The sequence below is a fragment of the Oncorhynchus mykiss genome, chromosome 7 (assembly GCF_013265735.2).
Source record: "Oncorhynchus mykiss isolate Arlee chromosome 7, USDA_OmykA_1.1, whole genome shotgun sequence".
NCBI classification, from domain to species: domain Eukaryota; kingdom Metazoa; phylum Chordata; class Actinopteri; order Salmoniformes; family Salmonidae; genus Oncorhynchus; species Oncorhynchus mykiss.
The window spans coordinates 58,402,908-58,474,191 of record NC_048571.1 but is presented as its reverse complement, the minus strand read 5'-3'; the positions used below and the strand labels follow the sequence as shown (position 1 = coordinate 58,474,191).

Genomic DNA, 71,284 nt, shown 5'->3' with positions numbered 1-71,284 from the left:
GCTTTTACTTCCTGCTTTGCTCCTATGGGTACACTCGCAAAGGCCGCCAGTCCACCCATTATGCCATCATTGATTTTAATGGGGACATCCATTATATTTATTCTATTTCTATGGCAGCACATGCAGTCCGGAGCGGAGGAGAGAAGAAAATGTGCCTCTTTTTTTATTGTTTTTATGATGACTGCTGTGGGCTCAGGCTTGCCTTTTTGAATACAGGCCCATTTGTGAAGTGTTGTATTACAGACAACTTTGTCAAACAAGCACATGAATAAATGTGATTAAACTGAACTTCAGAAAGAAGGATGAATGAACACGGATTGATTCATGGCGTCAGTCCCTCCACAAGCTCTCCGTATGTTCAATTACTGAGGAGATCTAGCAGTGGAACAGAGAGGATTGTTGTTAATAGGGAGAAGCTAAGCTAGCGGACCACCTAGCAGAGACTTCCCTGAGGGTGATCCCTCTCTGAACTATGGTGATCAGGATATCAGCATGCAGGGAACGACAGGCCAGCCACAACATGAAACCCCTGAGAAATGTACAGGACTGAGATATCTGGAGTAGAGGTCGACCGATTAATCGGCATGGCCAATTAATTAGGGCCGTATTCAAGTTTTCATAAGAATCGGTAATCAGCATTTTTGGACACCAATTATATTGCACTCCACGAGGAGACTGCGTGGCAGGCTGACCACATGTAAAAGGAACCACCAGCTTTCATATGTTCTCATGTTCTGAGCAAGGAACTTAAACGTTAGCTTTTTTACATGGCACATATTGCACTTTTGCTTTCTTCTCCAAAACTGTTTTTGCATTATTTAAACCAAATTTAACATGTTTCATTATTTGAGACTAAATTGATTTTATTTATGCATTATATTAAGTTATAATAAAAAAACTATTCATTGAGCATTGTTGTAATTGTCTTTTTTTTTATATATATATATATATATTTTTAATCGGTATCGTCCTTTTTTGGTCCTCCATTAATCGGTATCAGCGTTGAAAAATCATAAATTGGTCAATCTCTAATCTGGAGCAAATGAAGTCAAATTTATATTCATCCAACTTGAACTTAACGCAGTTCCGACCGTAGTCCTATTCCAATTAAATAAACAAAAGTAACAGAATTTTAGTAAGTACTGATAAATAGTGCAGCAACACACTAATCTTAAGAGATGGAAAGAAAACAAATTGAGATATAGCCTAAAGCCCTAAAAGTCTAGAAACAACAAACTGAACACCTGTCAAAACACATGGTGGTTCTCATAAACAACATCTGATTCGCAAACAACAAAAAACACACCAATGCCAATATTCAAATTCACAGGAATACCAGTAATCAACTCAATGTCTTTCATTTTATACGCATCAGCAACCACAGCTAATGAAGTCAAGGAAACCCTTAACAAAGAGTTGCAGTCTGTTTTGGAATGGATGGCCAGTAATAAACTGGTCCTAAACATCTCTAAAACTAAGAGTATTGTATTTGGTACAAATCATTCCCTAAATTCTGGACCTCAGCTGAATCTGGTAATGAATTGTGTGGCTGTTGATCAAGTTTAGGATACTAAATTACTTGGTGTCACCTTAGATTGCAAACTGTCATGGTCAAAACATATAGATTCAAAGGTTGTAAAGATAGAGGTCGGACCGCTGTGGCGTTTTTGACACCACTCCACAAATCAAGCCCCGCAGGCTCTAGTTTTATCTTATCTTGAATATTGTCCAGTCAAGTGCAGCAAAGAAAGACCTCGTTAAGCTGCAGCTGGCCCAAAACAGAGAGGCACATCTTGCTCTTCATTGTAATCAGAGGGCTAATATTAATACTACACATGTCAGTCTCTCTTGGCTAAGAGTTGAGGAAAGACTGACTGCGTCACTTGTTTTTATAAGAAAGAATGTGCAGGAAATTCCAAATTGTTTGCGTCGCCAACTTACACACAGCACACACACTTACCCCACCAGACATGCCACCAGGGGTCTTTTCACAGTCCCCAGGTCGAGAACAAATTAATGGAAACGTACAGTATTATACAGAGCCACGAGTGCATGGAACTCCTTTCCATCTTATATAGCACTAGTGCAGAAAACCTGGTTTCAAAAACCAAAATCTCACAGCACAACACCTCTCCCCCATTTGACCTACTTGTGTGTATGTACTGACATGTGTAACTGATAGATACATTTTAAAACATTAACATGTGTATGTAAATTGTAAAGTCTTGCCGAATGTCGTGTTATACATGTCAGACCCCAGTTAAACTAGATGTCACCATTGGCGTCGGCTAATGGGGATCCTAATAAATCCAAAATCAAATGCCAAGTCATCAGATGAAACCAAGGTAGATACAAGCCAGAGAAGAGCAGCTGGCTATAGGAGAATCACACAGACAAAAGCATTCCTTCCCTAAACAAACTTCAGTCTCCTTTCTCCTGAACACAGCCAAGGTTTTCAGATCATGTACTGCATGCCCTTCTCACACTTTTGGGTTGTTTCTAGGCAGATGAATCAGTCTTGTTCAGACTACACCTGCACTCCCTGACACTGTTTACCAATGCCCTAGTCTCAGTGTAAACACTGCCGGACCAACTGCCCCGGGGGCTGAGAAGAGCAGCGAGGATGGACCAACATGATGGATGAGGTCAGCGGGTGGCTGGGGAGACAAGCAATCTGCTCTCCATTATATTGTATTAGACCTTCATTCCAAGTGTGAAACATTCATAAAAGGAGTAGAGTGGAGTTTGAGGTGTGAATGTAGCTAGTTAGATTTGTTGGTGACAAGCCAGTCACATTACTTCAAGTGTTTAAAATAATAATAAACAAGTGTGTAATGGTAATGTTTTTTTGCATATCCCAACTCCCCTGCAGGAAGTGGGGTCATGGCTAGGGTCACCATTGTACAGTATCCCTGGAGTAATTTGAGTTAAGTGCCTTGCTCAAGGGCACAGTGAAATATTTGTTAAAATGTTTTCAACTTGTCAGCTCTGGTACTTGAACAATCCACCTTTTGTTTACTGGCTCAATGCTCTAACCTCGAGGCTACCTGCCCCATAATATAGGCCTATAGTCAGAAAATAATTGCTACTGTTATTTTTCACTGTTTTATTTCTTTACTTACCTACTGTTCACCTAATACCTTTTATGCACTATTGGTTAGAGCCTGTAAGTAAGCATTTCACTGTAAGGTCTACTACACCCGTTGTATTCCGCGCACGTGACAAATAAACTTTGATTTGATTTGAATTACCATGCACGTGACAATGGTGGTTGAATATATTTTGTCAGGTGCACCACAATATGCCTAACATTGAAAGGATGTTGGTGAATTATTTCATGAAACAATTTCAGTTACATTATTAAACGTGTTCTACAAAAAGTTACACTGACAGTAAAGTCAACAAAAGCTACTGAACGTAATTCACATTGTTGAAGTCAATGAAAAGTTGAGTTGTGGTTTACACGTCGCCTGAAATCCAAAGGAGGGAAGGGGCGGAGCAGGCCGATTTTAGCGACAGGCAACCCAGCGCTTGTACTATTTTAACCATGGTGTGTGTGTCTGCAAGAAGAGGGGGTAGCGAGAGCGAGACCCCTTTAATCCCCGAACTAGTTTTTCAATCCAAAACATCCTGTAACTTTATTCTGCGCGCGGAACATCAAGCTGGCTAGTTAGTTAACAATGAAAATCGGAGTAATATTCATAGCTAGGTCGTTTAGCTAACTGTGGGCAGATAATGTATATGAATGTATATGCCTCTGTCGAAACGTAACACAGCACTTCCTATAAAAGGACAGATGGCATGCTAGCTGGCTAATATCCCTTAGCAGCCCCACCAAAAACGACCCATTCCTCCAGCTCGTCTCCGCGGCCTTACCATGTCTGCGGCGCTCAGTGACGATCTCGGAGAGGAAATATGCTTTACACGTACGTTTTATTGTGCTTGCACAACTTGTTCTTCTATACTGTTGTTGTTTTTATCCCCACCATGTAAATTATATTTCTTTCGCCTCCCTCACGGAACCCAGCCCTGTCAGCGAATTAACTTCCTCAGCCGGGTACAGGAAGGGGGCTCGTCACTACTTACCACAGTCACAAAGTTATAAGCCCCACCCATTTCTATTAAAAAAAATGTTTTTACCTGATCTTAAACGTAACCCTAACCGTAACCACACTGATAACGTTGTGAATAACCATAACCTTAAATTAAGACCAAAAGTGACGTTTTATTTTTCATGAATTTTTACGATATGGCCAATCTGACCTTTGTGGCTGTGGTAAATAGTGGAAACACAGGAAGAGAGACGGTGAAAAAAGCGGAGATTGCATGTCCGGGTCACTCCACTCCTTCTCTGAAACAGCCAATCGGAGAGGAGTAAGTAAGGGATTGCCAAGTATGGAAAGGAGAGGAGTGGTGAATGGTAAAGAGTAGATAAACAGAGGGACGAGAAGAGGGCGATAGAGGAGGGAGGGGAGGGGAGGGTAGGGGAGGGGAGGGGGTACCAATGATGTATACAAACCCTGGAATACAGAAGCAATGTATTGGCCATTGACCTGTGTTTGGTTTGCTAGACATGTTTGATGTAGCAATGTAAGTTGATTTTTGTATTATGAATAATAAAAATTAAAAATATATATAATTTATTTTTTATTTTTAAATTTAAAAAAAAATGTATTGGCCATTGAGAGGGTTTTGAAGACAGCGGTCGGCCATATTGGCACTCCCCTGTAGGAGCAGTACTAGAGGCATCACTACAGACCCAGGTTCTATTCCAGTCTGTATTACAACTGGCTGTGATTGGAAGTCCCATACGGCTGTGCACAATTGGCCCAGTGTTGTCCGGGTTAGGCTGTCTTTGTAAATAAGAATTTGTTCTTATAACAAATAGGGATGAATGGAGTTCTACAGTATATTTCAATTAAATGTTTCAAGGACAAAATGACATGTATTTAAGTATTTTTGTTGTTGTAGTAACATTAGTGCTCGAAAAAAAATCATAAGGAAAATGTTTTATACATTTGTTCATGTTTTATTTGTATGTTTCGCTCACATAATATAATGTTAAAGTATACATTAACGTGGGCTTATGTTGAAAATGATAGACCTTTCAAACGTTGTATGCATCTCAGCAACATTATCGGTAAGCGACATGATGCCTACTGTACCAAAGCGATTAAAACAGGAGTGACGTGTGTTGATATATAGGCTAACAGAATTGGTTAAAAAAGAGTTATGCATGCTAACATACTAGGCAATAATTAAGAGTAGGCAGAGTGATTTCTTTAGGTGAAATTTATATCAAATGTTTTACCATTGCAACATTGGAAGTAGGACTATGTCACATTCAACGTGGTTTTATGGAGCGTGGTATAGAGTTCCATTCAATTTAAGGGCTTTATTGGCATGGGAAACATATGTTTACATTGCCAAAGCAAGTGAAATTGTGACGCCTGCTCCCGCTCCCTTTCCCTGGCACTCAAAGGCGCCAGGCACCCCAGCATTACGCACTCCTGCCACCATCATTACGCACACCTGCCTTACCTCATCACGCTCATCAGCGAATTATTGGACTCACCTGGACTTGTCAGTTCCCCAGCTCTGTTCCTAGCTGCTGCATTGATTGTCGTCTGTCTTTTTAAAATGTTTCATTTTTTAAATTTCACCTTTATTTAACCAGGTAGGCCAGTTGAGAACAAGTTCTCATTTACAACTGTGACCTGGCCAAGATAAAGCAAAGCAGTGCGACAAAAACAACAACACGGTGTTACACATAAACAAACGTACAGTAAATAACACAATACAAAAATCTATGTACAGTGTGTGCAAATGTAGAAGAATAGGGAGGTAAGGCAATAAATAGGCCATAGTGGTTGAAATAATTACAATTTAGCATTAACACTGGAGTGATAGATGTGCATATGATGATGTGCAAGTAGAGATACTGGGGTGCAAAAGAGCAAGAGGATAAGTAACAATATGGGGATGAGGTAGTTGGGTGTGCTATTTACAGATTGGCTGTGTACAGGTACAGAGATCTGTAAGCTGCTCTGACAGCTGATGCTTAAAGTTAGAGAGGGAGATATAAGACAACAGCTTTAGTGATTTTTGCAATTTGTTCCAGTCATTGGCAGCAGAAAACTGGAAGGAAAGGCGGCCAAAGGAAGTGGTGTCTTTGGGGATAACCAGTGAAATATACCTGCTGGAGCGCGTGCTACGGGTGGGTGTTGCTATGGTGACCAGTGAGCTGAGATAAGGTGGGGCATTACCGAGCGTAGACTTATAGATAACCTGGAGCCAGTGGGTTTGGCGACGAATATGCAGTGAGGGCCAGCCAACGAGAGCATACAGGTCGCAGTGGTGGGTAGAATATGGGGCTTTGGTGACAAAACAAATGGCACTGTGATAGACTACATCCAGTTTGCTGAGTAGAATGTTGGAGGCTTTGTAAATGACATCACCAAAGTCATGGATCGGTAGGATAGTCCGTTTTACGAGGGTTGCATCACTGCCTGGTATGGCAATTGCTCGTCCTCTGACTGCAAGGCACTACAGAGAGTAGTGCGTACGGCCCAGTACATCACTGGGGCTATGCTGCCTGCCATAAAGCACCTCTACACCAGGCGGTGTCAGAGGAAGGCCCTAAAAATGGTCAAAGACACCCAAGCCACCCCAGTAGTAGACTTTTCTCTCTACTACCGCATGGCAAGCGGTATCGGAGTGCTAGGACAAAAAGGCTTCTCAACAGTTTTTACCCCCAAGCCATAAGACTCCTGAACAGGTAATAAAATGTCTACCCGGACTATTTGCATTGTGTGCCCCCCCAACCCCTCTTTTTACACTGCTGCTACTTTCTGTTTATCATATATGCATAGTCACTTTAACTATATCTACATGCACATACTACCTATTTATGTACATACTACCTCAATTGGGCCGACCAACCAGTGCTCCCACACGTTGGCTAATTGGGCTATCTGCATTGTGTCCCACCCACCAACCACCTCTTTTACGCTACTGCTACTCTCTGTTCAGCATATATGCATAGTCACTTTAACCATATCTACATGCACATACTACCTCAATCAGCCTGACTAACCGGTGTCTGTATGTAGCCTGGCTACTTTTATAGCCCCTCTTGTAACGGCTTTCCTCCTCCTCTTCCGAGGAGGAGTAGCAAGGATCGGATCAATACGCAGGGTGGTAAGTGTCCATGATACTTTAATAATAACTGAACACGACTCAATACAAAAATAACAAAGTGAATGGAAACGAAAACTGAAACAGTCCTGAATGGTGACACAAACAACAAAACAGGAAACAATCACCCACGAAACAAAGGTGGGAAAAGGCTACCTAAGTATGATTCTCAATCAGAGACAACTAACGACACCTGCCTCTGATTGAGAACCATACCAGGCCAAACACAAAACACAACATAGAAAAACGAACATAGACAACCCACCCAACTCACGCCCTGACCATACTAAAACACAGACATAACAAAAGAACTAAGGTCAGAATGTGACACCGCTACTGTATATAGCCTGTCTTTTTACTGTTGTTTTATTTCTTTACCTACCTATTGTTCACTTAATACCTTTTTTGCACTATTGGTTAGAGCCTGTAAGTAAGTATTTCACTGTAAGATCTACACCTGTTGTATTCGGCGCATGTGACAATTAAACTTTGTTTGGCAGCATGAGTGAAGGAGGCTTTGTTGCGAAATAGGAAGCCGATTCTAGATTTAATTTTGGATTGGAGATGCTTAATGTGAGTCTGGAAGGAGAGTTTACAGTCTAACCAGACACCTAGGTATTTGAAATTGTTCACATATTCTAAGTCAGAACCGTCCAGAGTAGTGATGCTAGTCGGGCGGGTGGGTGCGGGCAGCAATCGGTTGAAGAGCATGCACTTAGTTTTACTATTTCTTAAATGCAGTTGGAGGCCACGGAAGGAGTCTTGTATGGCATTGAAGCTCGTTTGGAGGTTTGTTAGCACAGTGTCCAAAGAAGGGCCAGATGTATACAGAATGGTGTCGTCTGCGTAGAGGTGGATCAGAGAATCAACAGCAGCAAGAGTGACATCATTGATAGATACAGAGAAAAGAGTCAGCCTGAGAATTGAACCCTGTGGTACCCCCATAGAGATTGCCAGAGGTCCGGACAACAGGCCCTCTGATTTGACACACTCAACTCTATCTGAGAAGTAGTTGGTGATCCAGGAGAGGCAGTCATTTGAGAAACCAAGGCTATTGAGTCTGCCGATAAGAATGCGGTGATTGACAGAGTCGAAAGCCTTGACCAGGTCGATGAAGACGGCTGCACAGTACTGTCTTTTATCGATGGCGGTTATGATATCATTTAGGACCTTGAGCGTGGCTGAGGTGCACCCATGACCAGCTTGGAAACCAGATTACATCGTGGAGAAGGTACGGTGGGATTCGAAATGGTCGGTGATCTGTTTGTTAACTTGGCATTCAAAGATTTTAGAAAGCAGGGCAGGATGGATATAGGTCTATAACAGTTTGGGTCTGCTCTTATTCTCCATGGACTTTACAGTGTCCCAAAACTTTTTGGAATTAGTGCTACAGGATGCAAAATTCTGTTTGAAAATGCTAGCCTTAGCTTTCCTAGCTGACTGAGTATATTGGTTCCTGACTTCCCTGAAAAGTTGCATATCGTGGAGGCTATTCAATGCTAATGAGAACGCCACAGGATGTTTTTGTGCTGGTCAAGGGCAGTCAAGTCTGGGGTGAACCAAGGGCTATATCTGTTCTTAGTTCTTCTTTTTGAATGGGGCATGCTTATTGGCGAGGAAAGCACTTTTAAGGAGTAACCAGGCATCCTCTACTGATGGGATGAGGTCAAAATCCTTCCAGGATACCCGGGACAGGTCGATTAGAAAGGCCTGCTCGCTAAATTGTTGTAGGGAGCGTTTGACAGAGTTTTTTAAATTTTTTACCGTGGACCTGTTACGCACACAGGCAATGAGGCAGTGATCGCTGAGATCCTGGTTGAAGACAGCAGAGGTCTATTTAGAGGACAAGTTGGTCAGGATGATATCTAAGAGGGTGCCCATGATTACAGATTTAGGGTTGTACCCGGTAGGTTCATTGATCATTTGTGTGAGATTGAGGACATCTATCTTAGATTGTAGGACTGCCCGGGGTGTTAAGCATGTCCCAGTTTAGGTCACCTAACAGTACGAACTCTGAAAATAGATGGGGGTTAATCAATTCACATATGGTGTCCAGGGAACAGCTGGGGTCTGAAGGGTGTCTATAACAAGCGGCAACGGCGGGAAACTTGTTACTGGAAAGGTGGGCACAGACCTGAAAGTCATGCGGACCTCCCGGTCGTGGCCGGTTACGACAGAGCTTGGGCGCGAACCCAGAGTCTCTGGTGGCACAGCCCTTAACCAGTGCGCCACCCGGGAGCACCTTGGCAGTTCTATCTTGTCGGAAAATGTTATAGTTAGGGATGGAAATTTCAGGATTTTTGGTGTAACTACTTCTGACGCTGTTCCTGTTCTGTTGCATGTCCGTTCTTTATTAAATGTTTAACTCCCCGTACCTGCTTCTCATGTCCAGCGTCAGTCCTTACAAAAATAGATTGTAGGTGACTTATTTTCCACCATAATTTGCAAATAAATTCATAAAAAAATCCTACAATGTGATTTTCTGGATTTTTTCCCCTCATTTTGTCTGTCATAGTTGAAGTGTACCTATGATGAAAATTACAGGCCTCTCTCATATTTTTAAGTGGGAGTACTTGCACAATTGGTGGCTGACTACATACTTGTTTGCCCCACTGTATGTATATATACAGTGTTGTAATGATGTGCAAATAGTTCAAGTACAATAGGGAAAATAAATAAACATAAATATAGGTTCTATTTACAATGGTGTTTGTTCTTCTTTTCTACTGGAAATAGATCACAAATCTTGCTGCTGTGATTGCACACCGTGGTATTTCACCCACTAGATATGGGAGTTTATCCAAATTTGTTTTGTTTTTGAATTCTTTGTGTGTTTGTGTAATCTGCGGGAAATATTTGTCTCTAATATGGTCATACATTTGGCACGAGGTTAGGAAGTGCAGCTCAATTTCCACCTCATTTTGTCTGCCTTCGGCAACTTTTCTCAATAGCAAGGCTATGTTCACTGAATCTGTACATAGTCAAAGCTTTCCTTAATTTTGAGTCAGTCACGGTGGTCAGGTATTCTGCCACTGTGTACTCTCTGTTTTGGGCCAAATAGCAATCTAGTTCTAATTCTTTCCAATGTGTTAACTAATTATCTTTTTGTTTTCTCATGATTTGGTTGGGTCTAATTGTGTTGCTGTCCTGGGGCTCTGTGGGGTCTGTTTGTGTTTGTAAACAGAGCCCCAGGACCAGCTTGCTTAGGATTTTGATTATTAGAGGGAATCAGCCTAATTCTGCATTATTTGGTGTTTGACATTGTACACAGATGAATTTGTTTGCAGGATTCTGCATGCAGTCTCATTTGGTGTTTGTCCCATTTTGTGAATTCTTGGTTGGTGAGTGGACTCCAGACCTCACAACCATAAAGGGCAATGGGTTATATAACTGATTCTAGTATTTTTAGCCAGATCCTATTTGTTATGTCAAATTTTATGTTCCTTTTCGTGGCATAGAAGGCTATTCTTGTCTCTCAGATCGTTCACAGCTTTGTGGAAGTTACCTGTGGTGCTGATGTTTAGGCCGAGGTATATATCGTTTTTTGTGTGCTCTGGGGCAACACTGTCTAGATGGAATTTGTACTCATGGTCCTGGGAACTGGACCTTTTTTGGAACACCATTATTTTTGTCTGACTGAGATTTACTGACAGTGCCCAGGTCTGACAGAATCTGTGCAGAAGATCTAGGTGCTGCTGTAGGCCCGCCTTGGTTGGGGACAGAAGCACCAGATCATCAACAAACAGTAGACATTTGACTCCAGATTCTAGTAGGGTGAGGCTGGATGCTGCAGACTGTGGTTGATTCCCTGATCCAACTCTACTGATCCACTGATCCCTGATCCACCTCAGACTCATATCAAACATCTCCAATCCAAAATAAAATCTAGAATCGGCTTTCTATTTCGCAACAAAGCCTCCTTCACTCATGCCGCCAAACTTACCCTAGTAAAATTGACTATCCTACCGATCCTCGACTTCGGCGATGTCATCTACAAAATAGCTTCCAATACTCTACTCAGCAAACTGGATGCAGTCTATCACAGTGCCATCCGTTTTGTTACCAAAGCACCTTATACCACCCACCACTGTGACCTGTATGCTCTACTCGGCTGGCCCTCGCTACATATTCGTCACCAGACCCACTGGCTCCAGGTCATCTATAAGTCTATGCTAGGTAAAGTCTATGCTAACTCAGCTCACTGGTGACCATAACAACACCCACCCGTAGCACGCGCTCCTGCAGGTATATCTCACTGGTCATCTGTTAAGATATTTTATCAATGTTTAAGATAAATGATTAAATAATTCTACCCAGAAACTTAACCATTAGGATTAGAGGTTATGTAGCATGGACAAGGGGCAATTAGAAATGATAACCATTGTCGATGAAGGAATGTATGTGTGTACCGAAAGTAAGCAAAGAGAATCCTTAACCTATGTTTGAACAGACCCAGCTATAACTCTGTGGAGATAAAATAGGACAGCGAGAGCCCCTCCAGGTTTTCCGTATCTGGGGGGGACTGGAACTGTCAGCTAAGTGGTAATAAACTGTGGTGAGACTTCAGGAGATAATCCAGATATAGTGTGTAATGTATGTGCTTTAGTGGGTTGGAATGGACTTTTGAAGCAGCTTTGTCCTTGTCGGAGAGGAGGAGGGACATTTAAGACGCTATGACGTTATGTGTGATATACAGTGCCTTGCGAAAGTATTCGGCCCCCTTGAACTTTGCGACCTTTTGCCACATTTCAGGCTTCAAACTTAAAGATATAAAACTGTATTTTTTGGGGAAGAATCAACAACAAGTGGGACACAATCATGAAGTGGAACGACATTTATTGGATATTTCAAACTTTTTTAACAAATCAAAAACTGAAAAATTGGGCGTGCAAAATTATTCAGCCCCTTTACTTTCAGTGCAGCAAACTCTCTACAGAAGTTCAGTGAGGATCTCTGAATGATCCAATGTTGACCTAAATGACTAATGATGATAAATACAATCCACCTGTGTGTAATCAAGTCTCCGTATAAATGCACCTGCACTGTGATAGTCTCAGAGATCCGTTAAAAGCGCAGAGAGCATCATGAAGAACAAGGAACACACCAGGCAGGTCCGAGATACTGTTGTGAAAAAGTTTAAAGCCGGATTTGGATACAAAAAGATTTCCCAAGCTTTAAACATCCCAAGGAGCACTGTGCAAGCGATAATATTGAAATGGAAGGAGTATCAGACCACTGCAAATCTACCAAGACCTGGCCGTCCCTCTAAACTTTCAGCTCATACAAGGAGAAGACTGATCAGAGATGCAGCCAAGAGGCCCATGATCACTCTGGATGAACTGCAGAGATCTACAGCTGAGGTGGGAGACTCTGTCCATAGGACAACAATCAGTCGTATATTGCACAAATCTGGCCTTTATGCAAGAGTGGCAAGAAGAAAGCCATTTCTTAAAGATATCCATAAAAAAGTGTCGTTTAAGTTTGCCACAAGCCACCTGGGAGACACACCAAACATGTGGAAGAAGGTGCTCTGGTCAGATGAAACCAAAATTGAACTTTTTGGCAACAATGCAAAACGTTATGTTTGGCGTAAAAGCAACACAGCTCATCACCCTGAACACACCATACCCACTGTCAAACATGGAGGTGGCAGCATTGGGGTTTGGGCCTGCTTTTCTTCAGCAGGGACAGGGAAGATGGTTAAAATTGATGTGAAGATGGATGGAGCCAAATACAGGACCATTCTGGAAGAAAACCTGATGGAGTCTGCAAAAAACCTGAGACTGGGACGGAGATTTGTCTTCCAACAAGACAATGATCCAAAACATAAAGCAAAACCTACAATGGAATGGTTCAAAAATAAACATATCCAGGTGTTAGAATGGCCAAGTCAAAGTCCAGACCTGAATTCAATCGAGAATCTGTGGAAAGAACTGAAAACTGCTGTTCACAAATGCTCTCCATCCAACCTCACTGAGCTTGAGCTGTTTTGCAAGGAGGAATGGGAAAAAATGTCAGTCTCTCGATGTGCAAAACTGATAGAGACATACCCCAAGCGACTTACAGCTGTAATCGCAGCAAAAGGTGGCGCTACAAAGTATTAACTTAAGGGGGCTGAATAATTTTGCACGCCCAATTTTTCAGTTTTTAAATTTGTTAAAAAAGTTTGAAATATCCAATAAATGTCGTTCCACTTCATGATTGTGTCCCACTTGTTGTTGATTCTTCACAAAAAAATACAGTTTTATATCTTTATGTTTGAAGCCTGAAATGTGGCAAAAGGTCGCAAAGTTCAAGGGGGCCGAATACTTTCGCAAGGCACTGTATAAACTAATGTACATGGTATTTTAAGTAGAGCTCTCCGGAATAAACGCTATTGATTAATTTTGAGACTGATCTTTGTCCTACAGTGTATTTTATGCAAATAAGAACCTGACAAATTCTTGGAAACGGACGAAGTGTTTTGCTTTGTTACAATTGAATTGATTAATGAACACATAGGAATATAATTCCTCCAACATCATCCCCAAAGCCAACACCTCCTTTGGCCGCCTTTCCTTCCTGTTCTCTGCTCGAATTGCAAAAATCGCTGAAGCTGGAGACTTACATTTCCCTCACTAACTTTAAACATCAGCTATCTGAGCAGCTAACCGATCCCTGCAGATGTACATAGTCCATCTGTAAATAGCCCACCGAATCTACCTACCTCATCCCCATATTGTTTTTATTTACTTTGCTGCACTTTTGCACACAGGTATCACTACTTACACACCATCATCTGCTAATCATCATCTGCTCATCTATCACTCCATTGTTAATGCTAAATTGTAATTACTTTGCTACTATGGCCTATGTATTGCCTTTCCTCCTCATGCCATTTGCACAAACTGTATATAGACTTTATTTTTTTTCTATTGTGTTATTGACTGTACACTGGTTTTAGTTTTTTGTTGTTGTTTCTGCCGCACTGCTTAGCTTTATCTTGGCCAGCTAGCTTATCTGGTTAAATAATGGTGAAATAAAATAAAAATAAAAATGTTTAACACACACTTGTTGTTTGTGTACATGGATTTTATAATGTCGTATGTTTTTCTGCAAACACCACTTTCCATCAATTTGTATAGCAGGCCCTCATGCCAAATTGTATCAAAAGCTTTTCTGAACTCAACAAAGCATGAGAAGACTTTGCCTTTGCCTTTGTTTTGGTTTGTTTGTTTGTCAATTAGGGTGTGCAGTGTGAATGTGTGGTCTGTTGTATGGTAATTTGTTAAAAAGCCAATTTGACATTTGCTCAGTACATTGTTTTCGCTAAGGAAATGTCAGAGTCTGTTGTTAATGATAACGCAGAGGATTGTCCCAAGGTTGCTGTTGACACATATTCCATGGTAATTATTGGGGTCAAAATTGTCTTCACTTTTGTGGATTGTCTAGAAGGGATTGAATTTGCTGTTGCCTAATTGTTTTTTGGTAGATTTCCACACTACATTCCTTCCATCTATATAATTTCTTAATATCATTAACTTCCTTTATCTTTTATGCCGCATGATTGCGCAAAGCTCTGTTCAAGTGGAGTGTGATTTTGCTGTGATCTGATTGACTGTGTACGCTCTAAGAGACTATGGGTTGAGGCCAGTGATAAAGTAGTCTACAGCACTACTGCCAAGAGATGAGCTCTAGGTGTATCTACCATAGGAGTCCCCTCGAGGCCTACTATTGACTATGTACGTACCCGGCGTCCGACAGAGCTGCAGTAGCTGTGACCCGTTTTTGTTGGTTATGTTGTCGTAGTTGTGGGGCATGTGGGGAGGGAATGAGTTCATTTTCGATGCCTCATCGCGATTGGTTATTTATTCCTGCCATCTTTTGCAACAAAGTAAATGAACACCTTCCATAGAGATAGATAGAGGACTCAAATCAAATGTTATTTTTCACATGCGCCGAATACAACAGGTTACCTTACTTACAAGCCTTTAACCAACAATTAAGTTTTAAGAAAATATTTACTAAATAAACTAAAGTATAAAATAAAATACAAATAAAATAAGTAACACAATAAAATAACATTAATGAGGCTATATACAGGGGGTATTGGTACCGAGTCAATGTGCAGGGGTACAGGTTAGTCGGGGTCATTTGTACATGTAGATAGGACTCATCTTTGTAGCTGCTCCATTATAGTGTGTGTGACAGCATTGGCAGCGCCATTGAAGCTATCTCAATTTTAAAGTAGTCAATTTTCTTCTTCATGATTGGCTGATCCCTTCTGATGACCTGGTTGGACATGACTCCAACATGATCACTAGGAGGGATCAGGCAATGAAGTCGGATGTCCCACCCAGTTGTCTACATTATGGTGGAAGCCCTCAATAGCGCTCGCCAACTTGTCATCCTAAAACTCGTAAAATGAATGGTGAAAGAATAGGATTTTGGAATAAACGCAGAAAATAAGGTCTGAGGTTAACATGCTTAGGAAATCTTATAAGTTATGTTCTATGACATAATAGCAGTTATGAATTATGAAGCCTTTATATACTTCATGTGCTTTTCAAAAAAATCCAAATTCACAAAAAGTGAAGTTAGCTGATGAAGATGATCTCATAGAACAAAACGTATAAGATCTCCTATGCCTGTGTTAGTTACAGACCTAATTTTTGGCGTTTATCCCCCCAAAGTCCAAAAACCCAATTCATTTTCTGCATAGGCTTTGTCCAATGAACCATGGTGGAGTTAGTGCCTACAAAAAGACACCATTACTATTTATCTCTATGTCGTTTCCCATGCTAATTTGGCCTTTTGGCCACTAGAGGCCTTTATCATTGTCTATGGCGCCATCAAAGGGTTTCATCATCACTATCTTTCCTTTGTGGTATCTCAAACTGTTTTGATTACCGCCTGAGATAAACTTTTATTAGTTAATTTTACTCCTGGCTGAGAGTTTGTCTGGACAGTGTCTTAACATCATCCCAATACATACTCTGAGCTGGACGTTTTTGTTGTTGCCTTAAAACAGATTTGAACAAGATTCAAATAGGACCTTTTCTGAGATGCTTTGTGGATATGGGCCAAATTGTTGTAATGCCTCTCGCCTCATTGTTTGGTCATAATAAAGCTTCCCTCAACAAAGTACTCTGAGATCTACTTTAGTGCAGGGCTCTCCAACCCTGCTAACCTCCTGTAGGTTTTCGCTCCAACCCTGTGAGAGACATTCGTGCCCAAACACATGCAGTGTGATAAATGTCAATTATTTGGTAATGTGTCAAGTGTATGTAGACGGGAGTAGTATTATATGCCAGCTGAGTGTAAATGCTGAAATTGTGATGGTGAACATGCACTTGAATTTCTGAAGGGTCCTGTCAGGTGAAGGAGAGGGAGGTGGCAAGAATAAGGGCTGTCCAGAATGTCACCTATCCGGAGGTGTTGACAAGAGTGGAAGAAAGGAGTGAAGATGAAGAAGTAATGGTAGTAGGAGTAGATAGAGTCAAAAGATTATATTAATAGTCAACAGAGGGATCATATTAATAGTCAACAGAGGGATCATAACACGTTGCATGTTAATAAGAAGGTGGATGTTTATTACTTTGGTTGTCAACTGCACAGTGCAAACAGAATGGAATTCTGAGAAAATAGGCATAATTTTGTGCGGCTGAGAATTTTTTTTTTACATTTTGGGGATTTTACTGCAGAGGCATTACAAGGAATCCCGTCGATGAATGCTCCTTCCTCACAGGCACCTGAGTATGTGTAGGGAATGCACAATAATGTTTTGTGCTGCTACCATGTTGTGCTGCTGCCATGCTGTGTTGCTACCATGTTGTTGTCATGTTGTGTTGTCATGTGTTGCTGCCATGCTATGTTGTTGTCTTAGATCTATTTTGATGTAGTGTCGTCTCTCTCGTCATGATGTGTGTTTTTTCCTATATTTTTATTTTTAATCCCAGCCTCCATCCCCGCAGGAGGCCTTTTGCCTTTTTATAGGCCGCCATTGTAAATACGAATTTGTTCTTTAACTGACTTGCCCACTTAAATAAAGGGATGTGACTGAAGGAGTGGAATGGTTGTTATATACCCTGTACAGTAGGTGGCGGCAATACACCAATAGTTGTAATCTAAACTTTAAAGAAGGAGAAGAAGAAGAAGAAGAAGAGGAGGAAGAAGCGTGACGTAAGGATCACATGACCCAAATCTCGCGGTTTTTGAAGATTTTTCGTCTGACGGGTAGCAGCTTAAGACATGGCCGAGGAACAAGGACGGAAGTGGGACCGATGCCTAGCTGATAGCGCTGTAAAGTTAGGTAAATATCTACATTTTGAAAAAAATGCATCTATTGAGAAATATATTCCTAACAGCGTACAACCTAAAACACGGCGGTGTAAGCCGGGGACTAGGTGCATGATCTTAGCAAGGCCACCTGTCATCACATGGTGTGGGCCGTATAACGTTACCCGGTGAGGTCAATTGCCATTTCAAATCAAAAGCTCATTAACATAGCTATATTTTTTGGACTGATTGCTTTGTTGTAGAAATTATATTATAGGCTATTGTGTTGCGGAAGCGGACCCAAACATTTGCGTTCGCAGGTCCTCTGTTTTTTATTATTCTGCGTCAAGTCCTTGAAACACTCAGATCTCGTGCCCTTCACGCCTTTGCTACAATGTTTCTATGACAGAACTGTTAATGCTATAACTGATACAATGTCATGCAGTAAAATGTTACCAGAATCCCTAACTGTCCCTAATCCCTAACTGCAATGCAGGTCACACTAACTGGTGTTAGTCTCATCGCGCACCTTGTCTCATCGCGCACCAGCGGACTCCTGTGGCGGGCTGGGCGCAGTGTACGCTAGCCAAGGTGGCCAGGTGCACGGTGTTTCCTCCGGCGCATTGGTGCGGCTGGCTTCCGGGTTGGATGTGCGCTGTGTTAAAGAAGCAGCGGCTTGGTTGGTTGTGTATCGGAGGATGCATGACTTTCAACCTTCGTCTCTCCCGAGCCCGTACGGGAGTTGTAGCGATGAGACAAGATAGTAGCTACTACAACAATTGGATACCTTGATTAAAAAATCTAAGAAATACCATTGACATCTCTAGTCTTGATAGCTTAAACAAACTATTTTTTTTACGATTTTTTTTTTTCTCCCCAATTTCGTAGTATCCAATTGTTGTAGTAGCTACTATCTTGTCTCATCGCTACAACTCCCGTACGGGCTCGGGAGAGACGAAGGTTGAAAGTCATGCATCCTCCGATACACAACCAACCAAGCCGCTGCTTCTTTAACACAGCGCACATCCAACCCGGAAGCCAGCCGCACCAATGCGCCGGAGGAAACACCGTGCACCTGGCCACCTTGGCTAGCGTACACTGCGCCCAGCCCGCCACAGGAGTCCGCTGGTGCGCGATGAGACAAGGACACCCCTACCGACCAAGCCCTCCCTAACCCGGGCGACGCTAGGCCAATTGTGCGTCGCCCCACGGACCTCCCGGTCGCGGCCGGTTACGACAGAGCCTGGGCGCGAAACCAGGACTCTGATGGCACAGCTGGCGCTGCAGTACAGCGCCCTTAACCACTGCGCCACCCGGGAGGCCCTGAATTGTATGCTCTTTAGAGCTTCTTCGATCAAAACATAACCAGTGTTATTGGAATACCCACATTACTATGAGTACATAAATCAAGCTTGAATTATGTCCTATGTAGTTATGTCATTTACATTGACATTTTAGTCATTTAGCAGACACTCTTATCCAGAGCGACTTACAGTAGTGCTCGGTACATTTTATACTTTTTCATTCTGGTCCCCTGTGGGAATCCAACCCCCAACCCTGGCAATGCAAGCGCCATGCTCTACCAACTGAGCCACATGGACCCCTGTCATGTCTATCATGTGCTGATATATGATGTGTAATGAGGATTATTAAACTTACAGTTAATGTAAACTGTTACTACACTTTAGATAAGGTCAGTGCAGACAGTATAGTTGCACTAGCCTGATCCCTGACCTATGTTGTCTAAATGTTACTTTACTATTACACTTGCTGGTTCGTGTTGGGGATAAAACATTTTAATCATGCATGTGGAGTGTGACGGTAGAGTCCAATATCCATAATAATGTCCAAGAACATGTCACACATTCTGATGTTGAACTGATGATAATAAGGCACCCTTTCCAATCACAATATCTGGGGAAATTAGAGGCCATTTGAGTAGTGCTTTTCCTCAGAGGGATTTTAATTCTCATCCTTTGTAACCAAGGAATTTGGCCATGGTCTTGGAATGTCAGCTAGCTTTGGAGCAACTAGCCATGAGAACCTCCTAATTTCCAGGTTTTAGATTTTGATCACACTGTGTGGCTAGTGATTCATAACTGTAAATCTGTTGCAGATCTGGCTTCATATTTGGCCAACTTCACTGCATTTCGGCAACTATCACAGGAAGGGGGAGGAGCGGGAGGAGGAGAAATGGGGAGATTAAGAGGGGGAGTGGGGTTAAAGAGACAAGCTGAGTCTGTAAATCATAAATCTTGGACTGGAAAGAGGGGGAGGGGTGAAGAGGAGCATGATTTTATGTTTGTCAGCAGCAATAAAGATGTGGGATGTCGTTTTTTGTGGTCTTGTTTGACATGTGTAAGTTGTGTAATCCTGGCGGAGGGAGCAGCGTCTGAGTGCTTTGGCAACGGCGCATCGTCATGCTGCATAGCTCTCTGAATCCAATTAAGAAGTGGAGGGGCCCAAACTGTTGTTTTTATGTGTTTCTGCGATGGCTGGCCCAGAGCTGGGTGGGGCGAGGCCCATAGCGAGGTGAAGCTAAGAACACAAACACATTCCTCCTCCTCAAGCTCCCCCTCTGGTCCACACTTACTTGGTCTGTCTGTGTGGTGCCTGATCAGTTTGTCTGTCCACCTCCTAGTCATGGAGATCACATCAACCCACCTGGACCCTCACTCTCCCTTACATACACATCCCAGATCTCTAGATCACACTGCCTGTCCTCTATCCCCCCATCTCTCCTCCCTCTTTGTGTCTGTCCTTCATCAGCACTAGCTCCTCCTACCCCCAGACATCTCTCCCTTTTCACTCCATTTCCATTTTTTTCTTTCCAATTAAGTTCATTTTCACATGCATTTCCTCGTCTTCTTCCGCTTTCTTTCTCTAATGAACCATGGCTGACAGGTGCTGTTCACCAGCTCTGGGGTTAGGGGCCATGTTGCACCCCCCCCCCCCCCCCCCCCCAACTTGTTAGAGAAGTTTTAATTTGGAGCACACCAGGGAATTCTGTACCTGTGTGTATGTGTGCATCACGCCAATACTTAATCATAGGGTGTGCTGCTGAGTTGGTTTTTGTCTGTTCTTCTGTCGAAGTTTATGCATCTCTCGCTCTCTTTCTCTCTCCCTCGCTGTAGCCACCGGCCTTGGTGTGGGGATTGTGTTTTCAGTTCTCTTCTTCAAACGTGAGTATTGCCTCAGACAGCAGGGAACAGTCATAGTAATTAGTGCTTTTTAATAACACTGACCATGTGTTGATCTTTGTGGGAGTTATGGTTTGTTTATTAAAGTGAATTGTCCATCCCATCTTCAGGGCGCACATGGCCAGTGGTGTTTGGCTTGGGTGTGGGGCTGGGCATGGGCTACTCCAACTGCCAGCAGGACTTCAGGTCACCTTACCTACTCCATGGCCACATGGTGAAGGTGAGCAAATCACACACGTCATGACCAAGGTCGATGCCATTAAGTTTGAAATACAGTATCCCATCTTTTGTCCTCATCAATAATTGCACATAATACAATTACTGTTCTTTTTGTCTTTCAGGAACAGTAGAAGACTGATGAGTTGGCTGATGTAGAAGTTGCTGTCTCGCCCTCATTATTTTGGACAGAACTCTGTCTCCCTGCCACCCAATGTAATTACTGTGTTAGTCTCAGGGCAGTCGATATGTATATATTTAATAAAACGGTATTGAAGAATTTGACAGAAATATCCTAAGTTACTTTTGTCATCTGTGTCAATAAAGTATTTGAGTGCTCACAAATAACATCTGTATTTTGAAATTACTTTGGCAAGCTTGGTGTGGGAGGGAGAGAGCAGGGGGGAATTTAAGTATTTTGTGTCTTAATGAGTAGGAGAGTTAAACTCCTGCTGTTTTAGAATGGGAGCCAGCTTCAGCACCTGTAGCCCTCAAGGGAAGCAGGGGGAAAAAGATAGCTAAAGAAAATGAAGCCATGGATGATGGAGGGGGGTGATCATGGATTTTGTATCTATGATGTGCAGCATTACAACTAATTAGCACTATCATTAATATCAGGGTGCAACTTTCATTGGGGATGTGATACAAAACAAGGAAACGATGTGCTTTAGGACCATACGGACGCCTCCGAGCGGTCGGGTAGGCTTTTTTGAGTGTATCTGGCTGAAAAATAATAATAATTATGCCCCCCCCCACACTTCTAAAACCAAAGTTGCACCCCTGAATAATAGCTATTGTGCATTGCTACCATCTAGCACTACCACAAATAGTTTCAGTGGAGAAACTGTAGGACATGTTACCAATGTTGCACTGGCAAGAAGGACGATATACATTGTTCCAGGTGAAAGTCTTATCTGCAACGCCATGCAGTCTGACCTCATATGGGAGTGTTTGGGAGGCTGGCGATGGCAGAGAACCTGTGTGTGTGCATGTGCATGTGTGTGTTGACAGTGATTGTGTAGGTGGTGCTGCATGGAGAAGGATCATGCTAGCTTGTGTGTCTTGTGAGCAATCTTCTATACCTGTGTGTTCATTGTCAGCACTGTGTGTATGTGTCTGTAAGTGTGTTTTGTGTGTGTGTGTGTTTGTCCAGCCCCCTGGAGCAGCAGAATTTGTGGAATGTTCTAGAATGTCAGTGCTGGACTGAAGCTCAGCTCTTATTACTAACAGGTGAGTACTGCACCGTGCACGTCTGAAAACACACGCACACACACACACACACACACACACACACACACACACACACACAGAGAGCGAGAAACACGTTCACACTTTCACTTCAAGGCACTTATTCAAGCACACATTCATACACGTGTACAAACTCACATGCTCCCTCATGAGCTTAAACTATACACATTACATACAGCACACATCCAGATATGCCCAGGCATACATATACAATCTCAAACACATACTGTATTTATACCACATAATCAATTTAAAAATCACATTCACGTGTATCTCTCCATAATAGATACAATATGTTCTTCAACAGTCGTGTGTGTGTATATAAACATTATTTCACACAGACACTCTTGCACACACATACATGTAAACACTCACGCATGCATTCTGCAAAGCATTCGTCAAAAAGTAAGGAGTATATATTGACATTTTTTATTTAACTAGGCAAGTCAGTTAAGAATAAAGTCTTATTTACAAAGATGGCCTCCTGCGGGGACAGGGGATTAAAGAAAATGGGACAAAACACACATCACGACGAGAGACAACACTACATAAATAGAAACCTAAGATGCCAACACAGCATGGTAGCAACACCACATGACAACATAGTAGCAACACAACATGGTACAAACATTATTATCTCAAAAAAAGGTTCCTCTATTTCACTCTTCCCCTGCCTATCAAAGTATTGTCTTCAAGTGAAGCGCAGAACACTGGTACGGGTGCTTGTGGATACAATCCAAGCTGCACACCTGTGGAGGGAAGAGGGGGGTAGATTTCTAGGACATAATCGTGTACCTGTCTGTGCCTGTCTGCCAGATTCTCCAGAAGACAGTCATAATCACTAATAACCTTGCCACTAATCAGAAAACACAGCTGGTTCAGATATCATACACGTCAGCATCATAATTACAACCATTTTCCATCAGATGTGGTCTGTTCTACTGCCAGAAGAGGGAGGTCAGAGAGGTGCCAGTCCAGCATGCAGAGTTTATTTGAGGATAACAGAGTACCGTCATGGTAGGATGAGGGACTGCAGTGGCCAGTGAGCAAATTTCTGTTAGAAATGATCATTGAGAAGCAACATTCCTCCATTATGCAAAATAACCACTGGAAGTCTGGGACACTGACTGACTGCTGAAGAGGTGCACAGCTCACGAGGCACTAAAGAGCCACAGCGTCTGCTGGTTTTCATTACTTTCTGGCGCTTACTTGCTCAATAGATTTATTGGAGGGTCCATTCATGGTTTCCAAGGTGTTCTTCAGTGGCTTATTCAAAGATTGGGACAAAACCTGAACACTGGCCCTGCCTATGGTATATATCCACTTCCCCCGAGCCATATTCCTTCATGTGATTCTTTATACAGTGCCTTGCGAAAGTATTCGGCCCCCTTGAACTTTGCGACCTTTTGCCACATTTCAGGCTTCAAACATAAAGATATAAAACTGTATTTTTTTGTGAAGAATCAACAACAAGTGGGACACAATCATGAAGTGGAACGACATTTATTGGATATTTCAAACTTTTTAACAAATCAAAAACTGAAAAATTGGGCGTGCAAAATTATTCAGCCCCTTTACTTTCAGTGCAGCAAACTCTCTCCAGAAGTTCAGTGAGGATCGCTGAATGATCCAATGTTGACCTAAATGACTAATGATGATAAATACAATCCACCTGTGTGTAATCAAGTCTCCGTATAAATGCACCTGCACTGTGATAGTCTCAGAGGTCCGTTAAAAGCGCAGAGAGCATCATGAAGAACAAGGAACACACCAGGCAGGTCCGAGATACTGTTGTGAAGAAGTTTAAAGCCGGATTTGGATACAAAAAGATTTCCCAAGCTTTAAACATCCCAAGGAGCACTGTGCAAGCGATAATATTGAAATGGAAGGAGTATCAGACCACTGCAAATCTACCAAGACCTGGCCGTCCCTCTAAACTTTCAGCTCATACAAGGAGAAGACTGATCAGAGATGCAGCCAAGAGGCCCATGATCACTCTGGATGAACTGCAGAGATCTACAGCTGAGGTGGGAGACTCTGTCCATAGGACAACAATCAGTCGTATATTGCACAAATCTGGCCTTTATGGAAAAGTGGCAAGAAGAAAGCCATTTCTTAAAGATATCCATAAAAAGTGTTGTTTAAGTTTGCCACAAGCCACCTGGGAGACACACCAAACATGTGGAAGAAGGTGCTCTGGTCAGATGAAACCAAAATTGAACTTTTTGGCAACAATGCCAGACGTTATATTAGGCGTAAAAGCAACACAGCGCATCACCCTGAACACACCATCCCCACTGTCAAACATGGTGGTGGCAGCATCATGGTTTGGGCCTGCTTTTCTTCAGCAGGGACAGGGAAGATGGTTAAAATTGATGGGAAGATGGATGGAGCCAAATACAGGACCATTCTGGAAGAAAACCTGATGGAGTCTGCAAAAGACCTGCGACTGGGACGGAGATTTGTCTTCCAACAAGACAATGATCCAAAACATAAAGCAAAACCTACAATGGAATGGTTCAAAAATAAACATATCCAGGTGTTAGCATGGCCAAGTCAAAGTCCAGACCTGAATTCAATCGAGAATCTGTGGAAAGAACTGAAAATTGCTGTTCACAAATGCTCTCCATCCAACCTCACTGAGCTTGAGCTGTTTTGCAAGGAGGAATGGGAAAAAATGTCAGTCTCTCGATGTGCAAAACTGATAGAGACATACCCCAAGCGACTTACAGCTGTAATCGCAGCAAAAGGTGGCGCTACAAAGTATTAACTTAAGGGGGCTGAATAATTTTGCACGGCAAATTTTTCAGTTTTTGATTTGTTAAAAAAGTTTGAAATATCCAATAAATGTCGTTCCACTTCATGATTGTGTCCCACTTGTTGTTGATTCTTCACAAAAAAATACAGTTTTATATCTTTATGTTTGAAGCCTGAAATGTGGCAAAAGGTCGCAAAGTTCAAGGGGGCCGAATACTTTCGCAAGGCACTGTAGGTATTCCACTCACTTAAGAACAGCCACTGTGAACTGACACCAGTGATGCATGTGTCACTATTTGCAACATTTTACTATATGCTTATAAAAATGTTACTTTCAGGAAGTTTAGAAGTCAAATAACAAAAACACTTTTTTCGGAGAGAAAACAATGAGATCTGATAGAAGGTGCATATGAGTAAAACCATTTTTTCACAGAACATATGGCCATGATATGCCTATGTCATGCCTATGCAGTGTTGTATGACCGGAAAGGGAGAGGGGCTCAATTAGCTGAAACACTGATAAATTCAGACCTGCCAAACTCATTCACCCCCCTCCCGTTCTCGGTAGTCCAAAAACACAGCGGGACTCCTGTCCGGAGGCACAGCCGCGCCTATACCCAAATCCAGCGCCTATACCCAAATCCAGCGCCTATATCCAAATCCAGCGACTAAAGCAAAGGCGAGAACTTGGAACGTACAGCTTCACGGAAAAGACATAGCCTCCCGTTTTTGGAGAGAAGAGGTGTAAACAGACTCATAAGGGAAGGGATAGAGCACGGAGGGGAGGGACCCAGTATGCTGATGGACTTAGAGACCGATAGGGTTTCTAATGCGCACTGTCTTCTCACTCCTCTCCATATCTGTCCGTCTCTCACTGGCGGAAGATGTAATTGTTTTCTAGGACTAGGAATTATATCAAGGGTGAGTCTTTGCCTCAGCTGAAAGCAGTTATATTTTCATTTTCCAATGATCAACTAGAGCGTATCCTCCATCGTCTCTCCGGTCTCCTGCGGGACGGGTGGCAAGAGAGGGTTGGGAGAGACGGGTATTGAATCTCTAGTGAAGGGTCTCAGCAGAATATTGCTGCATTTTGGTGGTTCCCAACGGTAAGTATACATTTTTTTTAAAATAACAGTCTATCCAGACACAAAGTTCAATTTTTTTATGCTTTTGTCAGTCTCGTAGAGTTGCCACAATTTTACAACAAAATGTCACGTTGCAAACAGGGCCGTAGCTACATAGGTCTGAACCTCTGACATTTTTTTTGTAAAAATAAAATACTAAAATACATAAGGTGCAATTTCGAAACATGGTTGTGCATGAGCAGTTTTCCTCTTGTTATATGTCACTGACAGTCATTCAATTAGCCCATGTCAGTTCAACATTTTTAGATTGGTAAATTAGTCTAGTTAGTCTAGCCAGCTATCTAAACTTGTAGTAGGCCTAATCACGTGCCCAGAGGCCCTGACCTCCAGGGGGGCCCCATTGATTTTGTTAGTCACTCTCACTTATATCATATTAACATGGTATAAGTCATGGCAAAATGTGTAGAATTGCAGGAAATTGGCTTTAAAACTGTGAAACGCTCTCTCCACCCCTTTGTAAATTGTGTAAAATTGCAGGAAATTAGCTGTAAAACTGCAAAAACAACAAAAATTGGTAAAGCAAATGTACTTGTTCACCATTTTTTAATAAAATACCTTTTCTGCTAACAGATCCCTCTGTAGGTATGAAATTATACTTTTTATTCCCTTGCTGAGTTAATAGGTTAATGGGTAGTGGCTAATTGTATAGCTGATAGACTACGTGTTTGTAGATCGACTGAGGTGACCAATATGCTAATTTCTGGGTTAATTTTTGCTTGTTTTTTGCTGTTCTCCAAATATAATTTTAGAAATGCAGTAAAATGAGCTTCAACTTTCCTAAAATGTATTGGATGAGGAAAGGGGGAAACCTTCACTCCGGGCCTCACTAAAACTCAGACCCTGGCTAGAACCCTGGTTGCAAACTGCCTTCATTGAGAGTTGTAATTTGTCCTTCCTTTTGACAAGCACATTGTAATTGTTTCCTGTGGTTCTGTTCTGTGGAGCTGTCTGATGATTATCATTTGCTGGATTTAATTAGCCTATTTGTCAGTTATTTTGCTATACACTGTAGCCAAGTTCTTAGAAGTGTGGTTAAGCATAATACATATCTTATGACCTGATTATAAACTAGGCCCTTAGAGTCAAAAAGTTTATTCCTTTAAGTGATTAGACCTATAAAGGCAAATATCTCTATAATTACATTAGTGCCAAAAAATAGCTGGAATGCATGAAATAGCCCATCTGTAGAATTAGCACTTATTAAAATTTTCCACAGCTTCTTGTGCGCATTTCTTCTTGTCATGCCCTCTCTCCCCAATCGCCTCTCACGCTCTCTGTTTTACAGCCACAGGGCATTTGGTCGTTGGACAGCGATATCGAATCCTTCAGGAATGTTATTTGCCTGAAGGCACAGCAAAATGCCCTCAAAGGTGACACATAAAACGACATGGAAAGGTTTGCAGCCAAAATGTTGTGACCAAACAACTTTATAAGAAACAAAATATATTTTTTTTGTAGAAGTTGGTAAGATGACGAAACCGACCTACGCAGCTTTTAAACTAGAGATAAGTTTTTGTGGACGTAGTTTATTAGAGTAAATAGGTATTAAGCAGACATCTCCCTCTCTCCCACCTCTACCCCTTGGTCTCTCTGTCTTCTACTCTCTGCTGGGCCACTTTGAACCAAGTGGGCTAAAGTGCCTAGGGACAGTCTACACACTCCTTGCACAGTTGTCACATTTTGCTGCCATAATAAATCTAAAAAAGGATTTCAATACATTTTTTCCTACTGATCTACACAATCTGCTACACATTTTAAATTGTCAAAGAAAATTATAGAACTAATATCTATATCTATATCTAAATTAATAATATATAAAACAACGAACATGTCTTGATTGTGTATGTCTTCACACCCCAGAGTCAATACTTGGTGGAATCACCTTTGGCTGCAATTACAGCGGTACATCATTTTTAATAAGATTTTACCAGTTCTGTACAACTCTTAGAGCAATATACACGGAGTGTACAAAACATTAGGAACACCTTCCTAATATTGATTTGCACCCCCTTTCCCCCTCAGAACAGCCTAATTTCGTTGGGGAATGGACTCTACAAGGTGTCGAAAGAGTTCCACAGAGATGCTGGCCCCTGTTGACTCCAATGCTTCCCTCAGTTGTGTCAAGTTGGCTGGATATCCTTTGGGTGGTGGACCATTCTTGATACACATGGGAAACTGTTGAGTGTGAAAAACCCAGCAGCATTACAGTTCTTGAGGTTTAAAAATATTTATTTAACCTGTCTTCTCCCCTTCATCTATGCTGATTTGAAGAGGATTTAACAAGTGACATAAATAAGGGATCATAGCTTTCACCTCGATTCACCTGGATAGTCTATGTCATGGAAAGAGCAGGTGTTTTGTCAGTATTGTTTGTACACAGTACAAATCCAGTGGTGGAAAAAGTACTCAATTGTCATACTGGAGTATAAGTAAAGATACCTTAAAAGAACATTACTTCAGTAAATGTGAAAGTTACTCAGTAAAATTTTGCTGTCCTGCCTGAGCATTCGAAATGTAACAAGTACTTTTGAGTGGCAGGCAAAGTTTATGGGTGTAAAACGTACATATTTTCTTTAGGAATGTAGTGGAGTAAAAGTTGTCAAAAATATAAATAGTAAAGTACCAATTCCCCAAAAAACGACTTATGTAGTACTTCAAAGTACTTTTACTTAGTTACTTTACACCAGTGCATCGATCCTTTGTTTTTGTCAAATTTGTTCAATCTCAGTAAATTTGGTTGGGATTCATGGACAGCAATATTGATTTTCAAGCAGATTTAAGTCAGGACTGAGACTGGACCCCTCATGAACACTCAACTCCTCTTGGAAAGCCATTGTTCTATACCTTTTCTTTGAATTTCTTTGACTGTAGATCAGTAGGAAGTAAATCTAATGTAATCCCTTTTTGGATTACATTTTAAGCCAGCCAAATGTGACAACTGTGCAAGGGGTGTGTAGACTTTCACCAGGCAATCCTTCACTATTGTTCTTCTTCACAGGCAATGCCAGAGCCAATTCGGCCATGTGAGCATAGTGCAGATGATTACCGTGTTTAAATGAATGAGTGAAGAAGAGGAAACAGAACAGAATGCTGCAAAACTGCAACAGGATTTATTAATTAAAGCTATGCATATACAGTGGGGCAAACAAGTAGTTAGGCAGCCAAGAATGCTGAGTTGCATCCAAAGAACACCATACCTACTGTGAAGCATGGGGGTGGAAACATCATGCTTTGGGGCTGTTTTACTGCAAAGGGACCAGGACGACTGATCCGTGTAAAGGAAAGAATGAATGGGGCCATGTATTGTGAGATTTTGAGTGAAAACCTCCTTCCATCAGCAAGGGCATTGGAGATGAATCGTGGCTGGGTCTTTCAGCATGACAATGATCCCAAACACACTGCCCGGGCAACGAAGCAGTGGCTTCGTAAGAAGCATTTCAAGGTCCTGGAGTGGCCTAGCCAGTCTCCAGATCTCAACCCCATAGAACATCTTTGGAGGGAGTTGAAAGTCTGTGTTGCCCAGCAACAGCCCCAAAACATCACTGCTCTAGAGGAGATCTGCATGGAGGAATGGGCCAAAATACCAGCAACAGTGTGTGAAAACCTTATGAAGACTTATAGAAAACGTTTGATCTCTGTAATTGCCAACAAAGGGTATATAACAAAGTATTGAGATAAACTTTTGTTATTGACCAAATACTTATTTTCCACCATAATTTGCAAATAAATTCATAAAAAATCCTACATGTGATTTTCTTGATTTTTTTTTTCTCATTTTGTCTGTCATAGTTTAAGTGTACCTATGATGACAATTACAGGCCTCTCTCATCTTTTTAAGTGGGAGAACTTGCACAATTGGTGGCTGACTAAATACTTTTTTGCCCCACTGTACCTAGAAGTGTCCCCCCCAAATCATGGCACATATTTTATAATTTGGTTTCTTGTGCAAAAACAGCCTGCTATTTCAATTATTTTTTAAGACATAACAACAGGCTAGGCATATGTAACTGAACTAACATAAATAATTTCAGGTGGTTATAACAATACATGTTTTATGCTCCTTAAGGTTCAATCATGTGGCAAAGAATTGTGATTTGCTGTGCTCTGCTTGAGCTCTGTTCGGCGGCACCGCCCGCTCACATCAACCGTCTGGCGCTGTTCCCTGACAAGAGTGCTTGGTGCGAGGCCAAGAACATCACACAGATAGTCGGGCACACTGGCTGCCAGCCTCGCTCTATCCAAAACAGGTCAGTATGGAACGCACGCACAAACGCACGCACAAACGCACACACACACACACACACACACACACACACACACACACACACACACACACACACACACACACATGCAGAGGAATGTCATACTATTTTCAAGAGTGTGACTGACTCACTTTAATAATGAAAACCAGGAATGAAGTTTGACTTTGAATGGCCAAATTGCCCAAATAGCACTATAATTTGAATGTACATGGGTCACCTCCAAACAGAATCAAAGCAGCCATTAAATATACACATACTGTATATAAGCTGAATGAGGACATCTTTCCTCCCCCCCTCTCTCTTTCCTCCCTCTCTCTCCTATCATCTCAGGGCGTGTCTGGGGCAGTGCTTCAGCTACAGCGTCCCAAACACCTTCCCTCAGTCCACCGAGTCACTGGTGCACTGTGATTCCTGCATGCCTGCACAGACACAGTGGGAAGTGGTAGGTTCGCGCACACACACACAAACCCCAGATAATGTAACACAACTCTTTCAATATAAACACATGACCACAACTAGGGCTGTGGTGGTCACGTCATTTCCTCAGCCGGTGATTGTCAAACAAATAACTGTCGTGATTGACCATTAACATAAACACATTTAGCATCTCTTGGCTTCCACACACCTACAAGCCACTGATGTAGACCTTTGTAACATCTGCATTTTAAAAAGTCTAAAAAATCCATGTTATATAGCCTACATCATCACAATAAATCTGTTATTTATTTTAGACAGGTCTAAAGAAAAATGTAGTCTATTTCAGAAGAACAGAATAGCATACTTAAGTTGTCCTTATGGTAGGTCCTGATCTGGCTATGACATATGGCGGTGGGCTACACTAGTTCATTTAGCAGACAAGATTAGCTTAGAATTTCATGGCATTATTTTAAAGTATGAAGAATACAATTGAATAAAATAGAAAGGATATTTTCTCCAAAGGATTTGAGGGAGTTCGCAAATGCAGCTATTCTGTGTTGAGCGTTAATAAAGAAACAGGCACTCCTATTTGCTTAATTTAGAGTTATTTATGTAACTTGAGTTGTTCTACAAACTTTGGGCTATATATTTTTTTATACATTGTAAGGCTGCAACTAGTGATGATTTGAAAAAAGTTGTTTGAAAGGCATGAGCTCTGCTTTGTTTTTGCGAAGGCTGTACACACTTTGTCAGTCTCTCATTCACAATTTGAGAAGCACTTGATGATGCCTCGAATTTCCCGGCAGAATCCCCTTAGTATGGCCATAATGCACCCTAAAGAAATCCAGGCAGCCCATCTCCCTAAATGCTGACCACTCCAAAGCACCGCTCATCTCACTCACACCGCTCTCCATCACATGATCGGGTCTTTCTCACAGGCTACAAGTGAAGACAGACAAATTGGGGACGCAACTGCGCACGTCTTTATCCAATTCCGAGGTGCATGTTGAAGATATTGGAACAACTGTCCACATTTACTTTCATCAGCCAACAATATGAGTAGTCCTAATGAACAGCAAAAGCACTAGCCTATGTCAATCTACTATCCCCCATTGTACAAAAGTTGACCTATTTGCCTGCAGCATACCACCCTGCATACCACTGCTGGCTTGCTTCTGAAGCTAAGCAGGGTTGGTCCTGGTCAGTCCCTGGATGGGAGTCCAGATACTGCTGGAAGTGGTGTTGGAGGGCCAGTATGAGGCACTCTTTCCTCTGGTCTAAAAAAAATATCCCAATGCCCCAGGGCAGTGATTGGCCCTGTGTAGGATGTGTCGTCTTTCGGATGGGACGTTAAACGGGTGTCCTGACTTTCTGAGGTCATTAAAGATCCCATGGCACTTATCGTAAGAGTAGGGGTGTTAACCCCGGTGTCCTGGCTAAATTCCCAATCTGGCCCTCAAACCATCACGGTCACCTAATAATCCTTATTGCTTCTTGACACACTGCCCGCTTAACCCGGAAGCCAGCCGCACCATTGTGTCGGCGGAAACACAGTACAACTGGCGACGCTTTTGCGTGCATGCACCCGGCCGCCACAAGGAGTCGCTAGAGTGTGATGGGACAAGGACATTCCAGCCTGCCAAACCCTCACCTAACCCGAACGACGAGGGGTCAATTGTGCGTCGGCTCCATATGTGATCCACATAATCCTGCTGTCTATGGTCTCTCTTTGATAATGGAATGCACTTTTTCTGGATTGTTATATATTGGCTAAAAGCAGTTATGTTCCTCTGTGCATAAAAGCTTCTCAAGACTCATTTATTTTCATGGTCTCCATCCTTAATGGTGCATTGTCAAATTATTTCAGATCCCGTCTATTGTTGGTTTGGCAGCTATGTCAAGCATGAATTCCTAAAAGCACAACATGACTCAGGGATACATTGTTTGAAGATGGATACTGAGGCTTTGTCAGACTGTATGAGTGTCCAGCAGTGCTTGTCCATTTTTTTAACCAGGCAAGTCAGTTAAGAACAAATTCTTATTTACAATGACAGCCTAGGAACAGTGGGTTATCAGCTTTGTTCAGAGGCAGAATAACATATTTTTACCTTGTCAGCTCAGGGATTCGATCTTGCAACCTTTCAGTTACTGGCCCAGTACTCTAACCACTAGGCTACCTGCCTTTTCCTGAGAGAGAGAGTGTGTGTGTGTGTGTGTAATGCATTGTACGTTGTGTGTGTGTGTGTAATGCATTGTACGTTGTGTATGTGTGTAATACATTGTACGTTGTGTGTGTGTGTGTAATGCATTGTACGTTGTGTATGTGTGTAATACATTGTACGCTGTGTGTGTGTGTGTAATGCATTGTACGTTGTGTGTGTGTGTAATGCATTGTACGCTGTGTGTGTGTAGGTGACTCTAGAATGCCCGGGCATTGAGAACACTCCTCGTGTGGATAAACTGGTGGAGAGGATCCTCCACTGCAGCTGCCAGTCCTGCAGTAAGGAGGGAGCCCAGGAGGGGGCAGTGATGCAGCTCTACCTATCAGAGAGCGCCCAGGACCCTCCTTCCTTACCAGAGAGCCACCACGGCGGCTCACCCCCTCACTCCCACACAGACACACACTCTCAGCATGCTCACAAACACACAGAGCCACACCAGCACACACACACATCTGATGGAGGGTAGGTCGCTCGATCGCCACTGACACTCCTCTCTCGCAGTTCCCGATTCTTCTCCCAAATCACTCCACAAGTTGTTTCTTATACACACAGTTACAGTATGATGCATTTTCCTTCTTTTCGATTCAGCCACTATTTCTTCATTCAACACCTTTAAAGCACTTTGAAAATAAAACCTCACTTAACATGACAATGAAAACGGCTTATAAAAGCACGCACACAGAAGCTCACTCATGCTGTACTCTTCACAAGACAACCATAGTATAAATTAGCGCATTTAAACTCACCAGTTTATACATTGTTTGTCATCTACCTTCTCTCGTAGGACAACGAATATCACAATCCTATACACACTCAGGCATGCACTCTGACACAGCTATAGACCTTTGAAGCTGTAGACTTATTTCTGTTCATCTGGCGTGAATTTGTTTATTAATCACAGAGCCACAGTACAAACTGTACAGTTTCTTGACATAATGTCTCTCACTAATTTGCATTAGTATCTGACCTAAAGCTAAATGTTCCAATTTGTGCTTCTCATACGAGAATAAAGCTCTTTTTGTTCAATCTTATCAATGAAGCTCTCTATCTGTAGTGATTTATTTAAGGCTTTTGTCTGTTATTGTCATCATGTGGTGGGAACATGATCTTGGACTAGTCAGCTGCCTATGTTCATATATAATAGATTTGATTATGCTTCTCTCTGCTGTTTTAAAGAGGTACTGCAGAGGGCAACTTGATAAAGATGCAGCAGCATGCGCTGTGTTTTATTTAACTAGGCAAGTCAGTTAAGAACAAATTCTTATTTACAATGACGGGCTACCCCGGCCAAACCCTAACGATGCTGGGCCACTTGCGCCGCACCTACAGGACTCTCAATCACGGCCGGTTTTGATACAGCCTGTAGTGACACCTCTAGCACTGAAATACAGTGCCTTAGACCAATCGGGAGCTGTACTGGTGTGTATATCATTTCAAACTAAAAAGTCGAATGATCACAAGAAAGAAATGCAGCATTTGGATACAGAATACCAATACCAATACCATTATCCCACTCCAATTTGAATACCTCCCCAACAGATCCACAGATGATGCAGTGTCTATTGCACTCCATACTGCCCTTTCCCACCTGGACAAAAGGAACACCTAAGTGAAAATGCTGTTCATTGACTACAGCTCAGTGTTCAACACCATAGTGCCCTCAAAGCTCATCAATAAGCTAAGGACCCTGGGGACTAAACACCTTCCTTTGCAACTGGATCCGGGACTTCTTGACGGGCCGCCCCCAGGTGGTAAGGGTTGGTAACAACACATGACAACAATCTCTCCCTCAATGTGATCAAGACAAAGGAGATGATTGTGGACTACAGGAAAAAGAGGACCGAGCATGCCCCCATTCTCATACACAGGGTTGCAGTGGAGCAGGTTGAGAGCTTCAAGTTCCTTGGTGTCCACATCACCAACAAACTAACATGGTCCAAGCACACCGAGACAGTCATGAAGAGGACACGACAAAACCTATTCCCCCTCAGGAGACTGAAAAGATTTGGCATGGGTCCTCAGATCCTCAAAAGGTTTTACAGCTGCACCATCGAGAGCATCTTGACTTGTTGTGTCACTGCCTGGTATGGCAACTGCTCGGCCTCTGACCGTGAGGGTAGTGCAAATGGCCCAGTACATTACTGGGGCCAAGCTTCCTGCCATCCAGGACCTCTATACCAGGCAGTGTCAGAGGAAGGCCCGAAAAATTGTCAAAGACTCCAGCCACCCTAGTCATAGACTGTTCTCTCTGCTACCGCACGGCAAGCGGTACCGGAGCACCTAGTCTAGGTCCAAGAGGCTTCTAAACAGCTTCTACCCCCAAGCCATAGGACTCCTGAACATCTAGTAAAATGGCTACCCAGACTATTTGCATTGCCCCCTCCATTCTCCACACCACTGCCACTCTCTGTTGTCATCTATACATAGTCACTTTAACAACTCTACCTACAGTGCCTTGCGAAAGTATTCGGCCCCCTTGAACTTTGCGACCTTTTGCCACATTTCAGGCTTCAAACATAAAGATATAAAACTGTATTTTTTTGTGAAGAATCAACAACAAGTGGGACACAATCATGAAGTGGAATGACATTTATTGGATATTTCAAACTTTTTTAACAAATCAAAAACTTAAAAATTGGGCGTGCAAAATTATTCAGCCCCTTTACTTTCAGTGCAGCAAACTCTCTCCAGAAGTTCAGTGAGGATCTCTGAATGATCCAATGTTGACCTAAATGACTAATGATGATAAATACAATCCACCTGTGTGTAATCAAGTCTCCGTATAAATGCACCTGCACTGTGATAGTCTCAGAGGTCCGTTAAAAGCGCAGAGAGCATCATGAAGAACAAGGAACACACCAGGCAGGTCCGAGATACTGTTGTGAAGAAGTTTAAAGCCGGATTTGGATACAAAAAGATTTCCCAAGCTTTAAACATCCCAAGGAGCACTGTGCAAGCGATAATATTGAAATGGAAGGAGTATTAGACCACTGCAAATCTACCAAGATCTGGCCGTCCCTCTAAACTTTCAGCTCATACAAGGAGAAGACTGATCAGAGATGCAGCCAAGAGGCCCATGATCACTCTGGATGAACTGCAGAGATCTACAGCTGAGGTGGGAGACTCTGTCCATAGGACAACAATCAGTCGTATATTGCACAAATCTGGCCTTTATGGAAGAGTGACAAGAAGAAAGCCATTTCTTAAAGATATCCACAAAAAGTGTCGTTTAAAGTTTGCCACAAGCCACCTGGGAGACACACCAAACATGTGGAAGAAGTTGCTCTGGTCAGATGAAACCAAAATTGAACTTTTTGGCAACAATGCAAAACGTTATGTTTGGCGTAAAAGCAACACAGCTGAACACACCATCCCCACTGTCAAACATGGTGGTGGCAGCATCATGGTTTGGGCCTGCTTTTCTTCAGCAGGGACAGGGAAGATGGTTAAAATTGATGGGAAGATGGATGGAGCCAAATACAGGACCATTCTGGAAGAAAACCTGATGGAGTCTGCAAACGACCTGAGACTGGGACTGAGATTTGTCTTCCAACAAGACAATGATCCAAAACATAAAGCAAAATCTACAATGGAATGGTTCAAAAATAAACATATCCAGGTGTTAGAATGGCCAAGTCAAAGTCCAGACCTGAATTCAATCGAGAATCTGTGGACAGAACTGAAAACTGCTGTTCACAAATGCTCTCCATCCAACCTCACTGAGCTCGAGCTGTTTTGCAAGGAGGAATGGGAAAAAATGTCAGTCTCTCGATGTGCAAAACTGATAGAGACATACCCCAAGCGACTTACAGCTGTAATCGCAGCAAAAGGTGGCGCTACAAAGTATTAACTTAAGGGGGCTGAATAATTTTGCACGCCCAATTTTTCAGTTTTTAAATTTGTTAAAGTTTGAAATATCCAATAAATGTCGTTCCACTTCATGATTGTGTCCCACTTGTTGTTGATTCTTCACAAAAAAATACAGTTTTATATCTTTATGTTTGAAGCCTGAAATGTGGCAAAAGGTCACAAAGTTCAAGGGGGCCGAATACTTTCGCAAGGCACTGTACATGTACATATTACCTTAACTAACCGGTACCCCCGCATATTGACTCTGTACCGGCAGCACCCTGTATATATTGTTATTTTTTACTGCTGCTCTTTAATTACTTGTTACTTTTTATCTCTTAGTCTTATCCGTATTTTTGGAAACTGCTCTGTTGGTTAGGGGCTTGTTTCACTGTAAGGTCTACTACACCTGTCGTATTCGGCGCATGTGACTGATAAAATGTGATTTTATTAAAATTGGATTTGATTTGATTTGAGAAGTGTTCGGATTTGAAAACAAGTTACAGAATTGTGCATCTCTTTACATTGGTTACCTTTCAATCCCCAGTCCTAATCTCACCTATTTAAATGTACTAACACCATAGTGTTTCAGATTTTCCCTCAAGTGCAGAGGTTAAGGCTGTGCGTGTTATAATTCTAACTGTGGACCATAGATTTGAGGGTTTTGGCCATGTTTGCATCTTCACTACTCTCTGCCTACAGCAGTCACAATGGACATGTTGTTCTCTAATAGAAACCCTTGGCTAGTAAGTAACATACAGATCAAACACGCAGAGAGGACTTTCCCCCCATTTTAACCAATACTAAACGGCAGGCATTAAAACTACAAAAAGTATTGTAATGTAAATGAATGTAAATTCCCACTCCTTTTTCTCCACCAGCTAAGTGCTTTATTATCTGAGTTTGAGATCATATGGACAATGTTCCTGTTTCTACCTTTATGAAGGTTAACTCTCATCTGATAATTCCATCACTGAGTGATTTTGACCTATAAAGCCACTAAAATATACATCTTCCCAATGAGATGTCATGGCAACCCAGAGTGGTGTGTTGTCGATAGATGGAGTTGGTTAGAGTGACTAAAAGCCTGAGGAAGAAGGAGTTCAGAGAGAGAGAGCGAGTACAGCTTGAGCTCGTCCATTAGTGCAGCTCTCTGGTCTGTCTGTTGGTAGAGCTCAATAGAGTTTAAAATACAGATAGTGAAGGGGATCAGTGGGGTGTCTGAGGTCAGGGACAGCCAGAGGTTACATTGACCAGAGAGATCTATTCCTGGCTGATATTAAGTTACAGTAACTTATGGCTGCTTTGCATTACAAGAAAAAGGAATGATTAAACACCGGTGACTGTGTGTTTTGACTTGAAACTGTTCAAACCTTTCAATTGACAAATAAGCATGATTTGGTAACGAACAAAAAAGACCAACCATGTTTGAAACCATAACCAAACAGACCAGCAGATGTCAGTATGACTGCATTGAGAAGTTGTCCTGACTATCAGTGGGAGAGGACTACACAGGGTGGTTTTTCCAGTAAAAGGTCCTGCACCAGAGAGAGAGAGAATACTCCAGGGAGAGTTTTCTATTCATCATTTGTCAACCATGTCATACCATCAGTTTAACCTATTCCCCAGCTGGACCCGGCCCAGTCCTACAGACAGCAAGGGAAGTGGAGAGATTGTGGAGAGAGTGACAGTGTGTGTGTGTGTGTTTGTTTTTTTGTTTGGGAGGGACTGTGGTATCGGCTACTGTGAGACATTAGAGGGGGTGAGCGGGGTATGGTCTCCGTAATCTGTCACATGGGGATAGCCCAACCCAGACCTCTCTCATCAGAGAGGTGCGTAGGACAGCCTCATGTCTGGCTGATAGAACCTACAGGGATTATTAATCAAGCCCTCCATGTCCCATCTGTAGGTTAACAGTACCAGAGCCTGTACAGGTAACACTGCCAACAAGCAGCCTATGTCCAAGAGATGGGTGAGTGCTGCTTTGCCTGGCTTTGGTCTTCTGATGTTGCATCATTGAGGGATTTGTGCTTATATGATGGCGCTGTTACCAAGGCTTTTGGTAAACAAGGATAATTAACATAGGGATGCAATAATGCATTACATGAGAGTAAGTTTATGATGCTCCAAGTAAACTTGGATAAAATTATTTTTTTTTAAGTAAAAAAAAAAAAAGTTAGATGAGCTTCCAAAGTAAGGTCAAACGTTGGGAAAATCAGATTCAGCTAAAAGAGAAGAGGACATCATTTAAACAGGCAAATAGTAATAGGGTTTATGGTATGGTCTGCTCATCCCGTTATCTCATTTTCACTCCACCGCTTGCATGTGAAGTCACTAATGTTGAAGAGGACAGTGCGCCGTGTCCAATTGTGCTGAGGTGGACTCTCTCAAACTCTCTCTCTCTCTCTCTCTCTCTCTCTCTCTCTCTCTCTCTCTCTCTCTCTCTCTCAAACACTAACATAGTACACATACTCACAGCATGCGCTCTGCGCACCGCTCTGATCTATACACACTCGAACGCAGCACACAAGCATCGCTGTGCTACTGTCTTGGAAAAGGCAATAGGTGCGCATCCTATGAAGCGCTGTTTTGTTTGTTTTTACTGTTCTCAGCAAACGAGGAAATATCATCTTATTCTGACATACTCTGGAGTTTGGAAGCACCTGCTCCTGTTCTGGGGTCAACAATTTCAAAGGAGACTTCTGAGGCATAGCGACAGAGACACCAGAGCGAGGTAAATGTGAAAATATATTTGGAATACAAATCTGCTTGAATTGTTGTATTTTGTGAAATACTATATCTTAAGTATGATGACAGTGTTGAATTTTAAATGTGTTATTTATAGTTGTGAGTCCCACTGGGGACAGACGTCAGTTCAACGTCTAGTTTTGATTTACATTTGGTTGAGCTGCCAACAAATGTAAATTCAACTTGAAATCAACCAACAATGAATTGGATTTAGGTTCAAAGTTGATGATTTATGTTGCAAATCCAATCCGTTTTAAACATCATTACATTGAATTTTTTGGTTGAAATGATGTGGAAACAACATTGATTTAACCAGTTTTTATCCAGGGGGTGGTGCTGCTGCTACTAAGAAGCTCGGTTGGTGAAGGGGTGGGGAGTGGCGGTGGATCGATCGCTGTTATCAATTCCACTGAGCGCAGGATGGGGTGGGGATAGGAATGGGGCTGGGCGGGGTGATGAAAATAACGATGATATATCGGACACAAGTTAAATGTATCTGGGCGTGATGGTAAGGGTAATTGGGTCCTTTTATGAGTCCTTATTATGTTTTGTGGAACAACAATATGCAGTACCTTATTGTTTTATCTCTCTCTCTCTCTCTCTCTCTCTCTCTCTCTCTCTCTCTCTTTCTCTCTCTCACTCACGCATGGGAAACATGTTTACATATTACATATATATACAGTGTTGTAGTGATGTGCAAATAGTTAAAGTACAAAAGGTAAAATAAATAAATATAAATATAGGTTGTATTTACAATGGTGTTAGTTCTTCACTGGTTGCCCTTTTCTTGTGGCAACAGGTCACAAATCTTGCTGCTGTGATTACACACTGTGGTATTTTATCCACTAGATATGTGAGTTTCTTAATATTCTGTCACTGTGTACTCCCTGTTTAGGGCCAAATAGCATTCTAGTTTGCTCAGTTTTTTTGTTAATTCTTTCCAATGTGTCAAGTAATTTTCTTTTTCTTATCTCATGATTTGGTTGGGTCTAATTGTGTTGATGTCCTGTGGCTCTGTAGGGTCTGTTTGTGTTTGTGAACAGAGCCACAGGACCAGCTTGCTAAGGAGGCTCTTCTCCAGGTTCATTTTTCATTTTGTTCATTTCTCAAATTATTATGGAAGGTTTGGGAATCTTTTCCTTTTAGGTGGTTGTAGAATTTAGCAGCTTATTCTGGATTTGATAATTATCAGGTATCGGCCTAATTCTGCTTGCATGCATTATTTGGTGTTTTACATTGTACACAGAGGATATTTTTGCATGATTCTGCATGCAGAGTCTCAATTTGGTTTTTGTCCCATTTTGTGACTCCTTGGTTGGTGAGCGGATCCCAGACCTCACAACCATAAAGGGCAATAGGTTATATAACTGATTCAAGTATTTTTTGCCAGATCCTAATTGGTATGTCGAATTTGATGTTCCTTTTGATAGCTTAGAAGGCTCTTCTTGTCTTGTCTCTCAGATCGTTCACAGCTTTGTGGAAGTTACCTGTGTTGCTGATGTTTAGGCCAAGGTATGTATAGTTTTTTTTGTGCTCTAGGACAATGGTGTCTAGATGGAATTTTTATTGTGCAACTGGACCTTTTTTGGAACTCCATTATTTTTGTCTGACTGAGATTTACTGTCAGGGCCCAGGTCTGACAGAATCTGTGCAGAAGATCTAGGTGCTGCTGTAAGCCGTCCTTGGTTGGGGACAGAAGCACCAGATCATCAGCAAACCGTAGACTTTGACTTCAGATTCTAGTAGGGTGAGGCCGGGTGCTGCAGACTGTTCAAATGCCTTCGCCAATTTGTTGATATATATGTTGAAGATGGTGGGGCTTAGGCTACATCCCTGTCTCACCCCCCAGCCCCGTGGAAAGAAATATGTGTTTTTTTTGTCAATTTTACCACACACTTGTTTGTGTACATGGATTTTATAATGTTGTATGTTTTTCCCCCAATATGACTTTCCATCACTTTGTATAGCAGACCCTCATGCCAAATTGAGTTGAAAGCTTTTTTGAAATCAACAAAGCATGAGAAGACTGCCTTTGTTATGGGTTGTTTGTTTATCAATTAGGGTGTGCAGGATGAATGCGTGGTCTGTCGTACAGTAATTTGGTAAAAAATACTATTTGACATTTGCTCAGTACATTGTTTTTGCTGAGAAAATGTATGAGTCTGCTGTTAATGATAATGCAGAGGATTTTCCCAAGGTTGCTGTTGACACATATCCCCCACGGTAGTTATTGGGGTCAAATTTGTCTCCACTTTTGTGGATTGGGGTGATCAGTCCTTGGTTTCAATATTGGGGAAGATGCCAGAGCTGAGGATGATGTTAAGGAGTTTAAGTATAGCCAATTTTTGAATTTGTGGTCTGTATATTTTATAATTTAATTTAGGATACCATCAACCCCACAGGTCTATTTGGATTGGAAGGTTGTTTTTTGTCCTGTAGTTCATTCAATGTAATTGGAGAATCCTGCGGGTTCTGGTAGTCTTTAATAGTTGATTCTAAGATTTATTTGATCATGTATATGTTTTTGCTGTTTGTTCTTTGTTATAGAGCCAAAAAGATTGGAGAAGTGGTTTATCCATACATCTCCATTTTGGATAGATAACTATTCGTGTTCACCATAATGAAGGCGTAGGCTCAGGTTTTCTGGGTCTCTATGTTTTTGGTTGGATAGGTTTCTCAATTTCCTTCTTAGGTTTTTGCATTCTTCATCAAACCATTTGTCATTGTTGTTAATTTACTTAGGTTGACATTTTTTGATTTGATAGGGAAGCTGAGAGGTTAAAAATACTGTTTAGGTTTTCTACTGCCAAGTTTACACCTTCACTATTAAAGTATAACCTTATGCCCAGGAAATTGTCTAGAGGGGATTGAATTTGTTGTTGCCCGGGCGGTGTGTTTGGGACCATAGTCATGCTGAAAGACCCAGCCACGATTCATCTTCAATGCCCTTGCTGATGGAAGGAGGTTTTCACTCAAAATCTCACGATACATGGCCCCATTCATTCTTTCCTTTACACGGATCAGTCGTCCAAGTCCCTTTGCAGAAAAACAGCCCCAAAGCATGATGTTTCCACCCCCATGCTTCACAGTAGGTATGGTGTTCTTTGGATGCAACTCAGCATTCTTTGTCCTCCAAACACAACGAGTTGAGTTTTTACCAAAAAGTTATATTTTGGTTTCATCTGACCATATGACATTCTCCCAATCTTCTTCTGGATCATCCAAATGCTCTCTAGCAAACCTCAGACGGGCCTGGACATGTACTGGCTTAAGCAGGGGGACACGTTTGGCACTGCAGGATTTGAGTCCCTGGCGGCGTAGTGTGTTACTGATGGTAGGCTTTGTTACTTTGGTCCCAGCTCTCTGCAGGTCATTCACTAGGTCCCCCCGTGTGGTTCTGGGATTTTTGCTCACCATTCTTGTGATCATTTTTACCCCACGGGGTGAGATCTTGCGTGGAGCCCCAGATCGAGGGAGATTAGCAGTGGTCTTGTATGTCTTCCATTTCCTAATAATTGCTCCCACAGTTGATTTCTTCAAACCAAGCTGCTTACCTATTGCAGATTCAGTCTTCCCAGCCCGGTGCAGGTCTACAATTTTGTTTCTGGTGTCCTTTGACAGCTCTTTGGTCTTGGCCATAGTGGACTTTGGAGTGTGATTGTCTGAGGTTGTGGACAGGTGTCTTTTATACTGATAACAAGTTCAAACAGGTGCCATTAATACAGGTAATGAGTGGAGGACAGAGGAGCCTCTTAAAGAAGAAGTTATAGGTCTGTGAGAGCCAGAATTCTTGCTTGTTTGTAGGTGACCAAATACTTATTTTCCACCATAATTTGCAAATAAATTCATTCAAAATCCTACAATGTGATTTTCTGGATTTTTTTCTCATTTTGTCTGTCATAGTTGAAGTGTACCTATGATAAAAATTACAGGCCTCTTTCATCTTTTTAAGTGGGAGAATTTGCATAATTGGTGTCTGACTAAATACTTTTTTGCCCCACTGTAGGTATCACACATGAGGACATTTTTCTCTGTTCCTTCATTTCTATACAGATGTAAAATGTTCCTGTTTTAACTAATTTAATTGAGTGTGTTAGGTCCGCTCTGTACCAAATTAAAATACAGCCTAACTCTCTACCCTGTTTCACACCAGGTAGTTTGATAGATGGGACTACCAGCTCTCTGTAACCTAGAGGGCAACTAGTGGGTCCATCTCCTTTATACCATGTTTCTTGTAGGATGACAATGTCTGCATTTCCAATTTCTTTGATGAAGTCTGTGTTCCTGCTGTTTAGGCCCGAAGGCAGATTTTTAATTTTTTTTATTATTTTTATTTCACCTTTATAACCAGTTAGGCTAGTTGAGAACAAGTTCTCATTTGCAACTGCGACCTGGCCAAGATAAAAACATTGCAATTTGACACATACAACAACACAGAGTTACACATGGAATAAACAAAACATAGTCAATAATACAGTAGAACAAAATAAAACAGAAAGTCTATATACAGTGAGTGCAAATGAGGTAAGATAAGGGAGTTAAGGCAATAAATAGGCCATGGTGGCAAAGTATTTGCAATATAGCAATTAAAACACTGGAATGGTAGATGTGCAGAAGATGAATGTGCAAGTAGAGATACTGGGGTGCAAAGGAGCAAGATAAATAAATAAAGACAGTATGGGGATGAGGTAGGTAGATAGATGGGCTGTTTACAGATGGGCTGTGTACAGGTGCAGATGACCTCAGACCTTGTATATTCTAGGATGAGATAGGAAAGCTTTGTGTTCCAAAGTGTCTAGTGTTGTTTTTGTGTGGTTTAGTCACAGCTCATGCAGCCTTACACCAAATCCATAGTTAATGTTTCCTCTCTCAGAAGTCTGTTTTAAAGCTGTACGTCCAATAGCATTAATGGTTTACCATTAGTCACAAAGCTGTGTGTTGGTCCGTGACATCCCAGTGGTAAACACATTAACGCGTGGGGAAACATAGAACAATAGGCAGGGGATTGTAGGAAAAGTAGGATTACGCTACATCCATGAAGAATGATATTGGACGATTCACTCTCCTACTGATAAAACTCCATTGTTAAATATATCAATGTATTCTCTCTCTCCTCCTTTCTCCTTCCATCGCTCTCTCCCCATCAGGATGTGTGGGGTGGACGTGGACCTGGATGAGGGGGGCTCAGGTGACGAGGAGAAGGAGCAGGAGTTCTGGGTGGGGGAGGGGGTGAAGATGCTGCCCCCTCCCCTGGCCCACAGTGAGGGCAGCGCGTGGGGAAGCCGCCGGGGCAGGTGTGGCTGTGTGACGTGCGGGGCGGGGCTGCTGTTGTGGAACGTGGGCGTGGTCCTGGTGTGTGTCCTGGTCCTGATGGCCGTGTTCACCCTGGTCCTGCTGCCCGCCTCGCTGCTGCTCTACGTCGGCTTCCTCTGCCACTCACGGGTGAGTAGTGGGTTGCTCATAGTGCCACTCAATGTCTCTAACACAACCTTTGACCATCAGAATACTGTGGTAGGATTTTATCTCTGAATTGTGGTCATAATGCTTAGCTTGCTAGATTTCTCTGATTAGCTTAGTATGTTGCTGCAAGTATGCTACATTTTACTCTTTGCTTCAAGTCAGGACACCAGTTGTATCTTAGAGATATTGTCTCATTTGTCAGACTACTGTAACACAATAATGATTTCAAAACATTACAACTTGTAACTCAAAGTTTTATTTAGAAGATTCTCAGTTCAAACCTCTGCCATGTTTTCAAAAGTTGTGCATCTGTTAAACTCCGCCCATTGACCTTTTAGAAACCAATCAGATTTGTTCTGCCCTAAACCAATCAGATTCTTTCTGCCTTTAGAACAAAGTTGACTACACTTTATGTCAACCTGCGTTACGCTTGGCAACCCTTAATAAACCAGTTAATAACAGCTTATTTGCATATGGAACCAGCTAAAATAACATAATATTAAGAACCCTACTAGTGGATAACAGTCTGCCGTGCCCCAACATGAAAGTGTTTCAACATGAAATTATATGAACGATTCCCTTCTGCTCCACCCTAACCCAACACTCTAAAAGTATACCGAGCTTGCACAAGTATTTAAAGAGTGGTAGGATTCAGTTCTTGTCGCTCATGGCACAGAGAACACCCTGGACCAGAGGAAAACACACTCAGGGTGGGACAGGACGTCCAGGTTCAAGTATCTGTCCAAGTGGGAGTATGTACTGTGGATTATGAAGAGTAGGGGGGCAAGCGCATAACCCTGGGGCACACCCTGTGTTTCTTCAGCAGTACATGGCACAGGCACTGGGGACAGACAGACACACCACTACATTTCTGGGTAAGATAGGGGTTGGCAGGGAAGTCCTATCAGCCTCGCCCTTCTTTAGACATCAACCGGAAGCTGACATCACTTCATTGGCCTATAGGCAACATTAAAGTGAGAGTTGACTTTAAAATCAAAGTTAGTGCAGATCTCATAATGGTGGTTTAATGTCAAGATGAGACCACATCTCATGCCATCTCTTATGTAGATCCGGCTCTATTCCTCAATCACAAATGAATGGGAAAGGGAAGCATATTGCTGGATAGACAACATGGCCTGGAGGCATCTTGGCATAAGAACACTTTTGAGGTCTTAAAGCATCTGACGAACTTAATTTTAATTTAGAACTTAACTATCATTGTCTAGAACACACTGGACTACAACATGATTATGATGTGCTGAGAAGCAAACTTGTTTTTGTAGTAAACTGTCATGTTAAGACCACCTTTAAGAAGAGACTGTGTCTAAAACAGGATTATGATGTGTATTCTGAGGCAGTCAGTAAATGCTATCACTCTCATAATGATGCTGTGTAGATGAGTGTGTACTTGTAGTTGGTGATGGGTTTCGAGGTTGCAGAGCTCAGCTGAGGTGGCTGGGGAAATTCCTCTTGAAAATGTTGACAATTAGAGAATTCTATGCGAGAGAGTTATTATAGAATGTAGCCCTATTGAGAAAACACTGAGTGTGTTTGAGTGTTTGTGTACTCCTATGTAAGTGTTTTTGTGAATTTCTGTTTGTGCGCGTGCATGTCTGTCTGGCTGTGCATGTCCCTCTCTGTGTAGCTGTATCCCTCCTCTTCCCTCTTGCTGACAGTGTGTATATAGTATATCACCCATTAGCATTGCTTACAGGTTTTTAATCAAGTCTAACAAGCAGAGCAAGGGCTCCACTCTTATCTCTATCTGTCTCTCTCTCATCCCAGTCTCTCTCCATCTTCCTCCATATCTCTCTCTCTCTCTCTCTGTGTGTGGCACTCACAGGTAATTGACAGCCTAGGGGTTTTATTGGCAGCTGCCTCTTATCTGAACATTGAAGAGAAACTGGGAAAGAGTCTGTCACGCCCCACTACCTTCCCCCATATGGTCCCTCTTGCTTGCTCATGCGCACACACACACACACACACACACACACACACACACACACACACACACACACACACACACACACACACACACACACACACACACACCTCCTCAGTTCAGTTACAGATAAAGCACCAACATTTGCTTCACTAACAAAAACAACTCAGAAACACATACTTTATGAATATAATTGTCCATATCTTTGGAGTCTGTTTCTGTCTGAATGTTACATTGGTCTCCCTCTCCACCGCCGCAGGTCCTAGACTCCCACTCTCCTTTCTGCCGTTACCTCGACGACAACAGTTGCTCCGCCCTTATTATCCTGGGCTTCGTGATGATGTCACCGCTGGTGGTGGTCGCGGCAGCCATCTTCTGTGGGCTGCTCCGGAGGCTGCGGCTCCTCCTGCTGTTTCAGCCAATTACACGCGCCTGGTACCGTGGACCGGGCTTGGACTGGGGAGGCGACGTCCTTGCTTGGGTCTGATTGGACCAACACTCTAATAAACCAGTTGTCTAAAAGTTTAATAGGTCAACGGTCAAGAGAGAATCCAGTCCTGGAGAATCACTGTGTCACCTAATGTATTTAGTGTCCCATTAAACTGTAGTGAATGTCATACAATCAAATGGATATAACGGGAACCAGTACAATTATTTAAAAACAAAGCTTGACATGTTAACAAGGCAGTGGTTAGGGGACTATTGCTAGTCAGAGAGGAGGCAGTGGAGGTAATGGTGGGATACACTAGCAGCTGTTCTCTGTGAATTTGTATTGGTTATGTATATTTATATTTTTCTGTTAACATATAGTTGTGAACATGATGTAGCAGAGAAACGAAACAGTATTGCATAAACTGTCACTCAAATGTCTAGAATGGAAGGAAAATCTGTTTACAATCTTACTTCATTTGACAGATGTTGTTCATTCTATTGATTTCATTATTTTCACCATCTGGGTTAAAGGGCAATTCTGCCACTTTTCAAGCTCATATTCATTATCTTCAGCACCAAACCAGTATCTAAATCAAATAGAATTGTATTGGTTGCATACACATATTTATCAGATGTCATTGCGCGTGTATCAAAAAGATCCAACAGTGCTGTAATAGTGTGAGTGTGTCTGAATAATGATGAGTGAGAAAGTTACACGCACAAATATCATACACCTCAAAAATGATAACTTCCCCTGTTATAGTATTTGTGAGAGGTTAGCATGTCTCGGGGGTATGATATTTGTGAGTCTGTCACTTTCTCACTCATCATTATTCAGACACACTCTCTCAGACACACACTTTAAGTATTAATGGTGATAAGAGGGAGGGTTCCAGTACAGTGGGTCTGCAGTGGCATGATTCACTCTGCCTGGAATAATGTTTGATAGTCATCTTCAGACTCCTCATTAAACTTCAAACTCTCCAACTTTAGATGTACTGACAAGTACATGCACTTATTCATTTCCCCCTGATGTGGCCCAATTAACTGGGGTTTAATGTGACCAATTTTAACACTGAGTAGCTTAATAGACTGTACTCTTTTTTTTACACTCAGGGCTGTTACTGTAACACACACTGTTAAAATAAAGTGCTTTGTAACGCTAAGACGAGTGGCAACTGAGCTGCCACGACCTTAAAGGAGACGAAACCTTAACTTTGCTGGATTATTGAAACACATGGTTGTGAAGGTATTGAGACAGATTGCCGGTGTACTGAAAAATTCATCCTGAGGTGCTCTGAAACATGACATGTTGTGTTGTAACATCACTTTTTTTAACACCTTGCCAGACTTACATGGAAAAGGTTGAAAACACTATTATGGTGTTTCAAATCCTGTCTAGTGCAGAATTACAGTAGATGCCTTTACCTATACTGTAAATGAGAGTCCCTCTTATTCACTGCTCTTATATATTGTGTTGACAAACTCCTCATTTGTAATTCCAAAAATGAATGTCAAAAGTGGGAGGCAATAACATGTGGCGTGGTAAGGAAAAGCCTAAGCAGGCTAAATTGGCATATAGCATGTGGGGCTAGCATCAAACAATAGGTAAAGCTAAAGCTTGTAGGCAAACAAGCCAGCAGTATGAACCAAAAAGCTGGCCTTAAAAAATGACAGCCAATCAAAATGAATGATTTTGTCACATGATCCAGGTTCGGAACGAGAGAGGAGAGGATGTTTCATTTGAAACTGACAGCATGTCGGGTGAAGATGAGTACAGTGGCAAAAATGAAAGGAAACAAGAGAAGTAAAGTTGTGGTGGAAACTAGGAAATCTGTCCAGCTGGTGACCGAAGTCAGCTTGCAGGCGCCCGGCCCGCCACAAGGAGTCACTAGAGCACGATGGGCCAAGGAAATCCTGGCCAGCCAAACCCTCCCCTAACCCAGACGATGTTGGGCCAATTGCGAGCCACCTCATAGGTTTCCCGGTGCTGGCGATGCAGTGCCTTAGAGCGCTACGTCACTTTACTTCTCTTATTTCTCTTCTTGTTCGCCACTGCAATTTATAGTACTGCATGTTTCCTTGAATTTGTTCTGGACCTGGGAACTGTGAAAAGACCCCTGGTGGCATGTCTGGTGGGGTAAGTGTGTGTGTCTGTGCTTTGTGCATGTTGACCATGCAAACAATTTAGAATTTCCAACGTATTTATATTTCCTATAAAAACAAGAAGAGATTAAGCCAATCTTTCCTCAACTCTTAGCCAAGAGAGACTGGCATGCATAGTATTGATGTAAGCCCTCTGATTACAATGAAGAGCAAAACGTGCTGCTCTGTTCTGGGCCAGCTGCGGCTTAACTAGGTCCTTTGCAGCACTTGACCACATGACTGGGCAATAATCAAGATAAGATTAAACTAGTCTGCAGGACTTGCTTTGTGGAGTGTGGTGCCAAAAAAACAGAGCATCTCTTTATCACTGACAGACCTCTCTCCATCAGCACTGGACTACCGTGTCTCCACAGCAACAGAACCACTAGAGCATTCTTTAACTTTTCTTTCTGCCTCAGCATAGGAGATATGCTGAACAGCTCTTATCCTAGCAATCTCTGCCTCCTTCACCCTTATAGGACATTCAGGGAACTCATCTGCATGAATCCCACCACAATTGCGACATTCCACATCATCATCTTCCGCAGGAAAATAAACACTCAAGTCATACTCTTTTGCATACACTTGACATATGCCCAAATGCTTTGCAGTAGGAACACTGCAGCAACCTGGGAACAAATGCCCTCACTGGGTAACTCACATATCCTATCTTGACATGTGTAGGGAGTGACTCACCAAAACAACAGTAACACAGACGTACTCTCTATCTCCTTTCCATTGAACACGTGTCAATCGTCGAGCCCCAACTACTCTAGGAACTTTCATCTTGATTTTCTCAGCCCCAACTTCCACAGAGAATGATTGGTGTCCTCCTCCGTCACCTTTTTCTCCTTGATTCGGGTGAGGTGCAATGCACAATCCTTTTGTTCTGCTGACACACACAAAGAAATCTACAAAATTACACTTCTGGTCACCCTCACAGATTACACAGATCGCAACACTTTCGTCACCATCCTGGGAACATCAAACAGATCTCCAAGGTACATCTTCTTATCCTCAAACCGCACTCTTACAAACTGTGAAATAGTTGTGCTGTGAGAAGTAGGCTTACTAGACAGCATTTTAACTGTCATTTTAGCTCATGGTATCTGTCCTTTAGCAACTGTAGTCCATCCAGTGTCCTCATCGCCTTCCTTCTTACTTTCATCTTTGCTTTGCACCTTCAGATTCAAACTTGGTATACACTTCTGCCATTCTCTGAGAAATCGACCTCATGACACAGTCCTCATCTTACTCTATTCCACAATGGCCACTGTTCCAACCTGAGAGAGATTTAGCAGTAAATACATCTGCCTCTCTTGAAAATACCAATATTCAGACTAAATAACCACTTTGTGTGTTTTAGAGTAATTCCATTCTGTTTGAAAATCCATTCAGTGTATCATAACACTTACATTAGGTTTACATTCAAACACCCTCCAAACACCAGATCTCAGCTCAGGTGCACTACTAGACAATGATGGGAGTCTTTCTTTTTTAACAGTGCAGGACATATTTTAAATAAACATGTTAAAGTATCATGCATCTTTATATACTCAACTACTATGCATTAACTAAATTAAGGACATGCTGTGCACAGTGCTTTAGAAATGTAAAGTCAGTACTAGGGATTTTCTCTAAATGCAATACCAGTCAAAAGTTTGGACACACCAACTCATTCAAGGGTTTTTTGTTATTTTTTTTACTATTTTCTACATTGTAGAATAATACTGAAGACATCAAAACTATGAAATAACACATATGGAATCATGTAGTAAACAAAAAAGTGTTAAAAAAATCAAAATACATGTATATGTAATATTGGAGATTCTTCAAAGTAGCCATCCTTTGCCTTAATGAAAACTTTGCACACTCTTGGCATTCTCTGAACCAGCTTCATGAGGTAGTCACCTGGAATGCATTTCAATGAACCTTTCTGGCGCAGGCGTTCCGCTAGCGACCCACCTCGACAACATCCGGTGAAATTGCAGAGCGCCAAATTCAAAATACAGAAATAATCATAATAAACATTCATAAAAAATACAAGTGTTATTCGTCGGCTTAAAGATGAACTTCTTGTTAATCCAGCCGCTTTGTCAGATTTCAGAAAGGCTTTACGGCGAAAGCATACCATGCGATTATCTGAGGACAGCGACCTGCTTACAAAAGCATACAAACATTTTACAACCACGTAAAAGGAATTACAAAAGTCAGAAATTGCGATAAAATTAATCTTCGAAGATCTTCATATGGTTGCAGTCACAGAGTCCCAGCTACACAATACATTTTCGTTTTGTTCGATAAAGTCCCTCTTTATATCCCAAAAACTCAGTTTTGTTGGCGCGTTTTGATCAGTAATCCCCTGGCTCAAAGGCGGTCAAAACATGCAGACGAATGCATCCTAATAGTACCGGTAAAGTTTGTAGAAACATGTCAAACGATGTTTATAATTAATCCTAAGGTTGTCAATTGTCTAAATAATCAATAATATTTAAACCGGACAATAGCGTATTCAATAGAAAGGAAAAACAACGAAAGGCGTCGCAATCGGTCACACACGCAAACCAGCACTGCATGATTCTACAGTTCACTGACAGAAAGGTCTCATTCTTCTTCATTTTTCAGAAAACAAGCCTGAAACAATGTCTAAAGACTGTTGACATCTAGTGGAAGCCATAGGAAGTGCAATCTGGGTCCTAACCGATTAGATACTTTATAGGAATTCAATTGAAAATACCCACATCAAAAAAATCCCACTTCCTGGATGTATTTTCCTCAGGTTTTTGCCTGCCATATCAGTTCTGTTATACTCACAGACATTATTTTAACAGTTCTGGAAACTTTAGAGTGTTTTCTTTCCAAATATATTATATTCATATCCTAGCTTCTGTGCCTGAGTAACACGCAGTTTACTTTAGGCACGCTTCTCATCCAGGGGTCGAAATACTGCACCCAAGCCATAAAAGTGAATTTGTTGAATTTATTTCCATCAATGCGTTTGAGCAATCAGTTGTGTTGTGACAAGGTAGGGGTGGTATACAGAAGATTGCCCTATTTGGTAAAAGACCAAGTCCATATTATGGCAAGAACAGCTCAAATAAGCAAAGAGAAACAACAGTCCATCATTACTTTATGACATGAAGGTCAGTCAATATGGAACATTTCAAGAAGTTTGAAAGTTTCTTTAAGTGCAGTCGCAAAAACCATCAAGGGCTATGATGAAACTGACTCTCATGAGCACCGTCACAGGAAAGGAAGACCCAGAGTTACCTTTGCTGCGGAGGATAAATTCATTAGAGTTAACTGCACCTCAGATTGCAGCCCAAATAAATGCCTCACAGAGTTCAAGTAACAGACACATCTCAACATCAACTGTTCAGAGGAGACTGCTTGAATCAGGCCTTCATGGAAGAATTGTTGCAAAGAAACCACTACTAAAGGACACCAATAAGAAGAAGAGACTTACTTGGGCCAAGAAACATGAGCAATGGACATTTGACCAGTGAAAATCTGTCCTATTTGACCAAGAAGGAGAGTTATGGAGTGCTGTATCAGATGACCTGGCCTCCACAATCACACAACCTCATCACACTTTAAATGGTTTTGAGGAGTTGGACCACAGAGTGAAGGAAAAGCAACCAACAAGTGCTCAGCATGCAGTATGTGTGAATTCCTTCAAGACTGATTAGAAAAGCATTCCAGGTGAAGCTGGTTGAGAGAATGCAAAGAGTGTGCAAAGCTGTCAATGCGTGTGGTTATATTTTGATTTGTTTAACTATTTTTTGGTTACTACATGATTCCATATGTGTTATTTCATAGTGTTGATGTCTTCACTATTATGCTACAATGTAGAAAATAGTAAAAATAAAGAAAAACCCTTGAATGACTAGGTGTTTCCAAACTTTTGTCTGGTACTGTACATCTATACATTTTTGTCACCCCTCTACCAAGACCCCATTGGGGCAGGTAGCATTCTCCTAGCATCTGCCAAACCCAGATTTGTCTGTCGGACTGCCAGATGGTGAAGCGGTATTCTACACTGCAGAGAAAGCGTTTCCACTGCTCCATGGTGGCAAGCTTTACACCACTCCAGCTGATGCTTGGCATTGCACATTTTGATCTTAGGCTTGGGTGCAGATGCTTGGCCATGGAAACCCATTTCATGAAGCTCCCGATGAACAGTTATTGTGCTGACGTTGCTTCCAGATGCAGTTTGGAAGTCAGTAGTGAGTGTTGCAATCGAGGACAGATGATTTTTACGCACTATGCGCTTCACCTCTCGGCGGTCCCGTTCTGTGAGCTTATGTGACCTACCACTTCGCTGCTGAGCCGTTGTTGCTCATAGACGTTTCCACTTCACAATAACAGCACTTACAGTTGCCCGGGGCAGCTCTTGCAGGGCAGAAATTTGGCGAACTGACTTGTTGGAAAGGTGGCTTCCTATGACGGTGACACGTTGAAAGTCACTGAGCTCTCAATATATAATTTTAAAAGCCTGTTATATTAAAGCTGAAACATATACTGCAATTTTTTGGCCGACCAACTAAATTCACACAGCAATGTGAATTATAGATCTGTCCTTCTCATTGAAAGCAAGTCTAAGAAGAGGTAGATCTGTTCTATGTGTGATATTTCTATGCTTCCTGTTCTTAAATTTAGATTTTTGCGTCTTTTACATTAGTTTTTGTATAACAGCTCCAAACAGCTGAAAATGCAATATTATTGGTTATGGAAATATATTTCTCAGCGGTTTAGATGGTACAATGATTCTCTTCACTTTACTTGCTTGTTTTGTCACATAAACTGATATTAGGCAAACTATTTGAATTTTAGCAACCAGGAAATGGCGGAGCGATTTCTGCATGGTGGAACTTTAAATGAAGTGCACTTTAATATAGATAACATAGATAATTAAAAAAATCTGAATTTTTATTAATAAAGACTTGCTAAAGTTACAAAGTTCAACATGTCCCTCCATCAACACTGTCACTTCTAACAATTTTTCATCCCAATTAATCCCATCATGTATCCATCGTAAAAGCCTAGTTATTTTGCTGCTTTGACAAAGTCATTTCTGAAGATTATTATTTATATTCATGTTATTACTGATGCATTTAAGTCTGCCCTTTATGTTATGCATTCAATTTACCCCTTAAAATAATGGACCATTCCACCAATTTAAATGATTCACAGCAGGTGGTATCATTTGGGTCCTCTGAAAAGCATGGTGGAAAAGGAAGGAAGTGTTTTCTCTCATTTTGGTCTATTTATAATTGTTTTATCATAGTTGAGGTGGTAAAACTGTTCGCTCAATTAATGTTAGGAAAACTTGAATTTTATTTAACTTTCATTATGTGTAGAATTTATGTATAATTCCTAATTTCATGAACACCATATGCTGTTCACCACAAGAGGAATAATGGCCGATCTTCTTCTCAAACCTTGTTATCATCAAACCTGTTAGAGGCCCAAGTGTAAACCTTATCAGTTTGATATTATATGTGAGTGTATTTGTACAAGGGATACTTGATCAATGAGAAAATGTTGGATTTATCTCAAAAAAATAGTTAGGCAGGTACATTAGTGTCCGTAACAGGGTTGACAGACACTGTGGAACAAGTGCAGTTCAATTGTACTTAGTTCATAAGATTATAACGCCTGAGATGGGAAAATGTTTTTTTCTGTAGGTTAAACAAATCTTCCATGCAATTGAATGTTGAAAGAAGAGATATTTTAAAGTTTGCATGTCCAAAAGGCCCCCATTTCGTGGAACGACCCAGCTACATCAGCAAAGCAACACATTGTAAAACTGTCACACTGAACAATGTTTTATCACAACACTTATCTTGGCATCTACATGGATTTGTGCATGTAGATGCCCGTTTAGTACTGTAGCAGGGTGATATTTAGTTACTGAGGGTGTTGAACCTTTATGAAACTTATTTATGAAATTGCTTATTCCAGTTACTAATAAGCATGCACCCATTAAGAAAATGACTGTAATAATGGTTAAATCCCTGTGGATTGATGAGGAATTGAACAATTGTATGGTTGAGAGCGATGAGGAAAATGGAACGGCAAATAAGTCTGGCAGCACAGCCGATTGGCAAACGTACTGTAAATAGAGAAATCATGTGACTAAACTGAACACAAAGAAGAAGATTTGAACTATGAAACAAAGATAAATTATATAAAGAATGATAGTTAAAAGCTTTTGAGCACCTTGAATGAAATGTTGGGCAAAGAGGTGAACGCGGCTCCATCATTCATTGCATCAGATGGCTCATTCATCACAAAACCCATTGATATTGCCAACTACTTTCATGATTTTTTTCATTGACAAGATTAGCAAATTTAGGCATGACATGCCAAAAACTAATTATGAACCTACATGCATAACTGACCAAATTATGAAAGATGAGCATTGTAATTTTGAATTCCGTAAAGTGAGTGTGGAAGAAGAGAAACAATTATTGTTGTCACCTGGGTCTGACAACTTGGATGGAAAATTACTGAGGATGATAGCAGACAATATTACCATTACTAGTTGCCATCTCTTCAATTTAAGCCTTCAGGAAAGTGTGTGCCCTCAGGCCTGGACGGAAGCAGAATTCATTCCGTTACCCAAAAATAGCAAAGCACCCTTTACTGGCTCAAACAGCTGGCCAATCAGCCTGTTACTAACCCTTAGTAAACTTTTGGATAATGCTATTTCACAGAAAATAAATTAACAACAATTTTTCAGCACGCTTATAGGAAAGGGCATTCAACATGTACGTTACTTACACAAATTATTGATGATTGGCTGAGAGAAATTGATAATCAAAAATTGTGGGAGCTGTTTTTTGTTGATCCCTGCCTACAGACAGAAACTAAAACAAGAGGCTCCCACGCTGAGGTCTGTCCAACGCTGGTCCGACCAAGCTGACTCCACACTCCAAGACTGCTTCCATCACGTGGACTGGGACATGTTTCGTATTGCGTCAGATAACAATATTGACGAATACGCTGATTCGGTGTGCGAGTTCATTGAAGATGTCGTTCCCATAGCAACGATTAAAACATTCCCTAACCAGAAACCGTGGATTGATGGCAGCATTTGCGTGAAACTGAAAGCGCGAACCACTGCTTTTAATCAGGGCAAGGTGACTGGTAACATGACCGAATACAAACAGTGCAGCTATTCCCTCCGCAAGGCTATCAAACAAGCTAAGCGTCAGTTTAGAGACAAAGTAGAATCTCAATTCAACAGCTCAGACACAAGAGGTATGTGGCAGGGTCTATAGTCAATCACGGACTACAAGAAGAAATCCAGCCCAGTCACGGACCAGGATGTCCTGCTCCCAGGCAGACTAAATCACTTTTTTGCCCGCTTTGAGGACAATACAGTGCCACTGACACGGCCTGCAACGAAAACATGCGGACTCTCCTTCACTGCAGCCGAGGTGAGTAAGACATTTAAACGTGTTAACCCTCGCAAGGCTGCAGGCCCAGACGGCATCCCCAGCCGCGCCCTCAGAGCATGCGCAGACCAGCTGGCCGGTGTGTTTACGGACATATTCAATCAATCCCTATACCAGTCTGCTGTTCCCACATGCTTCAAGAGGGTCACCATTGTTCCTGTTCCCAAGAAAGCTAAGGTAACTGAGCTAAACGACTACCGCCCCGTAGCACTCACTTCCGTCATCATGAAGTGCTTTGAGAGACTAGTCAAGGACCATATGACCTCCACCCTACCCGACACCCTAGACCCACTCCAATTTGCTTACCGCCCAAATAGGTCCACAGACGATGCAATCTCAACCACACTGCACACTGCCCTAACCCATCTGGACAAGAGGAATACCTATGTGAGAATGCTGTTCATCGACTACAGCTCGGCATTCAACACCATAGTACCCTCCAAGCTCGTCATCAAGCTCGAGACCCTGGGTCTCGACCCCGCCCTGTGCAACTGGGTACTGGACTTCCTGACGGGCCGCCCCCAGGTGGTGAGGGTAGGCAACAACATCTCCACCCCGCTGATCCTCAACACTGGGGCCCCACAAGGGTGCGTTCTGAGCCCTCTCCTGTACTCCCTGTTCACCCACAACTGCATGGCCACGCACGCCTCCAACTCAATCATCAAGTTTGCGGATGACACAACAGTGGTAGGCTTGATTACCAACAACGACGAGACGGCCTACAGGGAGGAGGTGAGGGCCCTCGGAGTGTGGTGTCAGGAAAATAACCTCACACTCAACGTCAACAAAACTAAGGAGATGATTGTGGACTTCAGGAAACAGCAGAGGGAACACCCCCCTATCCACATCAATGGAACAGTAGTGGAGAGGGTAGCAAGTTTTAAGTTCCTCGGCATACACATCACAGACAAACTGAATTGGTCCACTCACACAGACAGCATCGTGAAGAAGGCGCAGCAGCGCCTCTTCAACCTCAGGAGTCTGAAGAAATTTGGTTTGTCACCAAAAGCACTCACAAACTTCTACAGATGCACAATCGAGAGCATCCTGGCGGGCTGCTCCGCCCACAACCGTAAGGCTCTCCAGAGGGTAGTGAGGTCTGCACAACGCATCACCGGGGGCAAACTACCTGCCCTCCAGGACACCTACACCACCCGATGTTACAGGAAGGCCATAAAGATCATCAAGGACATCAACCACCCGAGCCACTGCCTGTTCACCCCGCTATCATCCAGAAGGCGAGGTCAGTACAGGTGCATCAAAGCTGAACAGAAAACAAAGAAACAAAGAAAAACAGCTTCTATCTCAATGCCATCAGACTGTTAAACAGCCACCATTTAACATTGAGTGGCTGCTGCCAACACACTGACACTGTCACTGACTCAACTCCAGCCACTTTAATAATGGAAATTGATGGGAAATTATGTAAATATTTCACTAGCCACTTTAAACAATGCTACCTTATATAATGTTACTTACCCTACATTATTCATCTCATATGCATACGTATATACTGTACTCTATATCATCGACTGCATCCTTATGTAATACATGTATCACTAGCCACTTTAACTATGCCACTTTGTTTACATACTCACATCATGTATATACTGTACTCGATACCATCTACTGTATCCTGCCTATGCTGCTCTGTACCATCACTCATTCATATATCCTTATGTACATATTCTTTATCCCCTTACACTGTGTATAAGACAGTAGTTTTGGAATTGTTAGTTAGATTACTTGTTGGTTATTACTGCATTGTCGGAACTAGAAGCACAAGCATTTTGCTACACTCGTATTAACATCTGCTAACCATGTGTATGTGACAAATAAAATTTGATTTGATTTGATTTGACTTCAGTGCCACTTTTACATTTTCTATCATAATTTGCTGACGGAAAAACATATGTGTTATGGCTTTACATCCCCTGAAATATTGTGGATCGAGAGTTACCTTTCTAACAGAACACAGAGGGTGTTATTTAATGGATGCCTCTCCAACATAATCCTGGTAGTCAGGCATTCCCCAGGACAGCTGTCTAGGCCCCTGTTAGGAAAATTATCATTAAATGACTGAACAAATAATTTTAAATGGAACTGTAACTAAGTAAACTTATACTCTGTTTTATTATATCTGATTAACAATATGAGTTCATAAGAAGGGATTGTGTGACACGGACAAGGAGTAATTCAAGTTAATGAACACCATTCCAACTAGGAAGAAAGAAATGGGTTGTGGATTAAGTAAACAGATAAGGTAGTTAACCTATGGTTGAACCGACAAAACTTAGCTCTGGGGTGTTTTAGATAAGACAGTGAGTGCATTCCTAGGTTTTCTGTTAATTAGAACTGTCAGCTAAGTGGTGATCGATAATGTTGAGGGGTCAAAAGTTAATTCAGTTGTGTTGTGTGTCCTGTGTATGTGCTAGGGGGGTCAGAATGAACTTTTAAAGTTCCCTTTGTCCCGGTCGAGAGGAGGGGATTCTGTTAAGCAATGAAATGACGTCATGTTATTGTATATAAACTGTTGCTCGTGGTAACGTGGGAGCGCGCTCCGAGAATAAATTCTGTTACCTATTATTGAAAAGACTGGTCTCCGTCTATTTTAAGCAAACAAGAATCTTACAAATTCCCATAAAATAGATTAAGGGAATTCAATTAATGAATACATATTGGTATAATTAAATTACAGTAACAGCCCCTTACTTTTTTCAATCCTTACTAATGACCTGAGTAAAGCCTGTGTGTCTATGTATGCTGATGACTCAACATTATACACTTCAGCTACCACAGAAAGAGAAATCACTGCAACATTTAACAAAGAGCTGCAGTCAGAATGGGTGGCAATAAATAAATGAGTCCTAAATATATAAAAAAAAAACTGAAAGCATTGTATTTGGGACAAATAATTTACTAAACCCTAAACCTCAACTAAATCTTGTAATGAATAATGTGGAAATTCAGCAAGTTGAGGAGACTAAAGTAATTGGAGTAACCCTGGACTGTAAACTGTCATGGTCAAAACATTGATGCAACAGTAGCTAAGATGGGGAGAGGTCTGTCCATTATAAAGCACTGATTTGCCTTCTTAACGACGCTATCAACAAGGCAGGCCCTACAGGCCCTAGTTATGTCGCACCTGGACTACCTTGCAGTTGTGTGATCGGGTGCCTCAAAGAGGGACTTTACAAATTACAATTGGCCAAAATTACAATTGGCCAAGAACAGGCCAATTGTGAGAAATATTGACACTTTGAACACACTGAGCTGTCTAGCGTACTAGCAAACAGCTCAGACACCCATGCCACTCCACAAGATATGCCACCAAAGGTCTCTTCACAGTCCCCAAGTCTACATAGAGCCATGACTACATGGAACTCTATTCCACATCAAGTAACTCATGCAAGCAGTAAAATCTGATTAAATCCAGATAAAAATGCATCTTATGGAACTGTGGTGACTGTGAAGAGACACACACTCAGGCACAGACACACACACACATAATAACATACACACTATACACACACCTACACATGGATTTTGTGTTGTAGATATGTGGTAGAGTAGTAGCCTGAGGGCGCACACTTAATGTGTTGTGAAATCTGTTCCGAAATGTAATATAGTGTTTTTAATTTTACATTTCTGCCTTAATTGGCCTAGAGTAGTTGTCAGCCTTGTCATTGAAACAAAACGTCGCTGAAGGGTTTTAACACATCAACGGAACACTGTACATTAAAGTGACAGGGAAATTGAGCTGTTGTACTGAAATGGCCAACTGACAAGAGACAGAGAAATTCAAGTTTTAGTGTTCTGTTAACACCTTTTTGGTTACTACATGATTCCATGTGTTATTTCATAGTTTGATGTCTTCACTATTATTGTACAATGTAGAAAATAGTAAAAAATTAAGAAAAACCCTTGAATGAGTAGGTGTGTCCGAACTTTTGGCTGGTACTGTATATGTGTATAAACCTTTTTGGGTCGGGGGACCCTAGTGTCCGGGGACCCTAAGCGACCGCTTTTGTCTGGTGCTGGCCCTGACCTTCCAAGGTGGTTTGAAATCAGATACAAATTTGATTCCTGGCCATGCGACTTGTGTCTAACGGTCAAATTTGATCTATTTGCCCTCGTGGTTTTTAGACTGCTATTTTACATATCTTGTTGCTTGCTAGTTAGTCGGTTGACAAGAACATCTATTGCTTACAGACAAATGATTGAATGTGCTAGAAAGCTACCTAGCTAGCTAGTTGACTGCTGTGGCGAGCCAGAAAGGACTCGTATTGAAAATAGTTTAATTGTCCTTTGAGGCTTTAAGTGTTCTAACACGATCATTTTTAACATTCAAAGTAACTGGGAACATCCATGGTAGGCTTTGTCACCTTAGCTTGGAGAGTCAGCATTCCAAAACAACAAAGCAGCACCCACCCGTAGCACACGCTCCAGCAGGTATATTTCACTGGTCACCCCCAAAGCCAATTCGTCCTTTGGTCACCTTTCCTTCCAGTTCTCTGATGCCAATGACTAACGTATTGCAAAAATCACTGAAGCCTCATATCTCCCTCACTAACTTTAAGCACCAGCTGTCAGAGCAGCTCACAGATCACAGCACATAGCTCAGCTGTAAATACCTCATCCCCATACTGTTATAGGTTTTGCTCCCCAGTAGCTCTACTTGCACATTTATCTTCTGCACATCACTCGTGTTTAATTGCTAAATTGTAATTATTTTGCCACTATGGCCTATTTGCAATACCTCATTTGCACACTGTATATACACTTCGCCATTGTGTTGACTGTATGTTTGATTATTCCATGTGTAACCCTGTTTGTGTCGCACTGTGTAACCCTGTTTGTGTTGTTTGCTTTAGCTTGGCCAGGTCGCAGTTGTGAGAACTTGTCCTCAACTAGCCTACCTGGTTGAAAAGGTGAAATTCTTTAAAACAGATGTGAGCATTAGGCCTTGCAGTGTGAACAAGGCGCTAGTGCACTGATCTAAAAGGCAAAACCGATCCATTGATAAGCTGTTCTATAGTCCGAGATGCTTTGGGAGTATGGGCCTAGAACCCCTAAGGCCATCGGCTGCGTTTAGACAGGCAGCCCAATTCTGCTCATTTTTTCACTAATTGGCCTCTTAACCAATCCGATTTGAAAAAATGTTGCGATTGGTCTAGACCAATTAGTGGAAAAAGAGCAGAATTGTGCTGCCTGTCTAAAAGCAGCCATTTAATGTGTGAGAATTGGCACCTGATAATTTCTCATCTCTGGCTTTTTAAAATCAGAACAGGTGCTGTGGCAATCCCGTAGCGCCTGCCCAACTAGATGCTTAAGCGGTGCAACCAGTGGTTGTGTGCCACGTCATCAGTGCTGTGTGTTCTGATTTGTTAAATACATAACCAGACATTAAGATCTGGCAGGCATCTGCAATGTAGTCAGGGAGGAACTTTCCATTGATTTTGAGGCTAGGCCTACACCAGACTAAACCCAAACACGTGGGTTTTAGCACTAAATGATCCTTGTGGATATTATTGGAAGTCTCTCAAATGGGCAGATTAAGGAAAAGGACCAGTTAGAAATGCCAGTGCCGATTTCTGCTTCCAGTCCGCCAGTGGAGGTTGAGGGAAGACGGGAAACCATGGGTTTTATACCATTCCACTGCAGTTACCACAAGCCTGGTCTTCCCAATTAAGGGGCCACCAACCTCCTGGGCAGTCCACCCATTCCTCAGACCCTTCATAGCAAGCCCAATGTCTCAGAATGCCCTGTAGCTTACATGCTCAATCAGGAACCTTGGGACAGAGTCACATTAATCCAGGATATGATGTCTGGCTACGCAAACACCAATACAGACCAAAGACTAAGCTAGGAAATGTCAGTTGGCAGCAACAGGCCCTCACTTTAACAAATTAAGGCAATATTTCAGATTACTCTAGCATGTAGTGCATAATGGTGAAGACAGAAAGTCAGTCGAAGTAGCATTAAATCATTTATTTTTCAAAGAGATTAACAGGCATCTCTTGAGATATCGTCTCAGTGTTGTGGTAGTCCCTTCACTGGTTGACGTCGCCAGGAGCAGATGTGGTGCTTATGTCACTTTGTTGTAGGGTCATCCTCCTTGTGTGCTGGAACATCAGGACCGGCACCAACCTCAGTGAGTTGGAGTGTGCTGCTGCTTGGAGCAAGTCTATTATGGGCCACCATGACAACAGCGCCTTCCAATTCTAGAAATTTGATAGTGGACTGGGAACATATCCCTTTATGAAGCCACATCAAAAGCAGATATTTAAAAGTGATACTGGCAATTGCCATGTGCAGGTTGACATTTATACAGACGGTATTGTCCTGGAGGCAGAACTGAGCGATTTCCACTAGATGTGCCAGATGGAAAGTCAAAATTGGCTACATTGTAACAATGTATGCTTTTAATTTAATGTTAGGCATTAGGGTTGGCAGAGAGGTTAATGTTTAAAAATCCCAGTTTATTACTATGTGGCTGAGCCAGCTAGTGAACATTCTGCGGAGCCATCCCAATAAGTGCTAACCTGCTTGCCATGTGCAGGTTATTTCCCTCTAAAATAGCAGTACCATCATCCCATACATACCCTTTCAATAGGTTCCAATCTCATACTGAGCCTCCTCTTCATCCAGACCCTCTTTCTCTGTGGTAACCTCAAGGTCTCCAATGGGCTCAGGTGTAGGAATCAACTCAGGGTCTGGAGTGGCCTCCAGCTCTGAGAACAGACGATTTAGCACAGAGTCCACATGCAATTATCATACATTCAAAACAGTAACGTACTGTCATTACCTTGTTGGGCGATTAGTTCTTTCTGCCTGATGAAGCCATCATATGTTTCAGAGCTAACGAGACCGTGCTTGTTCTTGGGTCCAACCCTTGGGCCCAAGGGACTAACCTCATTTTGGGATTGGGCGAAATAAGGTCCTGGAATTAAAATGTAACAGATTAACACAGCCAGTGTTGGCAGAATTGCTAGCCTATAGGGACAGGAAAAGACAGGTGTCCGAAGTGGCACCCGATGACCTATAGCGTGCACTACTTTTGACCAGTGCATCATGGTCTGGGCAATAGTCTAGGCATCCTGGTTGCCTCCCACACATTTTAAAAACTGGCTTTACACTTCTGTACGTACTAGAATGCGAGTTTGTCAGCGAGGCCTATGTCACTACCTTAACCGCTTGAATACATACAAAATAGTAGCTAGCAAGATGGAGATACGTTATTTTTAATGAGTGCATTATGCAAGTGGCTAGTTTGCCTCAACTACCTTCGCTAAAACTACTGCAAAGGTATTCCCTGCAAAATTTGGTTTCAAATCATGACGTTCTACCTCGTGATTTGTTGGGAGAAGTTGCCAAACGAGTCAGTCATTGAAACCAGACCCTAGTCACTGCTGTTGCCTAGGGTTGGGTTCAAAGGTAGTGCACTACATAAGGAATAAGATTATGCCATGTCAGAGTCAAATTACCTCTCTTGAAGTCCATGCCACGCCAACGACTGCCAGGTGATACGGGCTTCCTGTCCCCTGTTGAGGCAGGGAAGCCAGGTATATCGATACCGCCACTCGTCCGTGGAGATAGAGGTGTACTCTTCTGTTTACTTGGGAGGACCATCATGGGGCCCAAAGTAGTATCCTGGTCCCATACTAAAAGGACAACACATTAAAACACATACATTTGCAGTCAAGACACTCAATTAGTCTTCCCTCAATTTCCATATTGGAGAAAGTCCCGCCCCTGCAATGTGTTTTGAGAAGGTGGTGATGGAATAGCGGGATTAAGATGTCAAATACACCTTTCTTGGCCTTCGTCCCAATACTCCAATTGTCACCAGAGGCTGGGGGTTTGTTGCGGTAGACACGAGGTTCAAGTTGGCTACCACCTAGTCTTGGACTGAGGGGACGTTGTACTGGAGCTTGATCAACCCCCTTCTGTCTACTCAGGCTTGAACAATGACCACATAGCAAATCATTCTCATCAGCAGACCTCCATCTGAAATGTATGAAAGATCTACTCATGGACCAAGAACACACACCACTTTTTTAAAAAGCTATGTTATTCCAGTGAATAGGTCACAGCCCAGTAACAGTAGCTAAGGAAATTTGACTTTTCCCACCTGCCATCAATGAAGGAGCATGCCTTGTTGCTAGGCTCTGCATGGTCCATGACAGGGACTGCCATAAGATGGCAGGTGATGTACAGCTGTGAAAAACAGGATAAGCAAAACAAAGATGCAGAATCACAGTAGCCTACATAATGTCTATAAATTATGTTACTGTAGAATAATTTAACTAACGTACCCATAATGGCTTCTACAACATATTTTTTATTTTTTATTAAATACCGCCCTCACCTCTGCCCTGTCCTCCTGGTAGAACCTAAAGGCATCAATGTGGAACCCGAGCTTGTTGTCCTGGGTTCTACGCATGAAACCAGAGCGGGAACCAGGCAGCTGGGAATCCAACAAGCACCTGGAGGGAGATAATATTAAAATACATATTGGGGCATCTTCCTTAGTACCCAATTAAGAAGTCTCAAAGAAACCATAAAAATGGTGGAAGCCCTCAAATGGCATATTCTACCGTTCTCTATGGGCCAGCCGGATAATAGTCATTCCCCCCCTGCTTACCCATCACTCTCAATGAAGACATATCTGGGAACAGAGTTGCTATCAGGGTCTAGTGTGGCCACGCAGCTGCTAACAAAGACCCTGAACCTGGTGTGGTGAGCAACCCTGACAGACGCCTCAATGTTGATGGGATCACCCAGGAAGTAGACTCCAGAACCCCGCTCATAGAGCCAGTCACCTGGAAAGGAAATGGCAGTAAAGAAAGATCGTACTGCAAGCGATGCGTTTCAAAGTTACGAACATGAGTCGCTATTAAAACTACCACGGCCAGAACATATTGTCAGTAGGCGCTCAACTAGTGAGCATCTAATAATGGATTAAAATGAGGGCCATGTTTAGGAGGCAAACTGTATAACGGTGCAGATAGAAGTGTCCCCAATAACAGTTGTCTGATGTGATTCCGTATTTTGCATGTCAGAGGGGAATTTGTGCTACATAGTACATTTATATCTGCCTGTGGCTATGGAACCCTGACCTGTTCACTGGACGAGCTACCTGTCCCAGACCGGCTGTTTTCAACTCTAGAGACAGCAGGAGCGGTAGAGATACTCTCAATGATCGGCTATGAAAAGCCAACTGACATTTACTCCTGAGGTGCTGACCTGTTGCACCCTCGACAACTGTGATTATTTTTGACCATTTGAACATCGTTGCCATGTTCTGTAATAATCTCCACCCGGCACAGCCAGAAGAGGACTGGCCACCCCTCAGAGCCTTTCTAGGGAGTTTCCTAGCCACCGTGCTTCTACACCTACATTGCTTGCTGATGTAAGGAGGGCTATATAAATAAATTTGATACCTGAACATTCAATTCACGGGTTTTATCAAGCTTCTGGGAGAGCGCCATTGTATCCTTTTGATATATTATCTGAATGGTCAACAAAATTGTACCCTGCAAAATGCAGCCCAGGATTTATATACCCACTTGTCATAAGCTTCAATGAGAACTGCAGGGTGTCTTCAGCAGACACTGTGGCGGTGAAAGGGATCCAGGTCGGCTGGAGAGAAGAGCTGTCCAAACTGTACTTCCTGAAACAGAAAGTACAGACCGGTAAATACACCAATAGGTCAACGCAGGATTCCTATGACCGTCATACAACAGTATAGCCTAAACTCACCTTTCATAATGACACTCAATTGGGATTACAGCACCAGCCATTCGAATAACGTCATCTGGTGTGGTTCTGGGTGTATATCTGAGGAGGTTTGCGTAGATCAATGAGTCTTCGTTCAGCTGCGGAGTCACAAAGCAGCATTTAAGAGAAAGTTGTTTCAAGAAGTCAACTACTGAATTAAAAAAATATATATATTACCATGTGCTTGGTTCCACAGTCCGAAAGTGCTGCAAATATTCTGTACTCATCTCCGGCTGCTGAAGCTGTAGCCCTACACGGCTCTTGGTCTTGGTACTGTTCAACTCCAAGTCGCAGGTCATCCACGTCAATTAGATTACCGAGTTTAAACAGATCAGCCTTCACGACTATCTCCATGTAGTCTGAATGGCACGTCACAGCGACAGTTTCTACTCGAACTGGCCTTGAAACTGTTTGTTGGAGTGGAGGCTGTTTAAAGCGTGGACGATTGTCAAATTGCGGTGTTCGCCTTGGAAGTTGTTGCCATGTGCCAGTGCTATAAGTATATGACAAAGCAGGAGAGAGTAAGAAGTTTTCCACAAGTAAAAACCAAACCAGTTGCTTGAACAATAACCTGAGCGTGTTTGCCATCATGAGGCCCATGCCAACAACTAATGTGACTCTGTAGGTTAGAGGACAGCGTGCCTCTGCTATGCTACAATTGATGAAACTGAGGTAGCTTTTAACAACCAACCAGGCTGCACACCTGGGCTGGATTACGCCCTAATTTGGCCTTGCATCTGATTAGTCAAGATCTTTAATTGGCACGCATGTTCAAATCAAATCACATTTTATTTGTCACAAACACATAGTTAGCAGATGTTAATGCGAGTGTAGCAAAATGCTTGTGCTTCTGGTTCCGACAGTGCAGTAATATCTAACAAGTAATCTAACATTTCCCCAACAACCTCAACTAATACACACAAATCTAAAAGGGGTGAATGAGAAAATTTACATATAAATATAAGGATGGACAACGGCCAAGCGGCATAGGCAAGGTGCAATAGATGGTATAAAATACAGTACATAAATATGATATGAGTATTGTAAGATATGTAAACATGATTAAGTGGCATCGTTTAAAGTGACTAATGATCCATTTGTTAAAGTGGCCAGTGATTGCGTCTCCATGTAGGCAGCAGCCTCTCTGAGTTAGTGACTGCTGTTTAGCAGTCTGATGGCCTTGAGATAGAAGCTGTTCTTCAGTCTCTCGGTCCCAGCTTCAATGCACCTGTACTGACCTCACCTTCTGGATGGTAACGGTGTGAACAGGCAGTGGCTCGGGTGGCTGTTGTCTTTGATGATCTTTTTTTGCCTACCTGTGACATCGGGTGCTATAGATGCCAAGGTTGGGCAGGTAGTTTGCCCCCGGTGATGCGTTGTGCAGACCGCACCACCCTCTGGAGAGCCTTGCGGTTGAGGGCAAGCAGTTGCCGTACCAGGCTGGGATACATCCTTACAGGATGCTCTCGATTGTGGATCTGTAAAAGTTAGTCAGGGTTTTGGGTGACAAGCCACATTTCTTCAGCCTCCTGAGGTGGAAGAGTCGCTGATACGTGGCAGATCTTAAGGCAGGAGAAGTATTTTTGTGTAAGGAAAACTGAACACTGCATTTATTGCATAAATGTAAATGAATGCCACCACTGAAGCAGAACTGTTGATGTTGAGTTCATAATTAAGCTTGAAGCCAATCTACATGGCTGCTGAATGCTTGGGTAAACAAACACTTGGCTAGAAAACACTTTGCACTAATAGAATCTGTAAAACATAAACACGACACACAAAGTTAGGCAGTAGAAATTAGTCAGGTATTATGTCCCAGGCTATGCAACGGAGGGAAGACCACAATAGAAGAACCAAGGGTATTAATCAAAGAGACTACCCAGAGTTCTAGCCTGTTCGATTGCATCTCCTACCCTTGTATGCAGGCCTGTTGAACATGAAAAGGCTGCAAACAAATGGCTTATTGACCCCATTCCAGGAACCACTTTCATTACCAGTAGAGCAGGGATGTAAACCCAGGGTCTGAGATCTGTGGTCACTGTGGTCACTGTGGTCACATGCAGTACACAATATACAGTGCATTCGGAAAGTATTCAGACCCACTGACTTTTTCCACCTAACTTGCTCCAGAGCGCTCAGGACCTCAGACTGGGGCGAAGGTTCCCCTTCCAACAAGACAACGAACCTAAGCACACAGCCAAGACAAAGCAGGAGTGGCTTCGGGACAAGTCTCTGAATGTCCTTGAGTGGCCCAGCCAGAGCCAGAACCCGATCTAACATCTCTGGAGAGACCTGAAAATAGCTGTGCAGCGAATCTCCCCATTCAACCTATCAGAGAAGAATTGGAGAAACTCCCTAAATACAGGTGTGCCAAGCTTGTTGCGTCATACCCAAGAAGACTCGAGGCTGTAATCATTGCCAACGGTGCTTCAACAAAGCACTGAGGAAAGGGTATGGATACTTATGTAAATGTCATATTTCAGTTAAAAAAATATATATAAATGTGCTAAAATGTCTAAAAACCTGTTTTTGCTTTGTCATCATGGGGTATTGTGTGTAGATTGATGAGGGGGGGGGGGGGGGGGGGGAAACTGTTTGTCCATTTTAGAATAGGGCTGCAAGGTAACAAAATGTGGAAAAAGTAAGTTTATAATAACAATAAGGTGGTATGTGGTATATGATACAACAGCAGATACAACAGCAGATGCAAACAAGGGTTAGGAAGGAACAGACAGAGTATCCCGTCTATCACACAACAACGTTACTATAAAGTATCCAATTGACCACCAGAGACATTCTTCAAAGGACAAAGGACTCGGTTTGGCAACACGGCCTTCCATCTACCACCAACCTACCGAAGCGCAGCTCAGAGTAAATATTTATTGCATTTTCCTTTTCCAAATGGGCGGTCATTTAGAATGCATAAGATACTGTCTTTACAATAGCACAGCTTCACCCTTTGTTCCTCAGTCTTCCCTCTCTTTCACTCAAACCCAGCCCCTTTTCTTTTGTGTAACTGTCAGCTGTCATATCTGTTCCGCCTTCTAGGGATGTTTCCTTTATGATGTAATTTGTAATCAAGTTGATTAATTATGTGTATGTGTAATTCTGTGTGATTAGTTAGGTATTTAGTAAATAAATAATTAAACCCAATTTTGTATTGCTGATTCAACTTGTTAGCCAGGGTTCGTGCAGATAACCAAGAATTTACAACTTTCAGATGAGACTGAATTAAGATGACGATTAATAATTGACTGCTATTGATGTAAAATATTACTAGGTCTTTAAGAGTTTATTCAGAAGATAACAGCTCTATAAATATTATTTTGTGGTGCCACGACTCTCTAGTTAATTACATTTACATGATTAGCTCAATCAGGTGATATTAATTACGGAGACAATATTTTATAGCATAGCATGTCATATCACTTAATCCGGCATAGCCAAAGACACGACACTGGAGATGGAGGCCACCTCATCTATACCAGCATCATTATCTTCCCTCGCTCACGCCTCCATTACAGGCCCTTACTACACCAAAATATATGTGTCAAAACAATATTGAAGATCTGGACAATTTAGACCCCACTTTGGGTTTCAGACAAACTCTGGTAGCCTCAAACCCAGCTTTTCCCCCATCTATGGTTGATGGTGCTTTCTCAACATGGTCTAGTCTCGGTATTAAAAGATTTAGAGATCTCTATATTAACAATGAATTTAGTACCTTTGAACAATTATCAGCAAAATTTGATCTCTCCAGACATAATTTCTTTAGGTTCTTACAAATCCGGAGTTACGTCCACAGCATAGATCCCCGATTTTCCACCCTTCCTGGTGAAACACAGTTTGACACATTTCTTATCCCACTTCCTACTCTGAAAGTCACTTTGTCAATAATCTATAGTCAAATTTGCTCACTGCAAACCACCTCATTAGACAATATTAAATCTTCAAAACGATATAAGATACATGTATGTTTGAGGAATTTTAATTTTGAGATTTCTGTTCTTTTGAACTTGGCGCCCTGTACTTTCACTGGTTGTTGTCACATCGCTCCCGTTAATGGTAATGCAGCCATAAGAAGTTTTAACACACTCTCAGAATTAAGTGGCACACAGATCAAACTAGATCCTTTGATTGCATTATTTGGTGTTTCCTTACCCACATTACAACTGACCAAAATGATTAAGGATATAATTGCCTTTGTCACTTTGTTAGATAAATTTTACTTCGATGGAAATCCTCTGCACCCCTTTCTCATGCTCTTTGGATTAAATCCATTTTGAATTGCATAAAGTTGGAAAAAACTTAACACACACTCAATGGGTCTATAGACAAATTCTATGCAATGTGGGCTCCCTTCTTTTCTCATGTTAAACGACTATATTTCCCTGCAGTGCCAGAGTGATGTATATTTATATATCGGTGATGTAAGAGGCCTGGTATGTGTATACACGGCATCTTGGATGTTAAGGACTGTATTATCTGTGCTAGTTGACCTGTAACAACTGTATCAAAATATATATATTTTTTATCTTATT

At 42.0% G+C, this 71,284-nt stretch overlaps 5 protein-coding genes across 10 annotated transcripts in view; 3 read left to right on the top strand and 2 right to left on the bottom strand.

Moving 5' to 3' along the window:
- The window catches only part of LOC110528073 (F-actin-capping protein subunit beta isoforms 1 and 2), a 30,104-nt gene extending 26,024 nt beyond the window's left edge, over window positions 1-4,080 (bottom strand). For both annotated transcript variants that reach the window (XM_021609869.2, XM_021609870.2), the window contains exon 1: window positions 3,877-4,080. In XM_021609869.2, coding sequence (XP_021465544.1) covers window positions 3,877-3,879 — 3 coding nt within the window. In that variant the 5' untranslated portion in view covers window positions 3,880-4,080. The remainder of the gene's footprint in view (window positions 1-3,876) is intronic.
- A 13,253-nt stretch (window positions 4,081-17,333) lies between these two features.
- On the top strand, window positions 17,334-21,218 carry LOC110528071 (MICOS complex subunit Mic10). Its single transcript, XM_021609868.2, has 4 exons — window positions 17,334-17,488; window positions 20,589-20,636; window positions 20,765-20,874; window positions 20,996-21,218. Exons 1-4 carry the CDS (start codon window positions 17,428-17,430, stop codon window positions 21,002-21,004), a joined length of 228 nt encoding a protein of 75 aa, XP_021465543.1. The 5' UTR covers window positions 17,334-17,427; the 3' UTR covers window positions 21,005-21,218.
- Window positions 21,219-21,964: 746 nt separating this feature from the next.
- Window positions 21,965-33,952, top strand: LOC110528070 (neuroblastoma suppressor of tumorigenicity 1). 3 transcript variants are annotated; one of them, XM_021609867.2, is made up of 4 exons: window positions 21,965-22,100; window positions 30,087-30,267; window positions 30,613-30,724; window positions 33,112-33,952. In XM_021609867.2, exons 2-4 carry the CDS (start codon window positions 30,095-30,097, stop codon window positions 33,385-33,387), a joined length of 561 nt encoding a protein of 186 aa, XP_021465542.1. In that variant the 5' UTR covers window positions 21,965-22,100; window positions 30,087-30,094; the 3' UTR covers window positions 33,388-33,952. The 3 variants fall into 3 exon arrangements, with proteins under 3 accessions (XP_021465542.1, XP_036839520.1, XP_021465541.1); XM_036983625.1 differs by lacking the exon at window positions 21,965-22,100 and adding an exon at window positions 25,450-25,796; XM_021609866.2 differs by lacking the exon at window positions 21,965-22,100 and adding an exon at window positions 25,454-25,981.
- Window positions 33,953-37,037: 3,085 nt separating this feature from the next.
- LOC110528069 lies at window positions 37,038-48,512 on the top strand. The gene is made up of 3 exons (XM_021609864.2): window positions 37,038-39,504; window positions 44,666-44,960; window positions 47,180-48,512. The coding sequence occupies exons 1-3, from the start codon at window positions 38,951-38,953 to the stop codon at window positions 47,405-47,407; spliced, it is 1,077 nt and encodes a 358-aa protein (XP_021465539.2). The 5' UTR covers window positions 37,038-38,950; the 3' UTR covers window positions 47,408-48,512.
- Window positions 48,513-62,936: 14,424 nt separating this feature from the next.
- On the bottom strand, window positions 62,937-67,407 carry LOC110528068 (zona pellucida sperm-binding protein 3-like). Of its 3 annotated transcripts, none has more exons than XM_036983622.1 (11): window positions 66,921-67,407; window positions 66,726-66,841; window positions 66,533-66,636; window positions 65,608-65,785; window positions 65,332-65,449; window positions 65,095-65,180; window positions 64,774-64,970; window positions 64,448-64,624; window positions 63,769-63,903; window positions 63,566-63,694; window positions 62,937-63,217 (listed from the first exon to the last, which is right to left on the bottom strand). In XM_036983622.1, the coding sequence occupies exons 1-10, from the start codon at window positions 67,341-67,343 to the stop codon at window positions 63,570-63,572; spliced, it is 1,659 nt and encodes a 552-aa protein (XP_036839517.1). In that variant the 5' UTR covers window positions 67,344-67,407; the 3' UTR covers window positions 62,937-63,217; window positions 63,566-63,569. The 3 variants fall into 3 exon arrangements, with proteins under 3 accessions (XP_036839517.1, XP_036839518.1, XP_036839519.1); XM_036983623.1 differs by having other exon boundaries at window positions 62,937-63,203; XM_036983624.1 differs by having other exon boundaries at window positions 62,937-63,085.
- Window positions 67,408-71,284: the final 3,877 nt, after the last annotated feature.

Bases quoted from the DNA above. Each gene is read 5' to 3' on its own strand.
- LOC110528069 (XM_021609864.2), top strand. From the start codon at position 38,951: ATGAGCTTCCAAAGTAAGGTCAAACGTTGGGAAAATCAGATTCAGCTA. The intron at 39,505-44,665 runs GTAAATGTGAAA...TCTCCCCATCAG, and splicing joins GACAGAGACACCAGAGCGAG to GATGTGTGGGGTGGACGTGG. The intron at 44,961-47,179 runs GTGAGTAGTGGG...CCACCGCCGCAG, and splicing joins GCTTCCTCTGCCACTCACGG to GTCCTAGACTCCCACTCTCC.
- LOC110528068 (XM_036983622.1), bottom strand. From the start codon at position 67,343: ATGGGCCTCATGATGGCAAACACGCTCAGGTTATTGTTCAAGCAACTG. The intron at 65,181-65,331 runs GTGAGGGCGGTA...TGTTTTTCACAG, and splicing joins ACCAGGAGGACAGGGCAGAG to CTGTACATCACCTGCCATCT. The intron at 64,971-65,094 runs GTGGGAAAAGTC...CATACATTTCAG, and splicing joins TGCTCCTTCATTGATGGCAG to ATGGAGGTCTGCTGATGAGA.
- LOC110528070 (XM_021609867.2), top strand. From the start codon at position 30,095: ATGTGGCAAAGAATTGTGATTTGCTGTGCTCTGCTTGAGCTCTGTTCG. The intron at 30,268-30,612 runs GTCAGTATGGAA...CTATCATCTCAG, and splicing joins CCTCGCTCTATCCAAAACAG to GGCGTGTCTGGGGCAGTGCT. The intron at 30,725-33,111 runs GTAGGTTCGCGC...GTGTGTGTGTAG, and splicing joins CACAGACACAGTGGGAAGTG to GTGACTCTAGAATGCCCGGG.
- LOC110528071 (XM_021609868.2), top strand. From the start codon at position 17,428: ATGGCCGAGGAACAAGGACGGAAGTGGGACCGATGCCTAGCTGATAGC. The intron at 17,489-20,588 runs GTAAATATCTAC...CCCTCGCTGTAG, and splicing joins TGATAGCGCTGTAAAGTTAG to CCACCGGCCTTGGTGTGGGG. The intron at 20,637-20,764 runs GTGAGTATTGCC...TCCCATCTTCAG, and splicing joins TTCAGTTCTCTTCTTCAAAC to GGCGCACATGGCCAGTGGTG.